We start from the raw sequence: 72,089 nt of genomic DNA on the forward strand, positions 1-72,089 counted from the left end.
CAGCAAAATATTGTTTTAAATAAATATTCAGTTGACCAGTAAATTAATATGTCTTAATTGAAAAATATAACTGTAATATAACAAATTATTACCCCAGCATACATGTGAAGATACATGAACAGTGTACTTTAACAGTGTTGACGGCCTTGGAATAAAAATCTTGTTCATTTAAATGTTTTTTGTATGTCCAAGAAGTCACAATAAAACGTCTTTCCAAACACTTGTTTCCCAAATAATCTTTCATTCCAACGTCAGTTGCATTTTTCAAGGAATTATGGAAAACTCCTTGAATTAAATCGGTCCATTAAAAAAAAAAATAATTTTGTAACGTACATTTGTAATTACTTAGTAACATTTTACTTGTCAAGATTTTTGTCTTGAATATTTTAGGATGGAAAATAAAATAAAATATTCTATACAAACAATTTAGTTATATAGCAGCCAAAGATAGAAGTTAAAACTGTTCTTGTCATAAAACACACAATGCTCAGTTAAAATTGCCACTTATCCCACTGACAGGGTTCAGTAAATAGCCGCCACTCTGAAATCGTAAAAAATACAAAAATAATTTCTCTGTAAGTTCATTGTAATCTAGTTTTACATGTCCGTACCAAATTTAAATATTGTAAGTTGAAGCGTTAAGAAGCATCAAGGGAATTTTCAAAAACACAAACAAACAGGTCCACTGAAAATTAAGCATGGGAGACCCAAGGTTATATTGCAAAATCTGTTTGTCTCTATGTCAGGAACAAAAGCAGCGCATGTTGTTTAGGGACACCCTGTATAAATAAGTACTATAGCAAGTAAGTTAAAAAAATAGTACACACTTTTAGTGTTTATTAGATTAATTTTATTCATAGATATATTTAGTTTCTTAGAGATGTCTTACAAATAATTGTTTTTATTTACAACCAAAAGAACTATTTTAATATAACAAATAATTAATTATAAATTCTTTTAACATCTAAAGATAAAATTTATGTACTTATCAACAAATCTCTCAAAGACTAAGTCATAGTCATAAACGATAATGAAACAAGCGACGTGGCAATTTTCTTAAGAACTACCTAGCACATTAAATTTAACCTCTTGAAATTAGTTGTGACCCTAAACATTCGAGAGCTTAAGATCCCAAACTGCCAAATTAGCGACCAAAAGCTCCTTGAAGTTTGTAGTTAAGGTGTGACAGTAGAGTGTGCAAAGACCGGCTGTTTTATTACATTTACATTTATGTTTTAATATTACTTTTAGTTTTAATAAAGTATACTGAACAATTATTCTTAAGGTATTTTCTTTCATCATACCTAACATTATTCCTTCATTACGCCAGTATAATTTATTGATTACACTAAGTACCGGTGTGAATTTGATTTTATCAACATCAATCATAATTTTCATTAGGATCTCTGAAATTCGCTTTTCACGAAAGACATGTGTTAGTATTAATTAACTGAAAGAAATTTAGGCCTAATGTTTAATACTTAATTAACACGATTTGTTGATTATTTTTTTAGTTCATATTTGGTCAAAACGTAAATAACACATTTACAATTCATTTGCAATAGAGTTTCAGTTAAAAATATATTTAAAATTAAGAGTTTTAGATTACTAAAGAAAAGCAGAGATCCAATCAGCATTTTGATCAGTTCATTCAAGAATTCTATTGTGTGTCTGCACTCGTAAATAAGATGAACGTATTTTTAACCATGCAAATATGTTCATATATTTATAGTAAACAAATAGTTTTTAATGATACATAATTTTAATAATACGACGTTACAAATAGTACTGTAATAAGTTAATATCAAAATCATAACACAGATTTTTGGTCAAAATGGACTGGACTTATAATTTGGACCATCTTTTAATCTGTTGAGTAAAGTCAAATCTACCAATCTCCTTCAAAAGATCAATTTCCTTTTACTCAGAGAAATCAAGTTTTACATATATTTTACCCAAAAGTTAATTTAATGAAAAAATGTACTTAAGTTTAAATTTATTACATTAAGAAAATTTCATTGTGTTAAATCTAAAGAAGATGTTACGCCAAGTAAAATATATTAGGGAGCTAGTGATAAAACTGTCCGTGTAATTTTATCACCGTTTAAAACTGTCCAATCTAGGAAAGTTGATCAAAGGACGAGCCAAATTAAAGGAACGAGGCCACATAGGTTCAGTGTCCAGTCTTCAACAGGTACACTCAAGTTCTGGGCATTTAGCTTGCTGATTGGGAAAGTAACATTATTACATTTTGTGAAAAAAAACTTATGCAACTAAAAATGACACCAAGAAATCAGTATTTTAGAAAAGCAAAAATATGGTTTAGACAATAATAATACTTAGGATATGGGGCTGAGCTTTGTCTTGAGAAGCTCAACTCGACTGTTTTTCTGTACTGCGTTTGTAATATACTAATACGGTTGGATGTTCTGTGAGTGTGTGTATACGTTGTGATTACCGGTTCTGTAATGGTTCCAGTTTACCTGTATGTCAGTTTCCCATAGCCAATATGAAAAACTAAAAAGCCAATATTATTTTTTTAATTCGAATTCAGTGTCTACATGAATAACTTTGACAACAAAATATGTTTGACAAAAAGACTGGTCTAGAAGATTCCATTAAAACCAGAACATAGTTATACAATAACTAAGTTTTTATTGTATATTAAATATATTTTTTTATTAATATTTACTTACTTTATACGCAAATAATGTTGAATTCTTTTATTCTTAGAGCCAAGCCGTAGAACAATATTTCACTCAATAGTCCTTATTCACATAATAGAGTAAAATAATAAAGGTCCTTTCATGAGAGCCTGATTATACTCATAATATGTTATAAACATGTAATACAGGGTTATTACAAATGATGTTCCTGATTTTGATTATAAATATTACTGGGTTGAATTGTTTCAAGACTATTTTAGTTGGTACCATTGGAAAGGAAAACTCATAAAGTTTCATTTACATTGGTTTTGGTGCATATCAGCTGTTTGTCAAGTCAATTGTTGTAAGTGTTGTGTAATGGCTGAATTTGAAGGCAGGAAAGCTTTTTGCCAGTTGGAATATTACATTAACCATTACCCAATCTGTTATTTGTGTGCAACGACACTTTAGAACCAGGTTTAACGATTATCCTCCTAGTAACTATTATATTGGCAAGTGACACTTGAAATTTAAGAGAAATGGCTGCATTTGAATGTTACTTGTAGTAGGGCTGAACTTAACAATGTGCTGCCTGAGATATGGAACGAGCTCGGTGGTCCGAATAATGACACACCCCTGAACTGGCCTACAAGATCTCCGGACATCACCCCCTGATTTTTTTCTTGTAGGGATACATCAAAGATAAGGCGTACACACCACCATTATCAGATAGCATACTTGAGATCCAGCAACGGATTACCAATGCTATCGAAACAATAGACCTAGACACACTTTTCAAAGTCTAGCAAGAGCTTGACTACATTATTGACATCTGTCGTACCACAAGGAGTTCCCGTATCGAGCATTTACAGTTCTGTGTATCTGTGTCGAAACTTTTTGAGTTTTTCAAAAGTTGTAACCATTTTATTTCTTTGTATAACAAATAAAACTATATTTTATGTATGTATGAAATCATGAACATCATTTGTAATAACCCTGTATATCTTTAACGAGAGTCAAGGAGAGTGTTACATAACTTGGAGTCTGCGAAACATATTGTTAGAGTTTTGACAACCACTCTACGATGCACCAACTCTTTGTGCCAACTCATGAATGTAAATTGTTTACATGATGAAGTTAACTAAAACAACTTTTTTGGACCACAAGGTGGGTTCTGTTTCACTAGTTAATCAAAGTCACTAACATGATTTTTCATTGAGTACAGTACTTTTAAACGAAATAGTCTACCGGCAATATTATTTCTACGGAATTTACCCCCACTCATGGCAGCTGGGCTGTTTATTTTTAACCCTTTCAGACCCGGGAAAGTCATCTCGACCGCTTGTCCTAAGCAAATTTTGAATAAATGTTGGTTTTTAACCTCGATTTTAAATACTAAAATTATTGATTAGGTTTGTTTTAAAGACGAAACCTTCATAATACCATATTAACCATTTCAGTTTCAGCAATAATTAGCGTTATATACGTTTAAAAACACAAATAAAACAGTCATTAACCTAACAGTTGCCTCTTTTTCCTATCTTACCGTGACATTTCAACAAAACAACCAGTGTTACCATAAGACATGAAGGTAGACTGCAAAACAAAAATTCCCAGCTGATCTCTGTAACCTACACAATCGATGCGTACAGGTCTGAGCAACAAAAAGACCCAGAAACTAAAAAAAAACGAATAAACATCTAACCTACACAATCGTATTGGTTAGGTTGTCAGGGCTTAACAATTTACCTACACAAATGAGTGTGCTGGGTCTGAAAGGGTTTTAAAGCTTTTATACACCAAAGCTATTAATTGAGATGAAATGAGCTGTACTTGAATTGTCTAGGCATTATTGGCTTGCCTACACTAGCAAGTTGTTACTGCGTTCAAAGAGCTTTTCAACATCTAACATGTCGTTTCTATACAGTAATAAGCTAATACGACATTGTTTATTTGATGCAATGTCCTCAAACCAAATATGTTTATCACAGGAGATAGGTTGCTATATGTAATGATTAATTGGATAAGCAATTATGGTTGAACCAGTATTCATACAAAATATTCAAGCTTACGCATAATTGAGAAAGCTTATGCATTAAAGCTTCATTCATTAAAGCTTATGCATAGTAGTGTTAAAAGACTCATCTCAATATTATAGACAAACTTGAATGTTAAGGCATTATTTGGTATTGGAATATATTGTGAGGTGGTTTAAGACAGGAAAGATGGTGTAATTTGGGAGTTAAGAGGTCTACTTGAACCTTGATGGAGCAAGTAACCAGTTTGTAACTAAGTTCCGTTGATGGCTCTACTTGATGTCATTTTGTAGTAAAGTAGTAGCTTGTAGTAGTAACCATAGGCGGTTATCTGTTATTTACTAAATTAAAACAATTTTAATATAAAATTGCCATATTAGGGTTTGAAAGATTTGCCATTGGCCTTTCGATTAATTTACATGAATGGTACATTAAATAGACGGGGAAAATCACATGGCTCATGGATCTTATACACAACATCCTTACAATACTGATTCATCTGATTCCAATTCTGATGCTGACAATACTGATAGCCACTCAAGATTAAGGTCTTTTAGCAAATATTGTTCTCTGGCGTTCCTAATCGCTGCTGATTTGCGACTCGTTTCGTCAACACACTGACATTTTCAGGCATCCAATATAGCTTAATATAGCTATAGAATAATGTCATCAATTAACATGAACAGTCATTACATACAATTCAAACAAAAATATAAAAATAATTACTGTTCATGTTAATGTTTATGACGTAAGTTTAAAAGTTTGTACCACATTTAATCAAAATTGGATTATTTTTGCTCAAGTTATCCCGCTAAAATAGAGCCATGTATTATGTATACATAAGGCTATGTAGAGTCATCACCTGAAATTTTCTTTAGCCTTTTACTCAGTCCTTACCATGAAAAAGAAAAATCATAGTTTTTCATAAGAACTGGATTTTGAATTTAGACAGTCATGGAAAACCATTGTTGACAGTTTTGAGTTTATTTGAGTTTATGACAGTTATTGAACTACATACAAAACCTAACCGAGGAGTCTAGATATCAAATTCATATAAATTAATGGCAAAATAATTAATATAACAACAGCAGCATGTAGGAATGTATTTAGATTCATCCAGGTAAATTAATTACAAAATAACCCTTTCAAACAACGATTTGACAAGGAAGCGGTAATAACAACGTTACGTTCCATAATTAAGCCCAAGAGCTTACAAACTGTAATCTTCGTCAAACTGACGTGGCAATGTTTAACAGAGTTTCTGTGCAATTCAGCGAATAACGAATCAAATTTGAAGCTGTAATATTGTTAAACTTATGGTAACAAATACAACAAAATTGTTACGCTTAAGAATCGAACGAAAATAAAAAGATTTGTAGTTTAAAATTAAAAACCACGTAGTTTTCAATGATCTGAGCATTGACATGAGTGATGAAGAAGTTTGTTTGGAAACAGTAATATTCTTGAAATATTATAACTGACTATTTTGGCAAAACAAGATAGTTTATTACTAATCTTTCCCAGGTCTTATAAAGACAGAAATCAGTCTACCTTAAAAATGTATATGACACTGCTTAATACCGGTACATATTTGAAACAGGCAATTTTCTAGTTACAACTAGCAAACGGGATTACTCAAAGCTAAATTAAATTAATACATCAATTAGAACAAGGAAAAGGTTAGTTTTTACCAATTACTTGTTACAATTGATAGTTTGGAAGCAGAACTTAATTTTCAACTGAGTCAAATATCCCAATAATGTTATAACCCAACAGTTGATTTTCTGATTATAAAGTAAACACACTGATCTATTCTGAATAATCAAATAAATTATTAATTACGCTTTTCTTTAACGCTTATACTTTGATTACTCACTACGCTTATTGCTCTTATAAGTTCATTTGACTTTTACACTTCAAGAAACATGAACGTAGAAACTCGTTTATGATGTTGAAGAACTCGTTTCTTACAGTTCCATCAAGTCTGTTTACATCACTCTTTCAGCGGTAATCAGAAGCTATGAGTAAGTCAATATTTGTTTCTTCTGCATTTAAGTAAAAATTATAAAATTTCGTTAATTTAAAGAAGCATTAGTACAGCATTTTTGTATTTGTAATTTCCCTAAATCACGGTGCTTTATAAATTTATAAAAATAATAATTATAACATAATAACAATAGTATAATAACAATAATGTAATATAATAATAAAATAAAAATACATTTATAAATAATATTTAATTATTGGGCGTACTGATATCTAAATTTAAATCGAGGGTGAGATTTAAAGTTATTTTACTCCAGTATAATAACTAGTGTAGCTTTTTTACTCTCCAAGATCAGCGTTTATAAGACATTCAAGAAGAGCCATATAATCAAGGAAAAATGTTCACAGTTTTGAAAGTCGAAGCTGTGTTTTTTATCAGGATCAAACAGGTGGTCATTTGATTGCCAGGCAAGCACTGGAACCACTTAGCTATCCTGATGATATAATAAAACTGCATTGAGGATTACAGCTCACCTGCCAATGTTATGGTTTATAGCAGTTTGTATCGAAGATCCACCTTACTGAATGACTGATGATAAGATCTTTACGATCCAACAAGGATGTATATGTTGTTCTGCCAACGGCTATCTTCACTGCTTTCAATATCCGGCACCTCTTTACGCCGTTACAGATAACCTTTTAGTTATCTAGGATACAAATAAATGGCAAATTCTATCAAAGTTCCCTTCTCTTGGTGGAATATAAGAATAATAAAACATACATCGAAAAAAAGGTATCGATATTTTTGACATGTTATCAGAGTACAGGAATATTGTAGTAGAAAATCTTTTAGATTTTGTAACAGGTGCAAACTACATTTATCAAACAATCGCCATGCAAAACCGAATATCTGTGAGACTATCTGTGAAATTGAGACAGTTTGATCTAAAACAAGTTTTTGTTTATATCCATGTTTTTTGTTTGTTTTGCAGTTATCAAATTTGCAGGTGCTATATTATTTTTAGTGCACATAAAGCAAATGCCAAACTTGCTCAAAATATAATTCATATTAAGTGTCATTGTAGCTCGGTAGTCAAAATATGAATGTTTATTCAGCTTTTTACTCAATATTTACTATAAAAAAGGAATTCTAAATTTTTCTTTATCCATCGGCTTTTATAATTTCGAGTCATGGAAAACTGTTTTTGAATGTTTTGACTTTATGTTTGATTACATATAAAACGAAATCAAGATATCTAGATATTATAAAATTAATTGTTATATATTATTAGCAAAATTGTTATTATTATTGGCTAAATATTGAAACAACGGTGATGCAAATGTAAGGTATTTAAAGTGGAACGTGTTATCCTTTACGTGCTTAGTCCTTAATTACTAGCCATAGTAGAATGATTAATAAGGTAAACATTCATCATGGACAGTATTTGTTTTCTAGTAAGATGGATACCATTTACAAAAACCTGATATACACTTAAGTTTTTCTTGTCAGATTTAGCAAATATTCCTAATTAAAATTACTTTGTACACATTTAGAGTGAGGATGGTTTCAATTCATTCAGTGGTGAGTAGTTCTTTAAATGTAAAATGCACTTCATGTTAGGATGTAAATGGCTACGATTTTAAAGGTTTCTATCATCTTTAATAACATCTCAAATACATTACATTCAAGTATATGGACTTTGAATGGTTTAAGTTCACGCTTAATTTAGCATTATAATATAAATTCGAAGGTAAATCAATAGTTTACTAATATTTATATTTAGCTACAAATTGTTTAAAAGTTAGGTAAACTGTAAAAAACCTCTACAGAAGGACCTCTAATTTAGTAGTAAAGAAATTACCATCCTCTAAATAAACCAGAAAAATCATACCTAACAATTATTTATGGCTGATTCATAAAAATAATCTTAGGTCATGCTAACTCTATAATCATATTTAGTATCTAAACTTATACATTAGTTGTAAATAAATTATGTTTAGATAAACAAACCTATGAACCACTTAACGTTATTAACTGGTTCTTACCTACACTTTTGGTCAGAAAAAGTACATTAAATGTAAAAGTTTGAGTAGCTTTTATGTTTACCTTTGTTGTGAAGGAACCTAAAAACACAACAAAGGTTACGCCAATAGTTTCAGTTAGCAACTAATTACTGTGATTGCTGTGAGAAAACTAAGACCTTAATTGATCAAGAGTAACGTTCTTCAGCTTGGCTTACACAATTGGAATTAATTGTTTGTCTCGTTAAGTATCGATCTATTAAGTGTTGGATATTATTAAAATATTTCGTTTGTCACTCAAATAAAATGTTTAATATGTTTTGATTTTCTTCGAGTAATTTACGTGAAAGTTGGCTTAAACGGAAGATGCATCATCATTCTAATATTTGATTGACGTGGATATTTTGTGGTGGAAATTTGTTCTCAGTTAAAAGCTGGGCAAACCACGAGAGTAGTTAGTGGTTGGCTTTCACGTGCAAGAGGAGGCTAACTTTGATATTTGGTCAACATTGTGGTTGCATTGTCCTACTTGGTCAACCGAAACTTTGCGTATGAACAACTCATGGATTCATACACAATATCTGTTTCCATAAATGACTTTAATAGCTACTTTATTAGCTTGTATTAACTATTTATTAGATTTAATACTCTGAACTTGAAGCCGATGCCATAAATGAGTTAATTAGTTAACTTGAAATAGTTTGGGGGAAACAAATTACTTTGCCTTCAACGGAAATTTCTATCCACAGGAAGAAGGGTTAGCTATGGGGGCTCTCCACTGTATAGTATTCTTTCCGAAATTAACCTCAACAGTTTTGAAAATGGGCACATTTTCTTAGAAAATAACAACTTTGCGAGTAAAGTTAAATTCAATAAAAGGGATGTTGACGACACTTTATTCAATGATAATGTGTAGACAGTTAAACTTGTTTAATAATTATTTGAACAGTAGGTCTATATATAATACCCTACAAATTACCATGGAGACTGAACAGAAACACTCTATCAACTTCCTTGATCTATCATTAATCAAAAACAACAATAAACTTATATAGTATACAGGAAACCCACAACCACCGACCATACAATTCACGCCAGTTCACATCATCCGAAATCGCATAAAACGGCCGCATATAATAGCTTTGTGAATAGACTCTTAAAGGTGCCTATGTTGGTCAGGGCACCATCCATGCACTCGTTCTTAGGACGTTGTTGAGGTTCGGGACATAGATTATACAGTATGTCAACTGAGAGGGTGACGTGATTGAGGCTCTACATAAAGCTGGTCTCGAGCTTGCCGGATAAACGGCTGTTCCTAAGGTGGGGTTCACCAAATTAAATAAAAAATATAGAAGAGAATGGCAGTCACCAAAAATGTTGACACACACGCCAGTAAAACGTAAACTAAGGTTATAATTAAATTACTGATTCAAATCGCAAAAAAATCATTCAACACGTAAATAATACTTTCTGATTGGAAAGTGAGTGGAAAGGTACGTAGGTAGGTAGGTGTCATGAACTTGGAAAACAGAAGGCCTAAATTGATTTTAAACACTGACTGTTATATTTCAACAAGACTGAAGAATGTAAAACTTTGAACCTTGAACCTTGAACATCAACACTTTAGATTCTATATTATAACAAATCTTATAAAAAATAAATGTAACACCCTCGTTGCAGTCCCTGTTAGTTGGACCAAAGACCGATAGTTTACCTTACATAGGAAGGCAGTGAGATTAATTTGTGGTGTGTAAATAGACAAACTCATTTTAAGCCCCATTTTGTTTCACTTAACATTCTCACATTTCTATCTTTGAACGTTTTGGCAAGTATTTTTTATGTAAAATAAAACATGTCAGTCTTTTAAAAGGTAATAGACGTTCCAACTACACGATTCAAAGACGGGCTGTCAGTTCTCACGAACGAGTTCTCAGAAGTTGAAGTAGTCTAGCTTACAGCGTTGTTTACATATTTATGTTCAACTAGATTACACGAAAGGCTCATAAGGATTTAAATTGCCAGCAAATAATTAAAGTAACTGTAATAATTTGAGGAAATGTAGCTTACATAGTAAGAAATATTTATAATGTTTTAGAGTAAGATAACTGTAATAATGAATTGGAGGGAAAGCATAGTTAGTTACCTAACTTAAATGTTTCTTATGTCTAGATAGTCACGTTAACACTTCCCCTAATTACCTTTCCTTATAATTACAGTATTTGTTATTTGCTTTTAATGTCCATAGCACATGTAGCCCACCTTTAATTAAGACAACCCCATTTGATGAAACACCTGCAGCCCTTTGCTGATTAGAAATTAGTTTCCTGATCATGTGCCAACCTTAATATTGCAGTCCGCGTCGAGTGAAAGGATACCTCACTCGCTTCAGGGAACCTTATATTGGTCATGAAAATGCAATATATACTTTATTTAATCAAGACTAAAAAAGACGTTTTGAAATGTGACTGAGTTCATAAAAGACCTTAATAATTAAAGTTGAGTTTATAAAAATAAATGTTTTGTACAAATTTTGAACATTTAGCTTTTTTAAAGTTTTTATAGAAATAACTAGGCATATTGTTTTATTATATTTAATTGGCATTTCTTATATTATCTTTTACTTCTATTTCTTTTATTTCTATTACTTAATTTGTTGAGGAAAATGATTAAAATTATGTTGATCCATCCCATTGACAAAAGCTAGTATTTAAACTAAATATATACTACTTACGTTGGATAAGCAGTCATTATTGTTAAGTAGAGTGACATGTTTTGTGTACTGTTGTCACTAAATAAGATCCACTGGCTCTTTAGCCAAGGTCGTTTACTAAAAACAACTTTTTTATTATTACAATACACAACCATTCAAATAATAACGTACCCGGATGTTATATTAGTATGGGTTTGACTTAACATAAACGTTTTCCACCACCATGTTCAGTTTAAAATTCAGTGTTTTTGTTTTATTACTTGATTTCTTTATTAATACAATGGAAAATGAACTGTTGTTTCAAAAGCTCCTGGATACACGTACTTTAAAAAATAGTGTGAAAATCAACCTTTCTCTGCGAAAAATGTTTTCATTAAGCTGCACATGGAACATGATTGCTATCTGCCGTTTCGTGAAAAGTAAATAAACTTATTGTTATTGGTTACACCGAGTTTTATTAAGTTATGGGCCAAGTTAATTATAGGAATGTGTAGTCCGTTGAAGCAACACTTTAGCACCAGTGGCGTTCCCTCTCTGCTTTTCCAAGAATGCTATATTAAAAACCTTTTATGTTTCTAAGGGTTTCGATAATGGTGAGCGTTCGTTGTTAATGAGTAACCCAGCCTCTCTTCAGAAGTAGGTGGTCAGCTGAAATGTTAACCACAACCTGGCAAACCAACTAACTGCTAAGCTCTCAGTTTAATCTGATTAAGCGGACTAAATGTTAATAGAAGTATAATCCGAGAATGATTTTTTTTAGAAACATCCATGATAGTAGGACCACAGACTATCGAGGACTGTTAAAGAATACAAAATATTTAAATTTATAAAAGTTTTTTTTCGAGTATTAAGCGATAGGTTATCGGAAAGCTAAATTATATTAACATATCAAGTACAAAATCATGATTCTGAATGTAAAATAGTACCGATAGCTGACTTATTATTCGTTATATGTTTATTTATTTAACAGACAACCGTTTTAATTTTTTTTTATTACAACTGGTTGTAATAGCTTATAAACTGTAAGTTGGCGAAGAGAAAAATAGAGGAAAGTAAGGCCAGCAAATGAAAACCAAAGACTTGAGACGAATTTAGATAGATTGTGCACATCTAAGATTTATCACCGAAAGCCTAGATTATTCGAGCAAACTAAAAATGGGGCGACACCCTTACAAAACGTTTAGTAAAATGGCAACAATAAAGAAAATTATACAATAAATAAACGAACAAATACAGTTTAGCCAAAATAACAGTATTGAAGTGGTAACAGCTGATTTAGTTTCAGTAGTTTAATAATGTACCTAAAATCTACATAGAAAATAAAGATATTGTAAATTTTCATCGTAATCTAAAATAAGAGTACAATGAATATAAATGTAGTATAGGAGTGTAAATGAAAGCTTAAAATAAACAATGTTACAACTAGGCCAAATTCACATACTGTAACTTGTTATGCTTAGCTTGCTATGTGCTATATGTGCAGATTCTAACCTTTTAGAATTGGTTAGAACCTTAGCCTTGACCTTAATTAATATCCTTAACTTCGAACTTGCACGTTTACTTGCTGGGCCTTAGAAGCCTCTGCATGGGGTGAGCTAGTTTTACATAAATGTACTGATGAATTCTGTGGTAGCACCGATGTATTTAACAATGCTTGCAATGCAGCATACTACATATCTCATGTTTTAAATTAATCTAGTTAAATCTAATTTAGCTTTGTAGATAAATATTAACAATAGTATTGAACTCTGAAATACGCATGACAATTTTAAAGCTTTAGTATCAGGGAAATATCTATGAAAACGTAAACAACGTCCCTTTAAAACACTTACATAGTTACAGTGTATTAATTGTTAGTACAGTATTTCCTAGGTACGTAATGTTTGGTAAGATTGGTCAGAACTCACTATCGTTAGAATTCAAGGCGAGTATTCTAGGTGTGGCCAATCCCAAACCTAGTACACACTGCTTCCATATCAAACAGCTCGTAAGCTACTAGCCTACAAAATCATTCTATGTAAAGTCTTTTGTATTTAATAGTTGCAATGTGTAGTTAATTTACGTGCAGGGCCTAATGTCCTAGAATGTGAATTGAAACCAAAAATATACAAAAGTAATTTAAATTACTAATAAACAGAAATATATGTGTATCATAATGTCCTAAATCGGTCAACTGTTGACAGTCCAGTTAAATGGGGTTTAAAAAGGGCTTAAAGTGAAAAGTTCATAAGTAATTGTTTTTAAGGCTTACTTTATATTATTGGGGGTACTGAACACAAATCTAAAATTGTCGAACAAGAAATAATTCGACAAATATGAGAAAACATAAATAAATGTAAAAAAGCTTTATAGTCTAATCAAATTTTAAAATACCCCTACCGCAGCAAACCTGCAGACTAAGCGAATTTCCATTTGCCTGATTGGATTTACACCAAAATTTATCCTTAAAAATATCACATTTATTCCTTAAATAGAATTAGTTTGACTACAAGTACTTAGGTTTTCTGCAACAGGGAGGGTAAAAAATGGGTTTTTGAAATAAGATGATAAGAAATAAATGCATCTTCCAAATTTGATCAATATATGTTAAAAAAACAAGCAAACTACAACAGTTTACTTATTCTTCATATATATATGAAATCGAACGGATGGTGTTTTTGGCCTCTAGGGACCTCCAAACGAACAGGTAAATCGGTCCCTGGTCTAGGTCCTACCATGAGTACTACGGTGATAGCTTATTCACTATATGGGAAATTCGCTAAAATAGACACAGGGATCGTTAAAATATTGCAAGAAAAAGTGTTATAGCTTTATTTTGTAGTGTTGGGTGTGAAGAGTGACATACTCAAAGTTGGTCAAAATCGGTGCACGGAAAACCCCATAAAATCACGATAAAAATGTCGGCTTCCCCAACATTGGCCAAATTAAAAAAAAAAAAAATTACCGCATTCATTTTTATGAATATTTTTGAGAAATTGACTTGAGGCCACCACCGATATTTATTGGGTGGTTCGTCCCTCATTTCAATATAGAACGAGGTTTTTGCCACTATATTGGATATACATAAATTTATTTTTAAAGAAATGATAGTGTTGTGGCACATCATTATAAACTAGATTTTCACGCTGATTACAATGCCGAAATCCGTTTCTAAATATTTTTTTTCGTTTTGAAGATACTTTATATTAAAACGAAAACTCTCTCTTCTTATGGGCGTTTCGTATTTTCAACATTTTTTTATGTTATTATTCTTATATCTCCAGTTCTTATTAACACTTGCAGTTCGTTCTGGCCCTTAAAATATCCAGTGATGAAGCGCTTTTTCATGTGAGAAAGTTTTCATTTAAATATATCTTCCAAATGAGATAGTATATTTGAAAACTTGTTTCAGCATTGAAATCAGCATGAAAATCTGGTTTATAATGATGTGTCTCAACACTATCATTACATATAAAAAATATTTATCTGCTATATGGCGGATCCAGGAGTGCGGCCAAAAACGCGTTTCCTATCGACATAAATTACTAACCACCCAATAAATAACGGCGGTGTTCTCAGGCCGTCAATTGTGCATACAAATAAATTTGGTATTTTTTAAAATTTGTCTAATGTTGGTAAAAGCCACCATTTTTAATCATGATTTTAGGGGGTTTTGCAAGCACCGATTTTGACCAGATTTTAGTATATCAATCTGCACACCCTACACTACAAAATGAATCCATGAAACGTTTTCTTGCAATGTTTTAACAATCTCTGTGCCTATTTAGTTTTCTTAGTCTATAAAGATGTTTAACATTCATTAAAAAACAATTACCTAATAATAATTAACTAATAATTAAAAATAATTAACTTTCCACTTAAAAATATCTTTTATTGGACTATCATATTTTTAACATCTAATAAGATTACTTTTGTTTTAGTATAATGATTATTACTAACTAATCTATAATATAGTAGGCCCTATTCATGTTTTATCATATTTTATCCCTCGAGAATTCAAAACAATCTCTATGTGGAGTAAGTATTAGAGGTAATGAAAAGTGGCTTGTCAACGGTTAATCTTCTTTTCTCTATTTAAAACGGTTTGAGTTGCAGTATTTAAATGCTGGAGTTATACTAGACACTTTGCAAAAATAGTATATGTTTAATTAAAGTTTCAACACGTATTTATTAATAATGTACAGTTTTATAGCGTTAAAATCAAAAATAAAATTACTCAAGAACTATTTTAGTAACAACCAAGTTTGATGTCTACACAGTCCTTAATTATACAATAACTTTGTACGTAATTTGAAATGTTGTCATATAAAGACACTCAGTACTTCAACAAATAAAGTTATAAAATTTAATTGAGTTCTCAATCAGGTATCACGCCATTGAGAAATACTCAGAATTAGTACAACTTTTTGATAAACTGTTTACAAGCTTTAACAATCGGATGCCTTTTTTTACAGGAAAAAGTGTTACAGTAATTAAAATAATTCTTGACTTATCTAATTATGAATAAAGGTTTCCTAGAAAAAAAAAATAACGCTTGGTCTTAATTGCTCAACAGTACCTTTTTTTAACTTGTTACTCGGAAGTTTTGATTTTCCAACAATATCCTCGTGTAACGGAAAATAATGATACAAATATGTTTTAATTATTATTCAAATAAATCAAAGGCGAAGTTTGATCGATCTGGAAATTGATTGCTACACATGTCGAACACTAAGAAGAGATTGATATAGTATTAGAATATCCGTTGTGACAACTTCAGTTTTCTTTGTGTTTTTATTTATAATTTCCTTAATCTTGAAAAAGTACAGTCAGAAGTCTAAACCATCCTTAAAACGTAATGTGTAGCAAATCTACAATATAAAAACTGATTTTCTTTTATATCCTTGAAGATTATGTCTAATAAAAATATACTTATACCCATAATCCTTTAGTAAAATTAGTATTTTTTTTTTATTTCATGTACTTGATTTTATTAAAACCCAAGTAGAATATAGACTATAAACATTGACTATATTGATCATCAGGAACTTCTAGAACTATATCTATAAATATGATAAATACCCATGGTCATATATATGAGTAGTAGGTAAATAAGAAATAGTCTAGCTTTCAGCAATTTATTAATTTTTACCCATAGACATGCCCGCCTAGTTTTATAAGCCATCTTACTAGAAGTATTTTGATTGTTTTACTTAGCTTCCATTATTATTTTTACAAGGTGAAAATGTTAGGCCCCTATAAACAAATAACAATTATTCCTCGGAATGTTAAGATAAAATTTATGTTTTCTGCATTTATCAAGCAATCTCCAGGATACAGGAAAGATAAAGTGAATTGAAGACAAATTATAATGGAACAAATAACGCTACAATATTTTAAAAATCCACCTAACAAATCGTTAAGTTTCACCTCTTGAAATACAATTGCGACTCTGTACTTTCAAGAACTCAAGTTGAAGTTTGTGTTTAATGTGCGTCGTTAAAGTATATGAAGTCAAATCTTACATTTTTGTCGTTGGTCTTAACTAAGTATATGCTTTCATTGAAGATATCTTCCGTTACACTCATCATACATCAAATTAAGTAAATGAGAGTTTTACGAAAAGTCTTCAGTAGGTAAACATATACAATATATTTATTAATAAATAGATTATAAAAAAAATTTCCTTCAACATTTTTTTAATATCCTTTTAAATTACATTTTATAATCGAAATAGATTTACTTTTCCGCATATTTTACTCACTTTACAGCACTAGAGTGGTAAAGTAACAGGCCAATAGTGTTCAAGAATTGAGAGAAAAAAGGACAATTAATGTTATTGCGTTTAACATAAAATTATCAGCTGCTAATGACCAATTCAATTGTTAATCTGCCGACTCCACCGGAAATTCACTTATTCTACCCTTAACCTAATTAAGGTGAATTTATTTGCCAACCAACGATTGTTGCTGGAAGGTGTACCGAAGTAAATTAAATATTCATTTTTTTATTGAAATGATTAAAACAAAATCATAAATTTAATCATGGGTAAGACATAGTGTCCAGTATTTTACTTTGTAGGATGGTAGTTCTAGATAAGGAATTTAAGTTTTGTCAGAAAAGTTACCGGAAATGGTGGTCTGGATACAAGTGGTTGCTGTAGGTATTGTAAGTAGAATTAAATACTGTTTTATGATAAGATTTCAGTGAATTATTGTATATAGCACTTGTAGAAATATTTTTTTGGATAATTATGTAAAGTAAAGTACATTTTCAAATACTTTTTAATGTATTTTAACAAGAGTTGAAAACAAGAAAAAATCTGACAAACCTGTAGAGTTTGGTTCTTGAGAAGCACATTTTCACAAAGTGTTGTAAGGATCTTAAATTCACTATTAATTATTAGAATTCATAGTGAGTAGTTTTTATCGCCTTTGTTTGATGTTTTCAGACAGAATTCAACCACTTCTTAGACTTCTTAGCCTTTGAGGTTTCCACTTTTGGGTTTTATAGTTCAACTTGTCATTTTGGGACCACTAAATCCAGTCCAGGAAAATTGAAGTAAGATCCAACAAATTTTATTTGTTTATGATAGTACAGAAATAATAAGAAGTCTTTATACAGGGTGTCCGGTGATAAGTGTTAAATAAAATTTTGCATTAAACTACATGGTAATGGTGACAGAATGTCGCAAATTTGAGGTTCCCAACTTCAACAGTTAGAGAATAACAAATAAATTAAGATTTTTCAAAAATTATTGTAGTTGTTATGAAAAAGGTTATTTTACTCTGTTAAAAATGCACTTACCGTCAACTTCAATGACATTTTCAGAATCCTCACAAAATTTTAAATAAATATAACACATAATCGTTGGGGTACGTAAAAATATTATATTTAAAATTCTTCGTTAAACAAATTATTTTTATATCGACGAAAATGTAAATAACATTCAGCAGTTTATTTCTCGGTTGTTGAGTTCCGGAGAGGTTATCAAATATGACTAAAAACTTCCTTATTTAAAGGGCTTTACAATGGTGTATAATAGTTTTTACCGAATTTCAAATTTCCTAATGTAATTCGATCATTATTGTGAAAAAACATGGTAGGGCAAAGAAAATCTATTGTGAAGAATAATACATTTAAGTGCAGGCAACAAATAATTTGTATTTCTTTCTCGCATGCAACGCTTTGTTTATAACTACCCAGCTAAGAAAAGAAACATAGTAGTAAAATGTGTTTGTGATAAAGTTACGGTTATCGTATAATTTTCATATAAGATTTAAATTATCTCCCGGAATTTCTATTTTGTTTGAATGGATTTAGTCAATAGATTCAGGTATTTTACTGATAACAATACTTTATCCAAGCGATAAGAAAACAAAGCGAACCAGTAGTCATATTTTAAAACGATCTATCAGTCACATGTGGACAGTGATCGGTCAACTATGTCTTTTTCGATTCGGGAGTATGTTGAAATGCATTTTATTTATGGTTTGTGTAACGGCAATGCGTCGGCTGCTCAGAGAGAGTACCAGGATCGGTATCCTGATCGCACCACCCCCAGTACTCAGGTGTTTACTAGAGTGCATCAACGTTTGCTGGAAACAGGATCGGTTGAGAAGAAGAAGAAAGAAGTAGGACCTGTGCATGATGTTGCAGCTGAAGAGGGTGTAATTCAGAGAGTTATGGATAATCCTACTACTAGTGTTAGGCAGCTTGCCCTTGAAACTAGTATGTCCCGGTGGAAAGTACATAAAGTGTTGAAGGACAATAACTTCCATCCGTATCATTTTACAAAGGTCCAATACAAAGGATTGGAGCCTCGTGACTTCGAATCCAGAAAGGAGTTCTGCCGCTGGCTTCTTCAACGTGATATTGTTGAATATCACTTCCTTAAAAAAATACTATGGACTGACGAATCCCGTTTTACCAGAGAAGGTGTGATAAATATTCACAATATGCATCTTTGGAATAATGAAAATCCAAAAGCCTCCAGAGAAGCTTCTTTTCAAAAAAGGTTTGGGATCAACGTGTGGGCAGGTGTGATTGGAGATCGGTTAATTGGTCCTCATATCTTCGAAGGAAATCTGAACGGTGATTTATATCTAGATTTTCTTCAGCACTCTCTACCTCAGTTGTTGGATGAAATTGATCCTCAACAAAGAGCTGAAATCATATTTCAGCAGGATGGTGCTCCACCACATTTTACTGAAAGCGTTCGGTTGTGGCTATCCCAAAACTACCCGACATGGATTGGACGTGGAGGAAGTGTGACATGGCCTCCTCGATCTCCAGACTTGAGCCCGTTAGATTTTTTTGTTTGGGGTTACATGAAAAGTCTAGTTTACTCAACTGTTGTAAACTCTGAAGTTGAGTTACGGGAGAGAATCTTTGAGGCTGCTGGGAAAGTAAGGGAAAAATTGACGTATGAGGTCACAGTTGGCGCAATCCGCAAAAGAGCTAGGGCCTGCTTGCGGGAAAACGGTGGGCACTTTACACCCAAACTGTGATTTGTGCTTCGGACAAAGTGTGTCATTGATTTGTTTAATGGGTTAACTATCATTTCATATTTAAATTGTAGTGTGTATTATGTTTTTTCCTAATGTGTTGTGTTTTTTAATTACAAATTTTCCAAAGTCTTCAAAAAAACTCTTTAGTTTGATGGAAGTGTAGTCTGGTCAATCATAAATTATACATACCCTCATCATCAGTGGTCAGCTCATAAAATAGTAAGTAAAATTTTATTATTTTTTACAATATCTGTTTTGGCTTGACCGTGATTTTTCACAATAGTGCGTAAAATTCACCATGGATTTGACAGTAGGTAAATGTTGTTATACATCATTGTAAAGCCCTTTAAATAAGGAAGTTTTTAGTCATATTTGATAACCTCTCCGGAACTCAACAACCGAGAAATAAACTGCTGAATGTTATTTACATTTTCGTCGATATAAAAATAATTTGTTTAACGAAGAACTTTAAATAGAATATTTTTACGTACCCCAACGATTATGTGTTATATTTATTTAAAATTTTGTGAGGATTCTGAAAATGTCATTGAAGTTGACGGTAAGTGCATTTTTAACAGAGTAAATTAACCTTTTTCATAACAACTACAATAACTTTTGAAAAATCTTAATTTATTTGTTATTCTCTAACTGTTGAAGTTGGGAACCTCAAATTTGCGACATTCTGTCACCATTACCATGTAGTTTAATGCAAAATTTTATTTAACACTTATCACCGGACACCCTGTATTTATCTATAAAAGAGAGTTTTGAATGAATTTTGGGAAATCTGAAGATTATAGATATTTTGGCATATTTTGTTTTATTAGTTTATCTCACGCCTGGTACCAGCTAAATATGATTTATTCTAAATTAAAGTATAGCACCTAATTGGCAATCTTGGTGGGGGTACAAAGGTTGATCTTAAGGAAGTGTCACATAGTTATAGTGAGAGACGGTCATAGGAAAAAAGTGTAAATATCTAACGTAATTAGCCTTTACGACACTCTTAAAGGTTTTTTTATACTTGTGCCGTAAATACTATCTTTAGTCTTTACGTGATCGTTGCGTAAACTGTTATTAAGTTTTGTATTTCACTGTATATCTAAGTAAGTAGATATATTAACTAAAAAAACATTTTTTTGGACTGATGATTACAAAAGGTGATTTCAAAAGAATCTTTTTGATGATTTATCATTTAAGCGCTTTTCACAAGAAATTAGTAACACGATTTACGTTTATTAATTGGCGATCCTCCATGTTTGAATGTATGTTTCTATACCGTCAAAACGCAAAAAAACATTGAATATTTATTTGTGTAACTAGTGAGCAAAGTTTCAATTTGCTACACTTGAGAGAAATGTTTAAAAAAAGTCTTGAGTGTAGCAAAGGGCCTTTGTGCTCGTGTTACATATCACATTTTTCCTACAGTTCCTATTATAAAGCATACAAATAATGGGTAGTTGTATATACAGGTGAACATTTATCAGGTATTTTCACAAAATAACAAATCCAAACCTAAATGGAATTGTCTCACAAATTAAGAAATAAAAATCTGAATGAAATTTTACAAACATAATGAATTAAAATCTGATTCTCATATTGTTTTATATTTTCAATGTTTATGTTAACACTCAAAGAATACATAAGGTAATAAGTTAACCACTATGGTTAAGTACAAATTGATGATCGACGAGTAAACTCTGCACCAGCTGAACGATTTAGTAGTGTTGCCAATATGTTTTCAAGCCTACGCGTAATACCAATGACTATACATGTATATATAGTCAATGGTAATACGCACCTAATTTGTGTTCACTATTTTGTGTTGTTTGGTTGAAATACTAGAGTGCTAGAAAGTAAAATAATAAATAAGTGCGAGATAGCAAAATTCGTTCGGAAAAATAAGTAAATACAGGAATCAGTCACTTTGCATGTTATAATCAGTGCAAGAAACCCTTTTTTGTCAGGTAACTGAAAGAAATAGCCTAGCTATTTGAGTAACTAGTGTGAGAATTGGCACTTTGCTGCACATGAGAGAAATGTCTACGCACGAACCGTAGGCGAGTGAGGATAGTTTCCCAAGTGCAGCAAAGGTACTTTGCACTCTCGTTACACTTTACATTTTTCCTACAGTTACAAAGGATGTTATATGCTTTATATTACTGTTCTATAAATCATATAAATAATTAGTTTTTCAAACACTATTCAACATGTTTTTAGCTAAGCTTATTAAATCCAAACATTGAACGAAACGTGAAATGCTGCATCAGCTGATCGTAGTCGTAGTATCTTTAAGTTTTTCCAACTTATTTTCAAGCCTACATGTATAACGTGCCTAATAAAACAAGGCCCCACTAGAGTGGGGCCTTGAATAAAAGCACGCTATCTTGTGTTGTTTGGTTGGAATACTGGAGTTCGACAAAAGTAAAATGAGTGCGGCAAAAGTAAAATGAGTGCGGCAAAAGTAAGTAAATGCAGCAATTGGCTACTTTGCGTGCTATAATTTGTGCAAGGGAGCCCACTTTTACAGGAAACTGTGGGGAAAATTAATTTGTAATAATTAGGTTTTAATTGAAACAACATTAATTTAAAAGTTGTATATTAAAGTGTTTAAAGATAACCAAAGGCTGAACGTTTCAATTACCATTCCATTTACAATGAAGGATATTTCATCGAATTTCGTTTATCAGAAGGACTTTTATCATAATTGGTTTTTTTTGAAGCGTTGAACTTCAATTTAAACACCCTTGGGCAAATTATAAAAACAGCGCAAAGTAATTTTGTTTATTCTAGGAAGTACTCGTATATTGATCCACTGTGCTATTGAATACAAATAAGCATAACAATACAAAGAACCTGTATGAATTTCGGAAAGGCATAAATGTTGTTTTTGCTGAAAGACTTTAAAATATGTGTTGCATTTAGGTAGAAATAATGAAAAAGTAAGTATCAAAATAGTTACAATACAATGAAATGGTTAACAAGGACTTCACTTTGGATTGTTTGTTAACATAAAACTGCTATTGTACATGCATATCATAGCTGTTTGAAGTGAATGTTGATAGACATAAAAATTACAATTTCAAATATAATGGAAAGTTTTGTAGTTACTGTACATCGAAAAATTAGTTTAACTTTAATTTCTTCTCTTCATCCATCATTCTCAGTATCAAAAAATTTTTTACTTAGATACAGTGACAGTCAGTAAAATAGTATAGCCTAAATAATATGTCCATCCAATAGTTAGCTATCTGATAAGATCTTCAACCATAAATAACTAGGCACCTACCAACGCAATTTCTGACTAATGATTTGTATTTTTTTGCGAACACAAAGAAAAGGTAATAGGTGTTGCATTTCAATTGGGAATAGAAATTATTGGTTGGAATAAATAAACACCTTGAACATTGGCTCAATTATCCTGGACAATAACTTGGCAAGAAGCTGCGCTCAGAACCTACAATAAGGTCTGCGTATAAGATCCCCTGGACTATCGACTAGAGATCAAAGGGAAGAACAGGTTACGATAGTCAAAAGGATCTCATGGACATGGTTCACTAAGAACCTGGGATTTGACGGAGAATGAGGACTTGTAAATGAGGGTGCACAATAGGCTGTTTCCGCTGCGATGCAATCCCATGGTCTACTTATAAATATAGTCCTCTTTAATAAAAAAAACCTTGTAAACTTGGCAAGAAGGTGCTCTCAGAACTTAGTGCCCTCTTCCCTCGCTGGCTTCTGGCAGACATCGGCAACCACCACGTCCCTGACCACCGTCAGGCGACTCTCGACTCAGCCTTTGTGGATTAAACTCTCTTAGAAGTTATGAGTAGTGATTGTTAATAAATAAAAAATTCCCCCACCACAGCGATCCTGCCAACTAAACGAATTTTTACCTGTCCGAATTGATTTTCAGTTAAAACTATTTGAAAAACTTTAGGTTTAACAAATACATTGGTTTTCTGCTATAAGAAAACTAATAAAGTGTGATTTTTGTAAAATATTAATATTTTAGTATAAAATAAATAAATTTTCCATGTTTGACAATAACCGTTACCAATAATCGTACAAAAAGACTTTGATATACAAAATTATTTGTTTTTTTAAGCTATTTAAAAGGTTTGGAGAGAAATTGGAAAATTTTATGTTTTGAAGGTGAAAAATGAGAAAACCCAATTTTTACCCCCTAAAACCTCCCGTAAAACCCCGTTCCCATGGTCCAATCATGCTGGTTCGCGAACTCATTCAAGTTTATCTCGCCTTACACTTATAACCAAATTTAATCAAAATCTGACAAAAATTACTCAAGTTATCGTGTTCACGGACACATATGTATATATTTATATATTTTTGATACGTTGATTTAAATGACGTTTTGTTTGGATCTAAATGTTTGAAAGTATTAACTGAAAATAACTTAAACACTTACTTAATTTCAGTTCTTCATTTTCCATTATTAACTCGTATTTGTTTTCGTTCTTGTCATCATATGTTCAATTTCTTCTTGTGTGTGTTTGTATATACAATGTAAAAAGTGTATTGGGATCGAGGGTTTGATTATGTATCATTGATAGATCATTGAATATTGATTTGGCCTTAACAATATCAATTTGGACGAATGGTGTTTTTAGCCTCTGGGGACATCAAAATGAAAAAGTAAATCGGTCCCGGGCCTAGGTCTTACCATGCCACCTACGGTAATAGTTACTTCCATATAGATAAATTCGCTAAAAAACAGTCGTAGGTAAAGAAGTGTAAATAGTCTTAACGCGATCGTTGGCTAAACTATTACTGTATAACTTTACATAAACATTTGTTTAGTGTACACAGTCATATTTACTCTATGCTACAATGCTTTAAATCAATGTATCGTGATTTTTTATTACTTAAAGCAGCAAATAGAGGAGGGAAATATCAACAATGGTATGGCAAAGCCTTTACAGAGCCCAATAGAGCGTTTTTATCCTTACTTTACTGTCTGCTCAAGCCCACTACAAATATTATCCTCTCGAGGCTTATCATCCGCGATCTAGTTCTTTAGTAAATGTTTACTTGGGAGAGTAATATAAAACTCATCAGACTTTCTCTGCGTAAAAGGCTCTCATGGATTATTACTGTTGTCAAGAACGAGATCGTTTGTATTATTTTCATTGATAAAATAGTTAGGCTATTTTTAATTGTTTATAATTTATTTTAATTTTAAAATTTACTATAACGATTTGTCTGTTAGGATGTATATGGTTCCCAAACTATTTAGTGATGAAACGATTCGTTTGACCCTAGAATCATCCATTGTATAAACATTGCATAAACAAGTTTATTCTCAATACCGTAAATATATAAACTAGTTTTTTTATTGCAAGATTGGGTATGAATTTTAATTGGGTTTTAACCCACTATCTTTATAGAAATAGTGTATTGTCTTAATAAATCTTAATTTTAAAAATCCACCTTTGTTGTGGTTATAGGGTGATATTTTGTGTTTCATAAGGACTTACTCAATCAGAAAGCATTGTTTCCAAAACTGTGAAATAAAATTGATCTAAATCTGATTAATGGCCTAAACCTTATTCACTGGTTATACCCAAATCTGTGATCCAGTGAATGGCCGGCTGTTTAAACGTGTAATGGTCAGGGTTTCGACCTTGGAATGAGTAAAGAATTGAACCTTTACATATTACAATACAGTGTGGAAGAAGTTAGTGTTAGTAGTGTAAAAGATTTTATGTGTTAAACTATTTAGTATTGGTGACAAAATGGCACTAATTTAAATTTATTATTTGTAATGCGGCTATTGCCATATTATTCAAGCATCATACTTATGTAAAGGTTTTTCCATTTTTCTCAAAAATCACAAATCCAAACTTCCGTTGCAGAATGAAGGCTTATTCAGAGGTTTCATCTCAACGAGCCTGTACTATTGCTATTGGAAATGTAATGAGCGTTTTGAAAATGACAATAAAGTTTAAATATAAAAAATCTTAAGTGCACTTATGGCCGTTTTATATATGGCCATACAATATGGCAAATACAAATAGTTTGAAACAATATTAATCTGTCCGCTATTCCCTACCTGTGAGGGTATGAAAATCAAAATTAGTGCCATTTTGTCAATACTAAGTAGTTTAACACATAATAATTTTTAACACTAACTTCGTTCTACACTGTATATTACAGTTTCCAAAAATAATCAAAAACCATGACAGATACAATCAACCTTGATTGTACTAGACTAAAATGGCAGTCAACCTTTTGTGGCACACCAGGATGATTGACACTTTCTTTTTGAACCAATGATAGGGTAGATTTCCATCAGGCTCCAAAGTAGCTTTTAACAATTTGTGATAAATTAAGCAAAATAAAAAAGTGGACATGATATTTTATACGGAATGGTAATTCACTGGTGCACTCACCTTACGAATCATACATTATCTTTTTTATATTACAACCTTAAATACAAATGTTTCACAATGTTCTTAATTGTTTAACTAATCCTAAATTATTTATTTTAACCCGAGTTCCATAACTTTAAAAGCTGGTACTAAATTGGCCTAACTTTCCTTGTATTTCGGAATAGAATCTGTGCTAGAAGGAGATATGTATTTGGGTATAGCTAAAGAGCTATCTATAGAATTCAGAACAATAATTTCCATTTCTGATATAACTCTGCAGTGTAATAATCCTAACTCAATTATTGTTGTAATCCACTTTGGGGTAAACCACCAGCTCCATTTTGAAGATACTTGTCTAATAGTTACGACGAGCAAGTTTAGTCTTGATGATAAATGTTCGTGGCGAAAATCAAAGGCAATAAAAGAAATATTTCTTCCTTTGTCAGTGTAAAAATGTTGATGACATTTGTTTACAAAATTTTAACAATGAAAACTTTAACCACTGTAACAATCCTGTTTGTAGACTAACCGTCTTTAATTAGTATACAACAGTAGAATATATTCATATTTGAGATTAAAATATAATTTTACCTTTTTATAGTGTTTTTATTGTTTCTTGCTATTTCCCAATTGTTTTTGCTTAAAGTAATTTTGCCAACAAGCTTTTTAAATTATTTGCTATTGTATATTTCATATAAATTTAGCTTTCTGTAGTTCTTTGTTAAGTTATTTTTTTCTCTTATACTCACTATATTTGGCTTGGTACCCGTTTCATTCACAATCCTTCGAAACAATAACCGCGCTAGAGATGTACCATGATTGAGTAAACCAACGACACTTTAGGAATTATAAAACATTTATTATCAACATATATAAAAATTGAAAGCTATTTAACAGAGGGTGCAGAGGTGGATGGAGCGGAGACCTGTTCAGTAGGCGGAAGTTGTTGGTTTGGGAGGAAGTCAACATAGACAGATTTCCGGGGACTGGAGTCTAGCTGGAACACGATCTCCTTGAATGAAGGTCGGTCGTCTGCAGACTGACTCCAGCAAACCTCCATCAGCGAGTGTCTAGATTAACAAGTCATTTTAGATGTGGAGTAAATGATACTACAGTGAAATAAACAATAAGAGGGAACCCGTTAAGAAAATACACAAGCACTTCAGTTTATAAGTTGTGGAACTTGGCATCACTATTTTGTTAAAGACAAATTTCTCAAAACGTTTTGGAATATAGGTTTGACCTCTTCTTAAGGTGGGGCAGAACCTAAGTCAATATTACTGCACTGGCCAGGTTAAAGCTGGAAAATCACAAAAGACAAACCAATTAAAATACAACAGTCAGACCAAGAGAGGAAATTCGTGATTGAAAAAAAAACAATCAAAGGGTTGCCGGTCCAATCCTGAGAAAAGTCTGTATCTTTTTAAAGGACCATCAAAACTGTACCCAGCCTGATCATTGGGCTAAAGAAACAGCTGATCTTAGTCAGTAACAAAGCTACACAGATCATAACAACTCATTCTACACCCATTCTTCACTTATATTTGGGTTGAAATACGCTCATATGCAGCGCCCCCATCTCAATTGGTAATAATAATAATAGCCTCAAAACTTTAACCCGTGTAGTAAAAAACATGTGTCTTCAATTCTTTATTATTGTTTTGTTGTGTTTGTAAACAAGTCCATTATAATTCAATGTAGTATTGTTCAAGTTATTAAAAACCTTTCTAAAGGTAATAAAAGTTCTTTTCATTCATTCTTACTCTCATTACAATTTTAATAACTTGAACAATACTACATTGAATTATAATGGACTTGTTTACAAACACAACAAAACAATAATAAAGAATTGAAGACACATGTTTTTTACTACATTCTTCCTCCCTAATGTTAATGAACGTAGTCATTTAAATAATTAGGAGGTCTTCTGCTTCTGAAACTTCTTCTCGGATATGTGTTATGGTTCTCTCCTCTAGAAGCTTCTTGTCTAGGTTGTAAATTCTCGGCAGTAGTATTCATGCAAGTATTAAAGTAGTCTTTGGTGGTAACAAGTCACAACTAACCGTATGTAGCGTGGCAGCCTCAACTGTAGAACCGGTATCTTTGTTTTCTAATTTAAAACCGGAATGTAAGCCAATCGCAATCAAGTATCATCGCCATAGCACCGATGATTTAAAGTTTATTGAAAACGAAGTAAGTAAATTGCTTAAAGACGATGTTATAGAGCCTAGTATGTCTCCATGGAGGGCTCAAGCATTAGTAGTTACCACTGAAAATCATAGAAAAAGAATGGTCATTGACTACTCCAGGACTATAAATCGTTTTACATTACTGGACGCTTACCCACTACCTAGAATCGATGATATCGTTAACAAAGTTGCAAATTATGAGTTTTTCAGTACTATCGATTTGAAAAGTGCGTACCACCAAGTAAAGATAAGAAATGAAGAAAAGCACTACACAGCTTTTGAGGCCTGTGGTCAACTCTACCAGTTTAAGCGTATCCCGTTTGGGGTCACTAATGGGGTAGCAGCATTCCAACGTGTAATTGACCAAGTCATCCGAACAGAACAGTTACAAGACACTTACGCCTATCTTGATGATGTCACAATCTGTGGAAAAACACAAGAACAACACGATATAAACTTAAAAAAGTTTATCGAAGCTGCATCCAAATACAACCTAACTATTAATAATGAGAAGTCTTCATTTTCACTGCGATCGATCAACTTGTTGGGCTATCATATATCAAACAAAAATATCAAGCCTGACCCCAGTCGCCTAGATCCTTTGAAAAATTTACCTCCACCCAGAGACACCGCATTACTGAGGAGGACCCTTGGTATGTTTTCACATTATGCATCACTTATACCAGATTATGCTACCAAAGTGATTCCACTTGCGCGTACTACATTCCCTTTGTCCAAAGCAGGGCTCCAGTCTTTCGAAACTATAAAAAGTGAAATCATCGGATCTGTAGTAAGCTGCATTGACCCTGAAGCACAGTTCATTGTAGAAACTGATGCATCTGAGAGTACCATTGCTGCTACTTTGACTCAATCGAACCGTCCAGTCGCATTCTTCTCAAGGATACTTTCTCCAGCAGAACAAAGACATTCAAGTGTCGAAAAAGAAGCACAAGCTATTGTGGAAGCACTGCGGAAATGACTATTTGGTTGGTAAACATTTCAAGCTGATTACTGACCAGAGGTCGGTTTCTTTTATGTTCGATAACAACCGTCATGGCAAAGTGAAAAATGAAAAGATAATGAGGTGGAAACTGGAATTGTCATGCTTTCATTATGATATTGTATATAGACCCGGTAAAGATAATATGGCTGCAGATGCCCTGACTAGAGTATGTTCTTCAATCCAAAATCAAGAAAAACTGTTGATTGATTTACATGCGAATCTATGTCATCCAGGTGTGACACGTTTGTACCACTGGGTTCGAAGTAAAAACTTGCCCTACTCGATTGATGAAATCAGACGAATAACAAACTCCTGCAATGTGTGTGCTGCTGTGAAGCCTAGATTCTTCAAACACAAAGGGATTTTGATTAAAGCCACTTCTGCATTTGAACGGCTGAATATCGATTTCAAAGGCCCGCTGCCTTCATCAAGTCGAAACCGTTACTTATTAGTAATAGTAGACGAGTTTTCACGGTTCCCTTTCGCTTTCCCTTGTTCAGACATGTCATCGTCAACAGTTAAGTCGAAACTAAAAACATTATTTTCTACTTTTGGGGTTCCTAGTTACATACATTCGGACAGAGGAACATCATTTCTGAGCCAAGACTTAAAAAGCTACTTGAACTCACTTGGAATCTCAACTAGTAGAACCACTGCGTACAATCCAGCAGGTAATGGGCAAGTTGAAAGGTATAATGGCATTCTATGGAAAACAATTGAACTGGCGTTGAAATCACTTAACTTAGAAATAAACCAATGGGAGACAGTTTTAGAGGATGCCCTCAGCTCAGTGAGATCATTACTTTGGACAGCCACAAATCAAACTCCTCACGAGCGTATGTTCTTACATCCACGTAGATCTGGGAACAATGGTGTTTCAGCTCCTTCATGGCTTCTCAATTCCGGCCCTGTCTACTTGAAGAGATTCAATCGTACGTCCAAGTATGAGCCACTTGTTGAAGAGGTCCAACTTCTTCACGGGAATGCCGAGTATGCTCATGTTAAGTTGTCTGACGGAAGAGAAACTACCGTGTCTACACGTCATCTTGCTCCGGTTGGTGAGTACCAAACAGACATAGAGCAAACCGATTTTGAGAGTGATGAAAATATTCTATTACCCACTTCTCAACCTGAACCTGAATACTTTCCTAGTCCATCATCAACACAGAACCAAGAAGATGAAATGAATACTACTGCCGAGAATTTACAACCTAGACAAGAAGCTTCTAGAGGAGAGAACCATAACACATATCCGAGAAGAAGTTTCAGAAGCAGAAGACCTCCTAATTATTTAAATGACTACGTTCATTAACATTAGGGAGGAAGAATGTAGTAAAAAACATGTGTCTTCAATTCTTTATTATTGTTTTGTTGTGTTTGTAAACAAGTCCATTATAATTCAATGTAGTATTGTTCAAGTTATTAAAAACCTTTCTAAAGGTAATAAAAGTTCTTTTCATTCATTCTTACTCTCATTACAACCCGAAAATACATGATTCTTGTGTTGCCTTCTATATAATGTTACTCAAACCTTCACTACAGTTTCATCATTTATTTCTGCCATTTTTAAACAAAGTCATACTATCTGAGCAATCATATTCTAAAAACTCTTACAATTCGTCGGAGATGTTGTCCGGTTTCTCAAGTCTTTTCCCAGAAAGAAGAAACGCTAAAAGCTCGTGGTCTGACACGGTAGGGTATGGAAAACCTCCTGTAACAAAACAATGGTAAACGAGGCAAGCTGTGAAATGTCAAGCCTTTTAGGAAAATACACACCAAGAAAGGCTTTCTAGTTTAGTCACGTGTCACACTGTGATTTAGCTCTGTGAAACTTACGATATTAAGACGAGACATAAATTTACTTTAATGTAAATAAGCACGAAATTTCACTGAGAATAGTGGTTAAGAACTACTAAGATTTTCACTAAATACTTATCAAAGTGTTAAAATTACATTTCATAAGTTATTAAATGAGGTGGGTGTTCGTCAAACAAGACAGTTCGTTAAACATTATATCTTTAATAATCTGTAAAATGATCACGAGGGAAGTTAATTCAAAATGAAAATACTTCATTGGCATAACTACTTTTAGATCCATTTTTGAGGTAAACCTACTCACTGCACTGTACAGGTTCATTGTGCACAGTCATAGAACGAGACAGTGTGCATTTACATCTTAGTGAAGGTAAGGACATCTAGACTTATCTCCTCTAAAATTTTATAGTGTACTTTTACAGTGTAGTGGTTCAATTTTGATTAATCCCGCAGGAAAACGCTAAATAATCCAGACGTCACTCTCGCTCTCACTAGACTGTGCCTTTTCTACATTAACCCAGTGATCAGACAACGCCAAAATGTCACTATTCCTAGCCCCTCTCTTACATAGACTTTACCAGTCTCACAATTTCCCAGAATATGATATCAAAAGTCTATATGTATGACTTTTCTCTCACTTAGAATTTAAAAATTATTAAATAATTATTCTTGAGTTATTCTCTCAGAAAATGAGGTCAGCAACTCTAGTCATACCCAGTGTTAAGCAACTCCCTGTTGAGAGTCTGCCTCTACCGATACATACCTAGTTAAGCAACTCCATGTTGAGAGTCTGCCTCTACCTATACTTACCCATTGTTAAGTAACTCCCTGTTGGGAGTCTGCCTCTACCTGTACTTACCCAGTGTGCCAATCTCCCAGAGGACAACACCAAACGCCCAAACATCACTCTTGCTGGAGTAGAGACTGTCCCTCATTGCTTCAACAGACAACCAGCGCAGAGGTACTTTGCGTCTTTTGGTGTTGACGTAGATGCCCGACCTGGACAAGCCGAAGTCGGAGATCTTGAGAGTTTTCCTCTCGTCTATCAGAATGTTCCTGGCAGCCAGGTCTCTGAAACAATTATTTTGTTACTTTTTACTCTATGCTTTGTTAGTACATGATTCGAAGTTAATTCTTAACCGGGAAAACTCGAGTAGGAAATATTAACGTAAAAACTAGAATTTATCAATTACATGTATTTGTATATACAAAACTATTAATTTCAAATTTGCTTTGACATAAGACATGTTTATTTCCAGTAGACTTATTACAAATGTATTGGAAGAGTCAAACATTATTGTATTGGTCATGTAGAAGTGAGAAACATTACTTTATAATTGTTAATCATCGAGTAAGATGGAATAGATATCGCCAGAGAAGATCCGCAGGGTGGTGAGCCAATATACGAATAATTAATTGTTGTCAATTATATTTATACGATATAATTATCGTTCAGTTTGGTAAGATAAAATAATTTACATATAACGCAAATTATTACATGATAGCTGCACTATTTATGGAAACCTAAATTCAATTAAATTTTATTTTATTTCTAAAACTAGCTACAACTCTACCATGGAGATTAGTTAAATGATTTTTACGTTGTTGTTTTCTATTAAGAAGATTCAACAAGCTCTCTGTTACATACAGAGTGTCCCGGATCTCTCTACCAATATTTTAGGGCATTGCTCCTGAGTAAGAAACATATACAAAAATCATATTTAAATAGCCTGGAAGTCCTTAGTTACTCAAATAGCCACCATTTTCTTTCACTTAGTATTTTTTTTTTGTGGTTAAAGATACGAAATTTAAACTTTGCACAAACATTTATGACAACTATACAAAGCTACAAAAAGTAATGAAGTTTTTCAAATTCATTAAACAAAATGGTGGCAATTTAAAATTCAGTAAAATTGTATCATTTCAATTTAATTTTGTTTGTATTTATTTAAGTTTTTTTTTTATTTTGTTTCTGAAATTGCTCATAGACCGTTGATTTTACAAAAAAATGTGTCATAATTTTTATAGCTTTGTCTAATTGTCATAAATTGTGGAATTGTGGTACAACGTTTCAATTTCGTATCTTTAATCACATTTTAGAAAAATAAATAAATAAGTGAACAACAAAATGGCGGCTGTTTGAGTAACTAAGGACTTAAATATTATATTTAGATATGTTTCTTACAACATTCGCCCATTTCTCAGGAACAATGCCCTAAAATATTGATGGCGAGTTTCACGACACCCTTTATATAAACTATAGATACAATCATACTAAATTTTAACTACATAAAACATTTAATTATTGCTAATATACCTATGAGTGATTTGTTTAGCTTCCAAGTATGACATTCCTCTGGCTATCTGAGAAGCGAAGCTGTGCAGTTCCCTGGGATCAAGCACTACCTCTAGTGTAATCCCGTCCACAGCGATACTGCTCATAGCACCTAGTCACAAAGTAAATGATTTTTAAGCATTTAGAATATCATCCTATCAAATTATATTGAGATGCCACTGTGCTTGTTTTAACCGAGAAAAATATAAGGATAAATGTAGAATGGCGTGGAGGTTCCTTGTGGAGATTTGTTCCTGGCAATGACAGGTGTTTCTTACGCCAGGACCTCCTACTTTAACGCCAGTTTATCAAGGATAGGTAGGTTCAATTTCGATTAATCCAAAGAGTCACTGACCTGTTTGGGCATCTTTAATTTGAGCCTCTCCCGTATTACTGGACGGTCATTATTTTGACGCAAAGACAAGGCTTTATCAAATATATATTAATGTATTTATTACAACGTGATACTTTAGTTTGGGGTAATGTAAACACACCTAAAAATTGCATTACAGACAAAAAATGTCGTGATTTTTATCATATAAAAAATACGTAGATATGAGTTTCAAAGGATGATGATGATTTGTTTGGCTTCTGGGGTCATCAAACATACAATTTAATCGATCCTAGGTCTAGTTCCCACAGGTCTAATAGAATACTGTGAGGACAACGGTAAAATAATATTCGCAATAATAAAGGAAAATCTCAGGATTTTATTTTGCTTTTTGTCAAAACCGCACATTAAAGTCTCAAAGCTCTGAACCTATTAAATCTGAGTTCATTTACGATTAATTTCCCTTCAACGTCCTTTACAGTTTTATCATGGTCATCAAATAAGACTTGTTGTTTCACAAAGGATTATCCCTAAACATTCAACAGACTGCAACTGGACTTACAAAGCCTGTTGAACGATTAAGCTACAAGCCATTTAAGCCATTGGGCTTCATGATATGTCGAGAAAGATTTGGATCTGATTTACCAACACCGTATTTTTCTTTTCGTATTTAATGTTTAACCCCTTTTACAAAACAACTTAATACTCTCGATTAAGACACCGCAATAGTTTACTTGAATAATAGATGTATTTGAATTAACCATTCATGCTCAAACATTACTTAGAAGTCATATGGGAGGTTTATCAAATTAATGACTTGATAGCTTAATCTAACTATTGTTCCACATTTTGAGTTAAAACCTAATCGTTTATACAGCGTGTTATGATACTCTCTTCCGTAACTCCATGGTCATGTTCCTTAGGTAAAAGGTATATATCACATAAACATATGCCCTATCTCACCCTATTTTTACTTAACTTCCTATAGCTTTGGAACCACTAGAGGTACCAACTTTAAACATAGTACGTATATGATGACTAATAAGAACTATTCCTTTGCAAAACACCAAGTTCATACATTGTATAATTTCAAAATGGCGGCCTTTTTAATATTTGAAAGCTTAATTACTAAAAACCTATAGGATTTATAAAAGATTTTCAAATGACAAAAAGCATGGGAATTTATATTAATTCACTTTACAGAAATGTATAATTTTAATAGGGTTATAACTCAAGTAACGAAGAGCAATAAGATGTTCTCAAGTTTAAACTAAATATTTGGGCAAATTTAATGAATTAGCAGGTAACCTTTATAAAAATTAAATTTTCTCTGTTATTTTTTTTATAACTCTATACAAATTATACATTTCTGTAAAGTGAATTACATTTCCATAAATTTTGTTGCTTGTAACATTTTTATAAATCCTATGGGTTTTGAGTTATTAAGCATTGTAAATTAAAAATGGCCACCATTTTGAAATTATACAAGGTAGAAACTTGATGCTTTCCAACAAAATTTGTTCCTATTAGTCGTCATTCACGTACAAAGTTTATAGGTAGTACCTATAGTGGTTTCAAAGTTATGTATGGGAAGTTATGGGAAGTTAAAAATACATACACACTGACGGATGGAAAATGAGGCGAGATAGGGAATAATATGTTTATATGATATTTTTTGTTTGTTTTTACCTAAGGAACATGCCCACGGAGTTTCAGGAGAGAGTTTCGAAACTTCTGTATAAGATTTATGTCAAAGCATAAAGTACTTTTATTTCTAAATGATAAACACATGGTATTATTTCTCCTACACATGGTATAATGTCGCAAACTATTCAGATATATTAAATTAGTTTTGATACTAATTATAGTACTTACACAAAGATTTAAGACAGTTTAATTGCCCATAGCTATTCTTAGGTAGAATTCCCATGTGAACAAATACTTCTAAACACATTTGGTTTCAATTCTGTTTAGCTTGCAATCTAATATAAAATCGTCTTGTATGTAATGATATGCCACTCCCACACACAAGTAATTTTGTGGCGGAGTGAACGTAATTTTGGGTACTTTCCTGTTAATTGGAACATTCATTATTATCGATGATTTTTTCGATATATGGATTTTTCCCCTTTACGATATATTACAAATTGACAGCTGATATTTAGGCTAAAATATAGTCTATTATATGGAAAGAAATGAATCTGTTCTAAACTAACCTAACATAACCAACCAAACTAGCTGTACCATTTAAAAATTCCGTTTGATAACAGAAAAGGCGAGTGGAGAATATTAAATGGAGTTTTTAAATGTTACAGCAAGTTTGGTTAGTTTTGTTAGGTTAGTTTAGAACAGTTTTATTTCAATATTTTTTTAAATTTTTGTTTGTCGATTCTGAACAAAATTTATTTATCGTAGTAACTACGATAAACAACTGTTGTCAGCTGATATGTTTCAATTTGTTAATATCGATATATCGAGAAAAAAATCATCGATAATAATGAATGTTCCCTTTAACAGGAAAGTACCTAATTTTGTTTCTAAGATCAAAGTCTTTCTGTTGATAAAAATAATCAACATTTGGGTCATACAGTATTTTCATTTTCTCTTCAATTACTAAATCAAATATCATCTGAGAGAAAAAAACATTCTATTAATATATATATATATATATATATATATACATATATATATATATATATGGGTTATATATTGTGATATATTATTTGACACATTTCAAGATTAAATAATTATGCTAGTTAGAAACATGTGTAATATTTAATTAAATAGCAAATTCAAAGCAGATTTATACACTAACTACAATAAAAAGTATTTTAAAAATGTCAGTAATTATAAAAAGTAGTTATGAGAAGTCTATAAAAATCACTAAAACTGTTGTTGTAAGTTATGTTTTCTTCTGAGTTGAGGACCTTTTAAACTAGGCCTATATGTTAGACACTTTCCGTTCGTTCATGGAACCAATCCTGCTTCATGAAACCAAACCTGCTTCATGAAACCAAACCTGCTTCATGAAACCAAACCTTCTTCATGAAACCAAACCTGCTTCATGAAACCAAACCTGCTTAATGAAACCAAACCTGCTTCATGGAACCAATCCTGCTTCATGAAACCAAACCTGCTTCATGAAACCAAACCTGCTTAATGAAACCAAACCTGCTTCATGAAACCAAACCTGCTTAATGAAACCAAACCTGCTTCATGAAACCAAACCTGCTTCATGAAACCAAACCTGCTTCATTGAACCAATCCTGCTTCATGGAACCAATCCTGCTTCATGAAACCAAACCTGCTTCATGAAACCAAACCTGCTTCATAAAACCAAACCTGCTTCATGAAACCAAACCTGCTTAATGAAACCAAACCTGCTTCATGAAACCAAACCTGCTTAATGAAACCAAACCTGCTTCATGAAACCAAACCTGCTTCATTAAACCAAACCTGCTTCATGAAACCAAAGAACACACTTCGATTTTTCCTGCACAATAATCATTTTGATACTGAGGCCAGTTTAATGTTTGATTCGTCAAATAAATACACGGCTGGTGTAGAATAGTTATTTGTGTAACTAGTGGTGAAAGTGGCACTTTGCTGCACGCGGCGAGTGCGGAATGATCTCGAGTGCAGCAAAGGCCTTTTTCACTCGTGTTACACATTATATTTTTCCTACAGTCACTATAAAACATATAAATAATTAGTCTTTCAAACACTATACGACACGTTTTTAGGTTCAGCTGGCAACACAAATGGTGCCTTAGAGAAAGTAGTACCCGCGGTCCGTATCACTCCGCTATTTTTCCTCGGCAAGAAATGTGCTCCGCGTTTTGAGAATATAGTTCCGTATGTTTTTGTAATTTGAAGTGGTTTCCACGCCTTAAAAAATGCTTTAAAGGCATTTTCTTGTTTATTAAAATCGTAGGAATGTTTTAAAAACGTTTAAAAGAAAAGTCCAGAAAGTTCAGAAATACCGAAACTATAAACACGAAATGACAGGTTAAATCGTAGTTATAATAGTCAATCAGCTGCTCATAGTATTATTATCTTTAAGTGTTGCCAACCTATTTCCAAGCGTACACGGATTACGTGCATAATAGAACCACGCTGTTTTGTGTTGTTTCGTTGGAATCCTGATGTGCGGCAAAGTATAAACCGTACGGCAAAGTATAAACCGTACGGCAAAGTATAAATATGCAGCAATTAGCAGCTTTCTGTACTATAAACAGTACAAGGAAGCCAACTTTGTCGGGTGACTGTAGGAAAAGGTATATTGTTGGCCAGATGACTATTATTATGTCACAACACCAAAAATAAAACATAGCTTAAACTCAGAGTTTAGATCATTTTTATAGACTTTTATAACACTTTTTATAATTACTGAAATTTGTATAATTAATTTTTCTAGTTACTGCAAAATCTGCTTTAGATTTGCAATGAAACCATTTCAATGTTTCTAAGTTGCTTGATTATTTGTTCAAATAATCTTAAAATGAGTCCAATAATTTATGACCACTCTGTATATATATTTATTGAACTAAGTGAACTAAGCTCTTATACAACGATTCTTGTTTATTAGCAAATTTCCCTATAGGGAAGTAGCTATTACCGTAGGTGGCACGGTAAGACCTAGACCCGGGACCGATTTACTTTTTCATTTTGATGTCCCCAGAGGCCAAAAACACTATTCGTTAAAATTTTTATATATGTATTTATATATATATATATATATATATATAGACTTATATATATATATATATACGTCCGTGAACGCGATAACTTGAGTAATTTTTGTCCGATTTTGATGAAATTTGGTTTAAAGGTGCAAAGCGGGATAAACTTGAATGAGTTCGCGAACCAGCACGATCGGACCATGGGAACGGGGCTTTACGGGGGGTTTTATGGGGTAAAAATTGGTTTTTCTCACTTTTGCCCCTCAAAACACAAAATTTCCCAATTTCTGTTTAGAGCTTTTTAAAGAGCTTAAAAAAACAAATAATTTAGTATATAAAAGTATTTTTGTTCAATTATTAGTAACGGAGAAAATTTAAAAATTGTAAATTTAAAATTCCCATGTTATTCTTATGGAGAATATTGTCAAATGTTGTAGTTTGCTTGTTTATGAATATATTTTGATCAAACTTGTCAAATTTATTTATTTTGTACTAAGCTATCAATATTTTACTCAAAAACACACTTTATTTGTTTCCTTGTAGCAGAAAACCTAGGTACTCGTTAAACCTAATGTTATTAAAATATAATTTAACTGAAAATCAATTCAGACAAATGGAAATTCGCTTAGTCGGCAGGTTTGCTGCGGCGGGGGTATTTCGTAATAAGCAAACGCCTCCTAGACGGCTGATCAATCATTTCAACATTTGCATGGTGATGAAGGGGAGGTGAGTGCCAAAGTTCTCACAGCAAAGCTACTCACAGGAATTTGCCCCACGGGGTCTCAAAGTTTCAATATTATCCTTATAGAAGCAGCATTTTACACGTAAACAAAGGAATAAAATCAACTGTACTTAAATTTAGTAGGCCTACATCAGGAAACGCTGATAAATTATTGTAACAGTTAATCACGGATATTATAAAAGAAACTGTATGGATCATTAACATAAACAAAATACGTCATTCACTCAAACCTTATACTAAAGGCATTAAAGTAATATGTTTTTAACGTTTGTTGACAGTTCCAATCAATAATAATAGAAACATGTTTATTTTCGGACAAAAGTGACATCATTTTATTTTTATGAGCAATACCGTTACTGTTCTAATATTCGTGCTGTTAATAATCTTGTTATGTACAGCATTATTTTAGCGTGCTATTAACATTTTTGTTTCAGGTTGAACATGATTCATAATTATCACCTACTAAACAAGTTAATATTTACTGTTTTATGTAGCAGTGTTACATTAGTTTTATCTTGAAAACTAAACATTTAAATGCTGTAGAGAAAAGTTGAAACTCCTTACGATTCACATTATAAAAATACGACATAATTGAACAGCACTCTCCAAGACTTCTATAAGAAATCTTATTTGAGTTTTTTATAGGAGCATATTGTAGTGATAAATTGGTTTCAATGAAAACCGTATTACGTTCCACGAGCCACGTTCGACCGATGGGTGGGTTATTTATCAGCCCAGGCTTTCCCAAGGAACGACTAGAGACTATTGCAAAAGTTCTGACTGGACACATCAACACATGAAAAAGTCGATAATCAACGTTTAATTTAGTTCATGAAAATTAATTTACTTACTAGTTTAATCTACGAAATTGGTTTATTATTTTATTTCTTTTAGTTCTAAGGGTGTCAGATATAAGGGAATGCCTTTCGTGTTTCCATTTATACCCTTACCATCTCTTACAGGTAAACGTGTATGCACTAATCAGTCACCAAAACGGTAGAAGCCGAAACTATTTTGGTTGAATTCTGTGCTATCACGAAACTGTATCACAAGGAGGAAAATGCATATACCACCGCATCGGTTGTAAGCTTAAAATGTAATTGCAGGTCTTTGAAAATACATATAATGACACAACTGTGTTTTATACTTCCGTTCACTTGGGACAATGAGAAGCTGTTTTGATCAACAATCACTTCATTAAAAATTCCATAATAATTTTCTCTACACAAATAATGTCTCGATTTCAAATTGTAGGTAAAGATAATAATGAAGCTTGGTGGTGAGTGCCAATGAATAATAAAATAATGCCCTGATAGCTCTGCTCAATTGTGTGGACGCCACCTAGGACGCTCTGCGAACACCACCTAGTTTTATTCAAACCATAATTTGCAAATCCATCCCATAGGAATAGTATCCTAAATTAGCACACCTCAATGGTATCAATGGTACTGTACTGAATATAAAAACAGCTGTTGTTACTGAATAACAACAGCTGTTTTTATATTCAGTACAGTACCATTTATTAAACTCCCAATGATGAAACACAGCTGAGCTGGATCCAGTTTCAAAACCAATAATAACTACTGACTAGTAGGATTCAATTGGCGATATTTTAATTGCTAGAAAATAACAATAACCCCTCAGATACCTAACTATAATTTTAAATATCATTTTACTAATTTTTCATAACATCCTTTTGAATTTCCAAAGAACTATATCAATTGAATATTCTATTCCATGTCAATTGAAATGCTCAATACATTAAGCTGGCACTCAACGAGCATACGGTTTAAGTCAAACTGAGGTTAAAATCCTACACTGAGTCCTTTCATCCCTTAGATAACATTTCAACCTTGTAGGGGATGAAAGGAGCTTAACTATTGTGTGTTCAATCTTACTTTGCCACAAAGAAGATTGTGGGAATCCCCTCGCTTAATTTTCAAAATGCACATAAACATAAAGCATTGTCGGCAACGAATCACTCAAGATGTCTAACGTACTACTAATAAATAAATAAACGATTTAGTAATAATTTTTTAATTACAAGTGAATAGAACAAATGAACTGTGGTGGTAAATGTGTATGTTTAATGTACAAAGATTACAGTTTCGTTCGATATTTACTAGATCTGGTGGTTTAACAGGAACAGGAAACGACTCTAGTAAATCTACAAACTAGCGAACCTAATGTTGCTCATGCCCAACCTCAAATGGTCAGAGTTTGTTTTACTAATTATATCACGAATGATGTTTTGCATAGTCAAAGCGAACGTTTTTGGTGGAGGATTAATATATTGACAAAACATGCTGAATAAGAGGACAGTTTAAATATGTCATTCTGTTAGTGAATTTCCCTATAAGTAGTTATTACCGAAGGTCTCATGGTAACACCTAGGCCCGGGGCCGATTTACTTTTTTCAATATGATGTCCCCAGAGGCTAAAAACACCATTCGTTCAAATTTTTATATATGTGTCCGTCCGTACGATAACTTGAGTAATTTTTGTCAGATTTTGATCAAATTTAGTTTGAAGGTGTAAGGCAGGGTAAACTTGAATTAGATCGCAAACCAGCATGATTGGACCATGGGAACGGGGTTTAACGGGGGGTTTTATGGGGTAAAAATGTGTTTTTTTACCATTTTTTCCCTTAAAACACAAAATTAAAAAATTTTCAACATGGCCTTTTTAAAGAGCTTAAAAAACAAATAATTTAATATATCAAAGCATTTTTGAACGGTGAATGGTTACGAAGAAAATTCAAAAACATTTTTAATTTAAAATTCTAAAATTAATTTAAATTTCCCACTTTTCAATTGTGTTATTCATTCTCATAGTCGTATGATGGTAGTAGTTATAGCTAGTGCGGTATAAAGTTAAATAAGGTATATTGAGATTAATTCCAAGAATCACTGACCTTCGAAAACATAATACTTGGACTATGGGGAAGGGATTTTATGGGGGTTTTATGGGGTAAAAATTGGGTTTTCCCATTTTTGACCCAAAAAACATAAAATTTAGCAATAATTTCTTTCCAAACTGTTTTGTAGAGCTTAAAAAAAATAATTTAGTATATTGAAGCGTTAGCATGTGCCTAATGGTTACGGATAAAATTCCAAAACATTTTAAATTGTAAATTCCCATGTTCTTATGTAGAGTAAGTCAACTGTTGTAGTTTGCTTGTTTATGAAAATATTTTGATCAAAACTAGAAAATTCATTTATTATTTATTACTAGGGTATTATCCATAAAAACACTTTTACCCTCCCTCTTGCAGCAAACCTAAGTACTTGTTAAACTAATTCTATTTAAATAGGGAATAAATTTTAAGGAGACATTTTTGTGTAAATCCAATCAGGTAAATGGAAATTCGCTTAGTTTGCAGGTTTGCCACGGTGGGGGTTTTCCTCAGATAGTGTCTTTTACACTTTAATATAAATTTAAATCTGTTTCTTCATAAACCTTCCCACAGTTTCTAGAAAAAACCTTTGTATGTTCGGTTGAAATATGTTCAGCCGTCATTGCGTGATAATGTAAGAATGTTTGTATTGTAGTCAATTTCTTTCCTGTCAATGACCTTTCCTAAATTAATGCTAATAATAATATTGTTTGCTTACTACAACGTGTGGAAGGCTGAACACTGGACGCACAGCTGGGTGGAGGAAGAGGTGTAATGTAGGAACAATCTGAAGATACAGAACTCCTGGAAATCAACATACGGCCATATTATGATACTGATTCCGTATTAATTTATAGTAAACCCTCATGTATCCGGCCTAACTTTGGGTCGAAGCTTATGGAATCAAAATAAAACTAACTAAACCTACATACTGCAATAGGCTTCGAAGGTCTAATCTCGGTCTTCAGACATAATCATGAGTTAGATAAGTGATATCGACGACGCAGGACTATTATGGGGCCGTTTCGTACCACCATTGATTAATATAAGATCTTTAAATTAATTATACAATATAATATTAACGTTGAATTGATTGATTGATATAATTGACCCTTTGTATATTCCGAAACACCTTTTACCAAACAAATTGAATTATGTACTAAAAATCATGAAAACAGCAAACTACTGAAGTAAGCATTGTGTGTGTCTACAGTGGCGCGTTCCCAGCCTAGGTGTATAACAGTTTTTTTTAATCGCCGTAAAAGGCTGTCTAGGTTAAGTGAAGTTAATATTTGTGAGTCCAGATAAATTATGTTTGCTGTATCTTCTTGCCCAAATGCAAATTATAAAAATAGAACCATGCCACTTAAAGTATTTAATTAATTCAGCATCCAAACCCAAACGTTAAGCAAACAAAAAAATCTACTTGTTTACAAATCTCTTATTTAACTCTATGCATGGAGTCCTTCAGCTTTAGCCTACGAAACTCACCCAGCTGCTACACTGAACTGTTGTAGCTGACGATATCTATCATGTTGAGATCTCAGCTGTCTAAGGTAGGCAAGCAGGTCACCACAAGGTACATACTCCATGATCATACAATATGGATGAGTCAAGGTACAGCAACCAACCATCGTCACAATATTGGGATGGTGCCCTACTTTTTTCATCATAGATATTTCTTGAAGAAACTCTTCTACCTCATCCACTGTGGCTTTATCTGTAACAAGAGGCTTATTCGATTAGACAGTAAACAAGAAAATATTGCCAGTCAATAGTATACATAAAGCTGTTAGCACTACTCATTTGATTATATCCTAGAACTCTTACATAAGCAATGTTCGCTTTTATGTATGCTTAAACTAAGTTCCTTAAAATGGCTACGATGATTTCCTTCAAATGTTGTAAATGATTTATTTCTGGTCTACAAACGTGTTTCATGCCGTGAAAACTGCTAACGAAAGTCTAATTATGTAAAAAAAAGAAATTGAAAATCAAACATTTTTATCAGTGAGGGTACTTGGGCAACGAAATAACAACGAAAATCGTAAACTTCGAAAAAAGAAAAATATATAAAGTCTTATTATAAACTAACCTTAAAACAAACAGGTCATCAATTTATGACTGGAGGACATTGAAGTTGGTGCGTACTAGTAAACCAGCAGCACCGTTGATTTTATTGGGTTGGCAAGTTATAAAGCTGTTACTAGTCTTTAAAAGTCCCCTTAGAGGGATATTTTCATAAGTTATATACCTACCATTCTACTACTTTTTCCTAAATGAAAATAATAGAAGGAAGAATTGTAAAACTACATGTCTTGTTATCTAAAGACGTGTACGAGGTCACAAAAACTGTTTTCTCAGTTATGTTTCCATTCCTTCTTTCTTTATTTTGCAGAGATGTTTCCCCTTTTATTTCTCTAGCCAATTCCTCTAAGAAGACCGTAAAATGTATCATAATAATTTGCACTAGAATTATTGTTTTTTCTTTTTATAAATTGAAAGTTAAGTTAAGATAAGTTTCGGTTTTGTACTAACACGTATTTAGTTTGTAAGCCTTGGATTCATAACATAGTTTATTATATTTACGCTATTACCAATTTCTGAGTACCACTTCCTAAAGTGTATACGTCACTTACGTTTAAGTTTCTTGACGGCAACAATGGAGCTTCCTGCGACCCCAGCGATGGCCTCAGCTCTGGCCAGGAACACTCGGCCGAAGGCTCCTTTGCCGATCTGCCGGCCTAAGGCCAGTCGATTGTAACTCACTTCATATCCATCGGCCTCTCCCTTCTGCCGAGCTTCCTATAGGAAACACAGAGACAGGACCTAAGGAGTAATCTTTGGAGGCAAGTAATACATGTGAACTAAACCATATTTATGAAACAACAAGTCCAAGCTTCGCACAAGGCATTGACTAGTTTATCTCAACTGTTACATTATGAGCTTGGCTAGTGACGTGGTTAGTGCAAAAGAACTCCTTCTCGGAAAATTGCTGTCATTGTTTGTAAGTAGGTAGGCATATAGTTTTTTTACGTTAATCTGAAGAAACTTGAATTCTCAATTCTTACAAAAAAGCACTACCAACCTATATACATGATTACAAGGAGTATTTGATTAACCAAGTAAAAGATAATCTGCATTCCAAACAAAAGGTTTACCTCTATTTCCTTTTCTACATAAAGAATGTTTCTCTGATGAAGATGCGGAAATGTAACTCTTGCAGATCGTCCACTGAAACAAAATAACATGTTAGAACAATATGTTTAATTTCCGTTGCACAATCTTAAATGAACATTCTAAACACATTATTTTACAAGATATTTTTAATATTTCCACTAAAGATGAATCCTCCTATTACTATGAATAACTGTTACGTAGCACATTCGACTAATTAATGCTAGGCTACAGTTATTGTACAAAAGTAGTAAAACTAGTCCAGCCGATTGGATAACAGTGCATAGTCATAAAGCAGTACTTAATCATCAGGCTTAAACTATCATGGTTAAGAAAACAGCTGGTATTGTAATAGTATATTTCATTACTAGGACCGAAAGTGGCATTTTCCGGCGCGCGCTCAAGTTTTTGTGTGAGGCGAAGCCGAACACAGGGAATCCCAGTTTCACGTGCGAGGCGAAGCCGAGTACGTGAGAGCTATTTTCACGTACGAGGCGAAGCCGAGGACGGGAATAATGGAGCAAGTACCGGATAATAACTTTCGGTACGAGTTATGAACGATACTTTTCATCACGACGCAATAATACACAAACACAGAATAGCAGACCTCAGTAATATTACAATAATTATCCATCAAACAATTTGCTTAAACATAAAAATAAAATAAAATCTTCTAAAAGTAAACCTATGTTCGTTTTTGTTTGATTTTTAAAACATAAAATAAAATAAAATATTCTACAGGAAACCTTCGTACATTTCTCAATACTTCAAACATAAAAATACCCCCGCCGCAGCATACCTGCCGACTAAGCGAATTTCCATTGGTCTGAACTGATTTTCAATTTAAATCTATTTAAATAACATTAGGTTTAACAAGTACCTAGGTTTGCTGTTACAAGAAAACTAATTAAGCGAGTTTTTTAGTAAAATATTAATAGCTTAGTATAAAAGAAATAAATTGGCCAAGTTTAATCCAAATTTATCAATAAACAAGCAAACTACATCATTTTACAATATTCTCCATAAGAATAACATGGAAATTTTAAATTTACAATTTTTGGAATTTTCTCCGTTACCAATAACCGTACAAAAACACTTTGATATACTAAATTATTTGCTTTTTTAAGCTCTTTAACAAGGTCTAGAGAGAAATTGAGAAATTTTGTGTTTTGAGGGTCAAAAATGAGAAAAACCATTTTTTACCCCATAAAAGTCCCCGTAAAACACTGTTCCCATAGTCCGATCATGCTGGTTCGCGAACTCATTCAAGTTTATACCGCCTTACACCTTCAAACCAAATTTCATCAAAATCGGACAAAAATTACTCAAGTTATCGCGTTCACGGACGTATATATATATATATATATATAAATCTATATATATATATATATACATATATAAAAATTTGAACGAATAGTGTTTTTGGCCTCTGGGGACATCAAAATGAAAAAGTAAATCGGTCCCGGGCCTAGGTCTTACCGTGCCACCTACGGTAATAGCTACTTCCCTATAGGGAAATTCGCTAATAAAAGAATAAAACGATTTTGAACAATACATACAGCTGATTTAAATCATTAAGTTAAACCTTAACAAAACACTAGCGCGCGTAGTGAATAAATGGAAAACTAATTGAGAGCGAGGGAAAGTAAATTTAGAGCGAGGGAAAATCAGCTGATCGATTTTCCCTCGCCCTAAATTAGAGCTTGGGAAACGGCTACTTTCATTGATGTCAGCTGTTATCGAAAATAGTTACTTTCGGTGAGGAGTGATGAAAAAATCTTAAAGCTATACGAGGCATCTCAGCCAACCCAGGTCCATCTTTTATTTATATTCAGGTTATAACAGACACAGCTGTGCTTTTGTTATAGAAAATAACATGGTGATTTAGATTATTGTCTCAAAAGAAAATCACATGATATCATTTTAAGTATTAACACTAAAATAATAATGATGTCTTACTACAAACTAATTGCCCAATCGATTTTTTTTTTAAATAAAGTCGGGGTATAAATGAGAATGTTAAAGTAAAATATAATTGTCATGCATTAGTCAAAACGTAGAAAATGAAGTTGTGATTTTTCATCCCACCAAAATGACTATGGCTATCGAATGTCAATCAAATACTGACTAAGGACTGCTGATATTGGCAATTATTTGAAAGTGTGACGTGTTGAATCAAACTGATTGTTATTAGCTGATCAGATTAGCTTATCGAAACATTATTTGTTAAATACTTTATGGACATTTCTCTACATTAAGAGTATTTTAATTTTAGTTAAGTAAAGATTGTCTGCATACACAAGAAGAATTTTGCCTTACGGGTATCAAATTTGAACTGAACCGATACAATCAGTTACCAATTGTAAATAATTTAAATAAATGCCCAAATAATAAATTAAAATAGTTTTCCTAAAAATAACTATTGTATAAGTAGAACAGTTAATTACCCGAAGTTAGATAAAGAAGAAAAATACTATATTTGCCATTGAAGTAAAATTATATTGGAGAAAATCCGTGCCTTTGTTCCTGTATTAGAACAAAGAGAAATTTTTAAAACTGGTTAATGCTTGTGAACAAAAGCATTTGTTGAGCACGTTTTGCCAATACGTCATGGTCATATTTATCCAGAGTGAAACTCTGCAAACTATTGTTGGATCCCTTGTTTCGTTACAAACTGCAAATAACAGCTATTGTTAGTGTTAATAACAGTAGTAATAATTGTGCAGTAATTAAATTTCAAAGTAGTATATATACCACTTTAAAAACTGATTCAAGGAGTAATTAAGTTTGTTAGCGTGATATGTGATTAAGAAACTTGAACTTAGCGATCAATTTGTAATTCCGATCAAAATGCTCTTTGTTGAATGTTTGCTGAAGTTATGCAGGAGATTGCTCAACAGCGCATTCAGCCTTTTAACTTCTGATCAAACCAACTACTTTAACTTTTAAGTGATCAAAGCTTTGGCAGTTGACCGGAGATCAAACTATTACTGGAACTATTCAAGTTCCGTCGGTGGAATTTTATTAGCAGATAGCAGCATACGTCAAATTTGTCTTCTGAAACATCTCACGTGACCCAAAATTTTAAATTGTCTTATTTTAGTAATTAGTGATATAAACATTTTTCATGATAAAAGTATAGGCTATATAAAGCTTATTTTAAACGTTGATTTTGTTCTTGAAAACTACAATTAAAGTAAAAAGTAAATAAATACATTGCAAATATAAAACTATATTTATAAATAGTTCACAGTGTATACAGGTTTTTTTTAGGGAGGATGCGTTTACGCACACTAAGAGGTTTCAATGACCTCGCGTGGTGCCGGAATCCTACGGGCTCAATGTCCCAAGACCTTCGGCTAAAAAATCCCTTAATCTCCTTGGAGACTAGGCTATAACTGTTAAGCACAATCCTTCAGACTAGGCCTTTTTAACTAAGCCACTGGGATTTTTATTTTTAGTTTATCTCTAAGGTTTTCCTAAGGATTTTGCCCACATTTTGGCCTAGGCGAACTGCTCAACACAGCTCCAGGTCCCGCATACCCTAGAGCATAGCTCAAACGATGTTGTTGGGAGTGATGACGCCTGTCACAAAAGGAGAAGGTGTGCTCGGTCGTGTCTCCAATGCCAGGACAGTACAAACAGTCTGAGTTGCCGGCCCGGCACGTATGTACCCGTAACCCGACAAAACCGGTTCACGAAATACCCAATCTTACCATGCTCCCATTCCACCCATGGTCGGATGCTGGGAATAACCCTAGTGGTCTAACACCCCTGGACTCAGCTGGCTGAAGAGGACTAAGTCCTAAAACAGCCTCAGTCCAGTAGGGTTTCTGTTCTCTGGATTGGAACGTCACGAAGAACGAGAACGAACAGCGTTCTATTTGTGCTGCCAGCGGTCGAAACTGCGGTTGTGTTCTTCTCTGGCAGTAGTCTCTCTATATACTTCAGGTCTCCTTGCGGTTACCCGTCTCTCTCTCGCAGAACGGAAGACGGGAATGACACCGGCAGACCGGCTATCACCACAATATTTTGTAGGCAGAAGTAACTTGCAAGGGCCTTCAATGCTGAATGAGAGAAAGCCGGTCACGGAAGACACGCACTTGCCTGGACCTCCGCACCTTACAAGAGCACTGATTGGACGACAGAGTAGATGGTGTTTACCGGAGCGGGAACTGCCTACGTATGACACAAGACTACTGGGCAGCGACACCCTTGGGGGCTTTGTGAATGGTTCGCTTGATCTACTGCCTAGAAGACATCTTGATGACTATCATAAAACTAAGATAAAGGTATTCGGGATATAGCTTGGTCTCCAGTTGGGCATGGTCCACTTGCACTTGCACAGAAAGGACGGTGAGAATCCTCTTCATGGTTAAGATGATGATCTCCGTCTTTCCGACTGCCAGCGACAAGCCGTGAACCTGCATCCGCACGTTCAAGGTCGATTCACACACATCAGTTACGGCACGTCGCAGTCCAGTCACTTCAGGCACGACACAGTTAACAAAAATATTCTTTAATGGATTTTCTATTGCGCTATCTACACTCATCCGTTGCAGTTCCGTCAGTCGCTCTGCCGGCATCTGTCAGTCAATTTCATATTTCTTTTCAACGACATTTTGGGATTGTTCGGACGCCTGACGGACGTTTGAGGTTTGAAAATAGTACTTTTTTATTTAAATTATGAAGTTTATTGTGTTTTAATTAAACATTTTTGACTGTAACAAGACTGTAAATAAAGTGACGGAAGAGTGACAGAAACAAAAGATTGACAGTTTGACTGAGAAATTGCGGATGCAACTGTGACTGGACTATAACTGGACTGTAACGGAACTGTGACTGGACTGATATGTGAGAATCTACCTTTACTCTGAATATCAATACTCCGAGTTTTGTCTCTTCCTCTTGCAACCAGAGACGCAACGTCGTCGACGTGGCCAACTAGGTTGGGTCTCATCGATAATTTTGAGTCTTAGTACACTGTCGTGTACTAAGACGGTTCGTGTGAAAGGCGGTTTCACACTGGCGCGGACGGATCCGAAAATAAATCTCTGCCCATGTTATCAGATGGGACCGTTCACACCGCCCATTGAAACGTAGCGTCCATCCGCGGATGCAGAAATTCGTCCGTGGACGATTTGGCGGAATCGGTCTGGGAGCGATTTTTCTAAAACGTCCGCGGACGATCACGCCCTCGCGCACGCGCAGACAGAGCACCAAACCACGTGTAGCTCTCAGCGAGGCATGTGTTACTCGCATCACAGTGTTTAGTAGTTTGTGTTTACAGTCATAGTGTTCGTCTAGTTGTTGTTTTGTGTCCTCCCTTGTTGTTTGTTATGGCTGAATTAATTGAGGCTGTCCGTGCCTACCCAGTTATCTGGGATGCAACTATAGAAATTTATAGGGATCAACAAGAGAAAGATAGAGTTTGGTTGGAAATTGAGACTACACTCCAAAGAGATAGTCCTAACCAATAACCATGTATATTTATACGAATTACTGTACGTACAGTAAATCATTATTATAATGATTTGTATTGTAGGGTATTAGTAGCATATATTGCGTTACTATTTCTGAAAGTAAGTGTTTACCGGACGAGTGTGGATTACCATACGAGCCAATTTACCAACTTCCCTATGCGCATGCGCGAATGAGTGGACGTTTGAAACATAGCTCGCAATGTGAAGGGACGTAGCATCCATCCGAATCATTTCATCCGTCCGCGGACGCCAGTGTGAAACCGCCTTAAGACACGTTCCAGAGATCGGGTCCTAGGATCCCTATGCAGTCCGAGAGGTGATGGAGATCCAATGCTGACCCTTAGTTATGTCAAAAATAAAGACATGGTTTGAAAGGTAGGACTCGATCATTCGCAGGAGGTAACGCGGAACGTGTGCTCGCAGCATATCGCTCCACTTGGAGGAGTTGAACGCGTTCCTCAAGCCAAGAAATGACGAGAATAATCATGCGACCAGTGATTATATTCCACACCCTAGACACTGCCTCAACTACCTGCTAAATACCATCAATGGCCATGTGGCCGGAACTAAAACCGTGCTGCTGCTGGGGAAACTACGCGCAGAGACTAAAGCCTTGATCAGTCTGACACGAATTAGCTTCTCCGCTTTGCCGGTGGTGTCGAGTATACAAAGGGGTGGAGAGCCAAGAAGGCCATTTTCCATGCCAACAGAAAAACACCTCCTGCCAAGCAGGTTTTTTATCTGTCATAGAACCTTAGGCGTTTTGACTTAGATCAAATCCATTAGTAATTTGAACTCGGGACCTCGGAGACCAAATTCCTGCGCTTTAACCAGTAGATCAACTCGCTCCCCTAAGCCAAGCAGGTGTTCAACTTATCCAAAAGTTGCTTTGGATTATACTCAACGACGAGCTTGAGGATTTCCGCATAAATGCCAACAGGGCCGGCTGCTCTTCGGTTTCTAAGGGATTGGAAAGCTGAAAGGACAGTTTATATATGTTTGAAATATTCTTTTCTTAGAACACAACTGGAGCTAATCTTTCAAAGAAGAACATAGGCTTGATATGACTTTATAAATCTGTATATAATAATCTTTATAAATCTAAATCTTTATAGGCTTGTATTCCTTTCTGAATTTTTCGGGCCCATTTTTTTTTTTAATAGGCTTCCTGAAGAAGTAAAGCAGTGCAGTTCAAGGTTGGGCTCTAAAAGTTTTGAGAAACTACTGAAAAATTATTTGGTGGAAGGTGAGTTTTATAGTACCGAAGAATTCCTGTCTGCCTGATCTCATTCAACATGGCATTTTTATTTGACTTATTTGTTTAAATCTTTAGAATAAAATAGATTTAACTAATTATTTTTCGTTTTGATTTAAATGCTACTAGACCATATAATGTATTTGACGATAGAGATGTGCATTGTATAATTTGTACCCAATTCATGAATAAAATATGTCTATGTCTATGTCTATATTTATGGAAATCAAAGTTAATCCTAAAGCATGAGTTGAACCAGGCTTCAGACCTTATTTGCACCAAAACCATGAATCTTAACACGGGTCAAAAATGTTTGAACTACTACGTAAAATTGTATTTAACAATCATATCATGCACAACTGAATAGAGGGATAAGGATAAAAGTGTTAATTATATTTTAAAACATTTAGAACGAAAGCATTCATCTATTGACTTGCTTTGAAAGACATCTAGCCTTACAGGACGTTACGTAAACCATTGTATGGCGCAGCAATGACAATATCTTGTTTACTATCCTGTTTCTCTAAATCTTAGTACTCCCCGGCACAGGTCACTAGTTAGTTCTTGCCCGTCACAGTTTTAATAACTTCTTATATTTTTCACAGGCAAACTCACTAGTTCTCATTTTTAACCGACTTCCCCACTACCCACAAAAGGAGGAGGTTCTCAATTTGTTTGTGGCGATGTTTTTTTTTCTATGTATGTTCACCAATTTCTCTGTGATTCTTTTACCGATCAGTGTGGTTCCACCACCAAAATAACCAGGAGAGTTTCTATTTGGTACCTTATATATTATGTTTAAGTATAATATTTGTTTCGGTGAAACATTCTGAAAACCTTAAATATTCAACATTTATTTTGTTTACATTTGTGCAGATTGTTTACATTTGTGCAGAGAAGGCAATAAATAATAATAACATTCCTACAGCTGTTAGTTGAAACCATTTAAATTAAGCTACAGACAATTCTTCATGAACCAGTTGCTTCATATTGATCAATAAACTATTTTTTGCCATGGAGCCTAAATGAATTACATTGAGAAAAATGCAATTTGTTTTGGTTACTATAAAAAATTTATTTTAACGTTTGACCTGATTTGTGTATACAGTAATTCTGTTTTTAGTATTGAATATTCTGACTTACAAAAACATATATGTTTCAGTGAATAGCTGTATGATATTGACAAATAAAGGTGTATTGTGAAAACCAAAGCATTCGTAAAACAGGTCTAAATATAAATTAAATGCAATTATTCCTTACACGACCTAAGAAGTGTGACAGTACATAATCGTCAATTGTCTTAAAAGTGTTAAATATTTTAATTACTAAACATGCATTTGCAGATGTGGAATGTGTATTAATATTCTCTACCCAGTTACTATAACATATCAATACTATTATGCCTGCTTCGGAAAGTCCTAGAGGAAGATGATTTGCAATTTCGACTAGGCTACATCTTGAGCAAACAAAACCCCCCTACATGACTTACACCACTTTTAGCTGAACCAATCTATATAATATTTTCCAAAGGTACTATACGTGTTAACGACCAATTTTCCACTTTTGAGAGATTTTTTAGTGCTGGTGGCTGAGGAATAACTTTCATATTGTTCCAAAAGGCTTGAGACGTTACTGTATTTCTTTTTATAATGTAGAAGTACACCGATTGCAGGAAACGATGATGTCTGACATTTCAATGTATCTAGAAAAGACAATTAGTTTTTCATTAGGCCTAATGTAATGGACAACTCTTTCTTTCTTAAGGAATATCTAAAAATGTTTATTTTCATACCCATTGATTATGTAACCTGAACAGGTGACTCAATCAGTTTTAAAATAATGATTGTTCTGTGGAACTTTTGATTGTTTCAAACAGTTTTGCTTATCAAAAAACCTCAAGTAATTAATATATAAGAAATTATACAGTCACTAAAAATCATTAAATCATTTATTTTTGTAAAAAATACAACCGACTCCAAAACGCTCTAAAAAGAATGAAATAATTTTAATAAAGTAAACTTTTGTATTAGGCAAGCTCACGTATTTCAAGTCGGCGCTGCTCAAACTGCAAATATGATTGAAATTAAATATTGTGTGTGTATTTTGAAAATCAATAAATTGTAGCTGGATAATATAAATATATAAAAAAACATATTGAACTGTTTTGTTTGTATATTAAAGGAAATATTTTCTTGTATTTTATGTTTACTTCAGAATAAATGCATTATGAAAATAACACACACAAATGTTCTATATGAATAGGAAAATAATTTAGTTTGATATTATGATAGGGAAAAGAAGCTAGTTTAGTATTAAAACGTTACTTTTCCAAGTTAGAAACATTTAATTGCGTTATAATCTTTTTAAAGATACTCGTTAATACCACTATAATGCCGATCTCTGATTACGGTAATAAAATAACACTTAACGCATAACTATGAAAAATACATGCAGATTAACAACTTTAGTTATAGATAGTCACCTGCAACATGGACACCCTCTTTCAATTTTGTATCAAAAATCATCATAGAGCCGCACCGACTTAAAATACGTGAGCTTGCCTAATAATACAAAAGTTTACTTTATTAAAATTATTTCATTCTTTTTAGAGCGTTTTGAAGTCGGTTGTATTTTTTACAAAAATAAATTATAAAGTACCGTTTTAAAGTATCGTTATGATATAACTGACCTATCCAAACTGATAGGCTTGTATATCCCAGTCCAGTGAGGCGGCTGCGGATGAAGACGGCGATTGAGCCAGAGAAAACAGCGTTGCCACATCTTCACCAGAGCTACACACAAGGCTAGAGCCACAGTCACACTTGGCAACATTGTCATCCACACTACCTGTAAAGGGTTACAGTGTTTAGACGATTAAGGCATTATGGACTATGGGGATGAAAATGGCAAGTGAATCACATATCGTAGCATTGTTGTCTATGTATCAGAACTAGAAACATGGATAAAACAACAATATCTATTGATTACGTAATAAAATGCAATGTTTTGAAAATGATTAATCTATTTACCTCATTTTTCGTGAATCCAGTTACAGCTAATTCGTTGTTTTCTGAAACTAGAAAAATGCTTAGCATTAAAACCCTCCTCAAACATGTAGATTTTGTTATTTTAGATAATGCTTTACTTAAACCTATACATTATAATAGTCTGAATAAATTACTCTATATATATGTTTAATAATCCTACCATATTTAATGTTGTATACCTGGACGATTATGATGTATTCATTATGTAACACCCCAAATACAAATATCAACTATGCCAAGAAGCGATTTAGCTCATAGATGAATTTGAATTTGAAATGCCTTAGGCCCACCACATTATGTATCAAGTGGTACACACTCCTGGGTGGCTTTGCGGTAATCTCACCAGTAAATGTATGATTGCCAACAGATCCCCAACATTGCCTTGAGTCCACCACCTTGACAGATGCCATGTAATGCCCAGGACCCGCCACTTCATGCAACAAGTGGTACACACTCCTGGGTGGCTTTGCGGGAATCTCACCAGTAAATGTATGATTGCCAACAGATCCCCAACATTGCCTTGAGTCCACCACCTTGACAGATGCCATGTAATGCCCAGGACCCGCCACTTCATGCAACAAGTGGTACACATTCCTGGGTGGCTTTGCTGGAATCTCACCAGTAAATGTATGATTGCCAACAGATCCCCAACATTGTCTTGAGTCCACCACCTTGACAGAAGCCATGTAATGCCCAGGACCCACCACTTCATGCAACAAGTGGTACACACTCCTGGGTGGCTTTGCGGTAATCTCACCAGTAAATGTATGATTGCCAACAGATCCCCAACATTGTCTTGAGTCCACCACCTTGACAGAAGCCATGTAATGCCCAGGACCCACCACTTCATGCAACAAGTGGTACACACTCCTGGGTGGCTTTGCGGTAATCTCACCAGTAAATGTATGATTGCCAACAGATCCCCAACATTGTCTTGAGTCCACCACCTTGACAGAAGCCATGTAATGCCCCGGACCCGCCACTTCAAGCAACAAGTGGTACACACTCCTGGGTGGCTTTGCGGTAATCTCACCAGTAAATGTATGATTGCCAACAGATCCCTAACATTGTCTTGAGTCCACCACCTTGACAGAAGCCATGTAATGCCCAGGACCCGCCACTTCATGCAACAAGTGGTACACACTCCTGGGTGGCTTTGCGGGAATCTCACCAGTAAATGTATGATTGCCAACAGATCCCCAACATTGTCTTGAGTCCACCACCTTGACAGAAGCCATGTAATGCCCAGGACCCACCACTTCATGCAACAAGTGGTACACACTCCTGGGTGGCTTTGCGGTAATCTCACCAGTAAATGTATGATTGCCAACAGATCCCCAACATTGTCTTGAGTCCACCACCTTGACAGAAGCCATGTAATGCCCAGGACCCACCACTTCATGCAACAAGTGGTACACACTCCTGGGTGGCTTTGCGGTAATCTCACCAGTAAATGTATGATTGCCAACAGATCCCCAACATTGTCTTGAGTCCACCACCTTGACAGAAGCCATGTAATGCCCCGGACCCGCCACTTCATGCAACAAGTGGTACACACTCCTGGGTGGCTTTGCGGTAATCTCACCAGTAAATGTATGATTGCCAACAGATCCCTAACATTGTCTTGAGTCCACCACCTTGACAGAAGCCATGTAATGCCCAGGACCCGCCACTTCATGCAACAAGTGGTACACACTCCTGGGTGGCTTTGCAGGACTCTCACCAGTAAATGTATGATTGCCAACAGATCCCCAACATTGTCTTGAGTCCACCACCTTGACAGAAGCCATGTAATGCCCCGGACCCGCCACTTCATGCAACAAGTGGTACACACTCCTGGGTGGCTTTGCCGGAATCTCACCAGTAAATGTATGATTGCCAACAGATCCCCATTATTGTCTTGAGTCCACCACCTTGACAGAAGCCATGTAATGCCCCGGACCCGCCACTTCATGCAACAAGTGGTACACACTCCTGGGTGGCTTTGCAGGACTCTCACCAGTAAATGTATGATTGCCAACAGATCCCCAACATTGCCTTGAGTCCACCACCTTGACAGAAGCCATATAATGCCCCGGACCCGCCACTTCATGCAACAAGTGGTACACACTCCTGGGTGGCTTTGCAGGACTCTCACCAGTAAATGTATGATTGCCAACAGATCCCCAACATTGTCTTGAGTCCACCACCTTGACAGAAGCCATGTAATGCCCAGGACCCACCACTTCATGCAACAAGTGGTACACACTCCTGGGTGGCTTTGCCGGAATCTCACCAGTAAATGTATGATTGCCAACAGATCCCCAACATTGTCTTGAGTCCACCACCTTGACAGAAGCCATGTAATGCCCCGGACCCGCCACTTCATGCAACAAGTGGTACACACTCCTGGGTGGCTTTGCGGGAATCTCACTCATCCAGCTGGTGTTGAATACTGGCTTCAGGTTGGATGAACGCATCATCTCTTTCCCCACTCTAGGAAAAGGAAAGCTTATTAGTTCAAAACATGATTGATGCTTTCTACAACTAGTAAAATCTATTTTAATAAGGTTTACGATGTGGCATCATATAATAAAATAATGGATGCAATCTCTTTCCCTACTAAGAGTTTTCATTCAAAGTCTTGCCTTACTAGGATTATCGAGCTCTTATTAGAAATTTCCAAATGGAAAGAGGTTTTAACAGTACTTCTACGGGTTTTCATCTATAAACAAAATCATAATTTGCCCTCGGAATCATATTATTTTTGGGCTTTCTTGCGAATTTCTCATGTAGGGAATAAGCTATTACGACTTGCACTGTAGAGTTCAAGTGAATTTATATTTCTTGTTTTAGTCTGTTTTTAGCAAATTTCCCTATAGGGAAGTAGCTATTACCGTAGGTCTCATGGTAAGACTTAGGCCCAGGACCGATTTACTTTTTCATTTTGATGTCCCCAGAGGCCAAAAACACCATTCGTTCAAACTTTTATATATGTATATATATAAATATATATATATATATATATATATATATATATATATATATATATAGATTTATAAAAAAATGTGTCCGTGAACACGATAACTTGAATAATTTTTGTCCGATTTTGATGAAATTTGGTTTGAAGATGTAAGGCGGGATAAACTTGAATGAGTTCGCGATCCAGCATGATCGGACCATGGGAACAGGGTTTTATGGGGGGTTTTATGGGGTAAAAATTGGTTTTTCTCACCTTTGACCCTCAAAACACAAAATTTCCCAATTTTTCTCTAAACCTTCTTAAAGAGCTTAAAAAAACAAACAATTCAGTATATCAAAGTGTTTTTGTACGGTTATTGGTTACGGAAAAAAACTAAAAAAATTGTAAATTTAGAATTCCCATGTTATTCTTATGGAGAATATTGTAAAATGTTGTAGTTTGCTTGTTTATGGATATCTTTTGATCAAACTTGGCAAATATATTCATTTTCAACTAAGCAATAATTATTTTACTTAAAACACACACTTTATTAGTTTCCTTGTAGCAGCAAACCTAGGTACTCGTTAAACCTAATGTTATTTAAATAGATCGATTGAAAATCAATTCAGCCAAATGGAAATTCGCTTAGACGGCAGGTTTGCTGCGGCGGGGGTATTTAGTTTCATGATGGGTAGCCTCTGGACCATACAGCAACAATAATAATGGTTTAGTTTACCTCTGTCAATATGGTCCTTGCGTAGTTTGTCACTACTGCAGTTTCGTGCTCGTGGAGCACATCATCAGGTGAAGGTCACAACAAGTTAAAACATTTTCCTTACGTGAAGGTCGTCAATTTAACACACCGAAAAAACACATAACACACGAACGGTACGAAAAAACACATACCCCCGTAAAACACATGGACCCCGTGTGTAACGTCTTTAATGTATTGGCCAAGTTAAATGTTTTTTCGTACCGTTCGTGTGTTAGGGCCATGTCATACGAGCGCTATTGCCGTCGCGCTGATGCCGTCGCGTTTAAGTCGCTCCAACCCGGCAATGGGGTTCTTATGGAGCATGTCATACGGACGCTAATGCCGTCGTCGAGTCCGCGTAGCCGGACGCTGAGCGCTGCCAACGCGGACGGTCGCGTTAGCGACGCGGCGCACATAACGCGGGACCCTGTCATACGAGCGCTAGCGCCAGCGGGACGCATTTGCCGCGTGAGCACTGTCAGAACAACAACTGGAACACCTTTGGAGTGATCATTACGATATTTGATACGATGTTTAATACGGAAAAATGTATTTAATTAGTTGAAAAACTGCCACCTCTGTACGATGTAAAGTCGAGTGATTACAGCAACAGGCAACTGAAGGCACAGTGCTGGATCGAGGATTGGGAGGCCATGCACGAAAACTGGAATCAGATGTGGAAATCAGTTTCACTTGTTTTATATTTAATAAAATAATGCTGTCCCTTTGATTAAAATGATACTCTTCATATGTATCTAAAATGTGCAAAAAGCTGATACAACCTAACTGGATGGTGTCCATCTTTGCCGTGACGGCAAATGCGCCCGGAAGACGCTACGTATGACAGGTACCTGGCGTTGGCGGGACGGCATCAACGCGACGCATTTGTCGTCACGTATGACATGTACTTTTTTCGGCGCTACCTCGACGGCATCTGCGCGACGGCAACAACGCTCGTATGACATGGCCCTTATGTGTTTTTTCGGTGTGTTAAATTGACGACCTTCACGTAAGGAAAATGTTTTAACTTTTTGTGACCTTCACCTGATGATGTGCTCCACGAGCACGAAACTGCAGTAGTGACAAACTACGCAAGGACCATATTGACAGAGGTAAACTAAACCATTATTATTGTTTTTTAGTAATTAACTTATAACGTTCGTGTTTCACTGTAAAAAAGAGCAACGTTAATAATGAAACTTTATCGTTTTATACATGTTACAAAGAGTTTCAGGGCACATCTTTGTTTCCTGGGATTGAAATTAGAGATATCAAACCTCCTATTGCAGGATTTTGAACACATTCTTTAATCACAAAAGAAATAAACACTTTTCTATAGACGTACACATTTATTAGAGGGTTTCAGAAAACGCTATGTTTTCGTTTTAACTAGTCAAATCTCACATAATGATCTAATTGGTAATTTGTTTTGCTTTGCTCCAACCGTGATGGATAAAATATAGTTTACTGCTTTCAGGGAACAACCAGTAACTACAATAATGAGAAGTGTCAGTAGGTTGATGAAAATTCCAATTTCCGATTTGTTGGAAATTACATTGTTACATTTGATTGCTTGACGTTTCTAATACGTATCAACCCACCAATTAGCTCAACAAATTATATTACATTGGGTTGTATTTATTTTTAAAGTTATATTTTTTTTATTTTATAACAATGCCATTAACTATAGGAAACGTTTAATATGGTATATTATAACCTTAAGTAAAAATACACAGTCGTTTTTTAAAATGTATTGTTATGGTCCTTTGAAAAACTTGGCCAAAGCTAACAGTTTATTGATAAATCTCAAATTATTCAGTAAGTCCTGTATTTTTTTTTTATAAAATGATCAAATGAAGTAATTTAGTTAATGACCCAAATGTGTTCAGAAATAATACCAATGCGGTAACTGTTAATGAGTATTACAAGCTTTGCTCTTTGAACCAAGTAACATTTATTTTCATTAGCTTACAACTGTATAAACTCTTCAACATAAGCTGTTATTTAACTCCTTTAGTTGTTTAGTTTTCACATTTCTCATTCCAACAAGACAAATTTGTCGATATCTCTATGGTTTAGCAATTTATTTATTTTACATATAATAAACGTGGTAAAATGTATTTTACAGTAAATTGGGCTTACGATCTTGTTTACTTCTTTTAGCCTTTGGAATATCCTTTTAAAAATTATCTACAAGAATATTTTTTTAGTAGGTAATCAACGTGTTACATGGTATTCAATTGTGTTTCAGTTTACATGGTGTTCAAGTTTCAGCTAAGACTTCTAATTAGTAAGGGAGGTTGCACAACAAATATTTATTTTTTTTATGTGTAGGCTCCGGGTTATCGAGATACAATTAAAGTGGTTTAAATACCTGTAATGTCGACAATCCCAAGTGGTTGTGTAACAACTAGTTTTGGCTCATATTGGATCCATCTTCAGGCTTTTCAAGGACATTATCACTTCTTCTGAAGGTCATCAAAGTTCACAAATAATTTACATACATAAAAAATTTAAAAACACGTAACACGCATGCCTTAGGCCTAGCTTTAACGACATGACCGGCGGGAGTTTACGTCTAGCATGCATATTCAATAAACCTTTAGGCAGATGTATTGTTTGACTCTGGTTATCCGTTTGAGTTTGGGTTTGCTGCATTCTATTTCACTAACAAAGACCTTTTATCTTGATATGCATATTAACCTATGGTTACGTTTAAGATGTTCTTCTTACTCCTAGTGGACCTTTGTACCAAGTTATGTAGCTCTATCTTTATTACTTTTTTAAATATTTAACCATCCCGGGACTTGTCCACATTATGCTAATCGGACAAGAAATTTTCAGGAATCGTCATGAAATGATAAAACTATAACAGCCATGTAATTCGATTCCAATCGGTCACATGTCAATGTTTTTTTTAGATTTTTCCCTCATTGTAGTATATGTTCGTAAATGTTCATGTCATATTTTGTCTTCGTTTTTATGGAACTTCGTTAACGACCTTCGGATAGAATAAATTACCGTTAGCCTTATATTCAAAGGATGAACGTTTACACATTGTAGGCTTGTAGATGGTTTCCTTTAAGGACCGAAATTAGTTGCCAAAACTGGGTGGCAATAGGTAGTTAAACCAATGTAGATTTTTGAAAATGGAGGGTTTAGAACTGCATAAGTAAGCTTTTATGAAATAGTGATGTTTAACCACAACTACCATGAAGAGACAAATATTAACCATTTTTTTATAGTTATTATCTTTTAAGGGTCCAGTCTAGAATTGCGTTGCCCAAGTAAAAATCATCGGCAAGTAATATAAAAAAGGGTAATGTAAATCACATTTACTTTGATGTCAAAGTCAATAAAGAAAGCATGAACGATTTTAATTTTCCCTCATATCAGATGGGCATCATTGGAATGTTACTAACATGATATTAAATTTCTGTATCAAGATTCTCCAAGGAATAAGAAATCCTATACTCAGCAGTAAAACTTTACATAAGTTAATACTGTACTAACGTCAACCGTGCAGTGAAGTGGAATAATTCACTAAACCTTAACGTATTTTAGTTCATGAATATTAATTTAGAAAATGAAATTTCCAAGAAAGAAGGTAAAATTAATGTTAATAAATTCATCGGGTTATCGAACTTTTATTTCTACATGAATAGACCGTAAAAAGATTTACTTACTTAATTTTTACTAGGAAAGTTTGTGTGATCCTGATTATTTGTAGGCTGATGGTAATAGATATTAGGAAAAAGGTAACATTAAGTCAGGGGCAAAATGGCCTAATATAATTTAAAAAATAAACAAAAACAAGTATTTTTTCGTGGTAGGCAGCTTTTTAACCACGAATTTGTAAGTTGCCTCATATCAGTATCGTGGTGAAAGCATTTTGAAAAGTTTAAGGGTACCAGTACCAGTATAGTACTGTTAAATTTGATTTTAAATCTTATGTTATTGTATCGAAATTTTACAACTTATATGTAAGTCCATCACACTAAGAGACTTAGCCATTGCCTCACCTAAGAGAAACTTTACGATTTACAAACAAGTTGCTCTTTATGTTAGCGTTAGCAAATTTAGCTATCTATACTGTTTATAGATGATTCGTCGTATTTACTTTTTACGGAGGTAAGTATTCATGTATGAAATATATGTTAAAAAGACATCTTGAGTTGATCCTTGATTTACTACACACGAACAAGTTTGAAGATTGCTTGTCGATTTACGTATCCCAATGGATTTCCCAGTTAAACAAGAATCGATTCTCTATAAACTCGTTAGCTATCCTCAAAGATAGACGAACCAAAGATTAATTTTTTTTTTTTTTTTTTTTTTAAGAGGTTGGCGGCCTCTTTTAACCTTGCATTTGCCCGTCCACATCGACTACAGATCTGTGCGTGGAACGTATCCAGCAAAGCAAGGGGTGAGCCGGTACAGTACAAAGGTGAACTGTACTGATAAAAGTTAGTGGCAGTGACCAGGATCCGAACCCACGACACTGCTGCCATGGGCCCGAAGTCCGCGACGCTACCGACTGAGCCACCGACTCACCAACGTTCAGATACACAACGTTCAGATTCAACAATCTGTAGGTTCTGTCAAATCTATAAGGTGCGGAAGTGGTGATTTATTTTGTATTTTTGTAACGGAACTTATAAAATAGTATAAACGAACTCATTGCAGTACTGTATATATTTTATTTTTCTCGTAAAAATGTTTCCTCATACGGTGAACAGTATTTAAATACATAGAAGTTTAACTCAAAATGCTAGGCAATGAATCTGTAATTCAATTTGAATTTGTAATCTAAGTACTCGCTTTTTCCTTGATTGCTTAAACCCTCTTGATTCCTCATCCTCTCACTAATCCGTTCTGCTACAACTGCTTGCAGGTATTTATTCAATGTTTACTACATCAGTTAAGTAGAAGGATTTCAGTATTGAAGATTCGTAATAACATTACATAAACGAGAACTGACTTACCCTACGAGGAACGCAGAGATGTTAAATGCCACGGCAGAGCGAGTGATGAGTCTCCAGGTGATGTTAACTGTGGTCTCATCAACAGGAGACACTCGTACTAGGGGCTGAGGTAGGGCTGCGGCGTGAAAACAGGTACAAACCTTCTCCACACACTCTGAAACCAACAAAAACATGTAAACTACAGCAATAGATACAAATCTTCTTCAGACCCTCTGAAAAATATGAAACAGTTACAAACCTTCAAAACCCACTCTGAAACAACTAAAACAGGTTAATTAATTAAACAGATTAAAACAGATTAAACAGATAAATCCTTTCTACACACTATGAAATGTACAGACAGGGCCCTGTTAAACCTAGGGGGTGTTAAACCTTCTCAACACAGTTAAAACAATAGAAATCGATTCGACCGTTCCAAACACACTCTGAAACAACATAAACAGAGATACAATCTTTCTCAGCACACTCTAAAAAAAATAATAATAAATAAAAAAACAGAAACTCATAAAAAGTTTCTTAACACGCTCTGAAACAACTGAAGCCAGTATAAATTGTCCCTAAACGATCATAAACAACTGAAACTGGTATACATTTTACCACACTTCCTTACAAAAAAGACGTTTGCAAACATTACTTGCATTGAAATAAACAAACACTTGTGCACTCTAAAACAATCAAAATACGGCACTGCTAACAACGCTTGGATATGCTTGACATCGAGTGGGTGCTTATCATATTTTACATGACCCTATTAACGAGATTTTATTGAGTTTTCGGTTACGAATTTGATTTTTCCATTTTTGACCTCCAAAACATCAAATTTTGCAATTCATTGAAAGTATTTAGCTAAAAAAATTAGTAAGCTAATATATTGATGCGTTTTTGTACGCCTAAATGGTTAAAGAGTAACACAACTTTACAATCACCGGATTCGTTAATTGTCTACTTAGTCTTTATTTCTGTTACTTAATTATTTTAAGTTGAAACCCATATTTCTTTACCTGGAACCGTGTAAAGAACTTCGACAGCTGTCTTGCCATCATGAGGATTGGCTTCAAGAGACACCTTATACCGACATCCGGGTAGAATGTGTAGATTGTCATGGGGCACTGAACTTCCTAAGTCCACAGGAACTTTCCATTCTGTTGCATCCTGTCATACAACGAACAATAGGCTATATAAAGCATATCTACAAACAACTGGGTAGTCCTCACCCTGAAATTATAGTTAATAGTTTAAAGTTATAAACGGTTATGAAACAGGACTCATCATTACTGGTAATGAGTGAAAGTCAGTGGCGTCTTTATTGTTCGAAACTTGATCCAGCTGTCTATGTCCATTGGCTTTCAATACAAGATCCTGGCTAAGGGAACCGCTTATATATTTATTGCCAACGGATGTCGCCAATTTACAATATTGAATTACAATATGAGTTACTCATCATGGCTGAATATACTAAGTAACAATGCTAAAGTAACGAACAATACAATAAGGTTGCATGCAAAAACTATACCTAGGAGTAACAAGAAATAAATAATATAAGATATGATTGAATAAATAGTACATTAAGTTTAATTCTAAGACATATGTACATAACTTAGGCAAATGAGACTTATCTTAGTGATTAAAGCTACACAAGGTATCTCACTCATTGCAGTAACTCTCAGTCAATACATGTACCTCTATATTACTTATGTTAAAGCTATATAAAGTTGCACTGTGTCAGTGTATGTAGAAATCTAATAATATTATGATGGTAAACATTTTACAATTTATATTGATGAATTTCATACAAATTATGACAATAGAACCAATTTAGAAGACAACACACTTTACTCCACCAACTTAACGTATCCATTAAAATGGCAGTTATAGGGTTTCTTTCTTTATTTTTTTGTGAGAAAGTATAAAGCAAAGAGGGTAACCCCCAGCTCACGTTATAATCCTTCCCGAGAAAAATCTATCACTTTTTGATGTTCCGATTTCAGAGCCAGCTATCCTTGAGCGGGCTTCTAATATCCTGCAGCGATAACAGCTTATCAACACAGCTACATAAAGTATTAATTTAATTCTGCGCTCATTTTGCATCGATATTTAGTTCAAGCGAATAATGTATTTATTATATAAGTGATTTTTTTCTATTGTGCAGATCGAAAACATAATACATGAGTTGGACTTTGGCTTTAAAGTCGCATTTTAGAGCTAATTACGCATAGTTCTGCATCAAAACTTAATTAATAACTCAGTCAGGGTTTTATTAATAAAACAAAAACACTTCGTTCACTATTCAATCAAGCTTTGTCCCCGGGATGAGGCAAATTACTTACTTTATCAGGAATATGGCTGTAGTATGGGTCGGTCTGGCAGGCTGGGTGATTTCTCCTGTCTGGTTCTACATGGACATTGTAGCTCTGTGGATGTTTACCACCTTAAAAAAAACAAATTGTTATTATTTAACTTTTACTTTATTACTATGTCAAGTCGTTAGAGAACCGTATAAGTTTAATTTCTGTATATATTTTAGTAAAATAAAGCCGAAGATTTGATTGCCTTTATTTTTTTATACCTGTCATACTTTCACATTGTACACACCTAATTCTCTTAAGAGGTTGCATTTTTTAGGTTTAACTAGTTAAAACTTGTCCTTTCTTACACCATTATGTTAATGGGATAGATATCTATTTAGTTTTGATACAGGTAGGGACGGTTCTAAAACAGTTTTATTGAGTATGGAGAAACTATATTAATCATCCTTTAGTTCATAAATAATAGTCAAATGAATTACAAAATTGCCTAGCCTATATTAATTTTTATCCTATACAAAAATGTAAAACAGAATGTCTTCAATATTATTATTTGTATACATTTCTACAAATGAAATTCTAGAAATTGATCGCCGGCAATGATTTGACCCATAAAATACGTATTCTGTGAAGAGAACATTATCGAACTTTTGAAAAATGATCAAATAAAGAACCGACTGGTCTGGCTAGGAAGTTTTATAAAACCACACACTTCCACTGTAAGCTGAATACACTTAGCAATGCCAAAAACTAATTTTCAAAATCAAAACAATCGTTTTTATCGCCTGTTTTCTTGGTATTGATTATTGCCATTGGTTAAACCGTATTACACATCTTTTAAAATTAAAATTAATTTTTAATATCTCTTATAGGTACTGATGGAAACGAATAATGTAAGGGGCAAAGGTGGAAAAGACGCTAACATAGATAAATTACATCGGACTTCTTACAACTCGTTTGTCATCTTTGACATCTAGATGCAGAAACATACTCAGTAAAATCTTTGCCTACGAAGGAATCTCATTTTAGCTTCAACAGAAAACAGATTAAATCAATCACGATTTGAGGGCTACAGTATTAATAAATACAGTATTAATTTTATTTCTGGTCTCTAAATAATAAAAAATTTGACAAAATGGTATTACGTATCTAATTAAAATGTTAAAGATATTAGTCTAACTTTTCATAAAAACTGTATTATTTAATTTTGTAACTTAGTATTGCAATTGTTAACCAATATCTATTTTTATTCAAAACTTTACAGTTAGACATCAACTGAATCTTCTCAATCATGTAAGTGTTAACTTTGATTATAGAAGCTGACAAATGCAGCAAGCAATCAGTGCAGACAGAATCGATCAATTTAGTAGTAATTTACAACGATCCGGGTAGAACCATCGTTTATAGAACTCACTGGCCGTTTATATAACTCACTAGCCGTTTATATCACTCACTAGCCGTTTATATAACTCGAACTTGGAGGCGTAATATTTCTCATAAATATATGACACGATTTATTTCTACAGATTTTTTAACAAGAGATTATTTTATGTTGTTGTCAATATTCCCTCCATTTTCTTAGATTTATTTTGATGACTAAACATTTTTAATGTAATGTAATGTGTCAATATTCCCTCCATTCTATTAGATTTATTTTGATGACTAAACAAGTTTAATATAATGTTTTACAACTCAAAAATGTACAAGATTGTAAATTTGGGGGGGGAGGGGTATCGCATAAGAACTTCTTAGGCAAATAGACTATTTAATTGAATTATTTTAATTTTTTCACTTTATGTTGATTTTTAATGTGGTAACTTTTTTGTTAATTTTGAGTAGAGCTTATAAATCAAGATATTATAAGATTGTTACAGTTTCAACATTTGTATAAAAGCTTACAAAATAAATTTGAATATATATATATATATATATATATATATATATATGCCTAACATTATTTGTTTTTTAAATTATTCTATTTTAGGCAAACATGTTTAGTCTTTTAGCTTACAAATCTGATATTCCTCTTTCAAGTAATACTATTTTTCAATAATGGTATTAAACCGAAAGATTCTATGACTTTGGATCAAATTAAAATGTTTTATCAGGAATTTACTTAATGTTTTGATCTAGAGATTCACTTAGATGTATTGAATTCGTATTTTTTTAATGGCCTTTGAAGATAAATTATTACCATAAGAACATACAGCTAATATCACTTATGTAATTTGTTTATTATATAATTCATATTAATATTCCACTCTGTGCATTTATGGCTCAATAGCTCAATTAAAGCATGGATGAAGCTCATTATTAAAGAACAAAGGGTCTTAAATAAATATCAAGCTTGATTAAACTGCAAACTATTCAAATTACGATTGTTGTTTTAATTATAGGTTTACTACTTCATTATCATATCCCAATTATGTGACTTTAACCTACACCATGTTTATCACGATCAACATATTTCATAAATCATCTTTTGAAATTATTTGTCATATAATAACTTTATTTTGAAATGCGCATTTTTTAGAGTTGTAGTGACATTTGTTTAATATGGAGGAAATCTGTTGTGGTAACCTTTCTTCTTCGAACAGGTGACTTACTACGGTTAAGTTTATTAAGCTATTAAAACTCATCCTCATTTATTATTCCACCCAGTGGGAATAATTTACGACCTTTCCCTTAACCTACAATTATTCACGATTATCATACACCCACGATTGAGAAATTCTTCTAAACATTGTTCGCTCATTAAAAAGTTATTTAATTCATTACGAATTTGATATTTTTACTAAAGTGGTGATTTCAAAAACAAGAGACTTTACTACTACTATACTATACTATTATACATTATGAATAGTTTACACGATGAATCCCATAGAATATTTACTTTTAGAATTTTAATTTCTTTCATATTCTCTTTCTTAAAGACTGTGTACCCTCATTGATCCGGAGAAAGTTCCACTGTGTCGGGTTTAAATTAAGCTATAAGCTAGCCAGAGGTGTTTATGGCAGTACTTGATCATTAACAGGTTAGGATGATGTGAAAACTGGCTTAAAGCAGAAATTAATGCTTTATAGTGCAGAAATAAAGCTTAGAGTGTATGGACATTGTCTGTTAGCAAGGCAAGGCCAACTACAATGTAGTGTGTGTTATAGTTAGATTCTCCTGTGTCGGAGAATGGGAATGAGGACCCAACACTGTCAGACCACTGTCAGCCCCAACACCATGTGAGAGACCAACAAGATTCAACCCACATATTGGTTACTAATATTTGTTTTAAGAGTCGCAAATTCATTCGTTTCGTGTACGGAGAACCATGTATAAAGTCATGATATTGACATTGCTATCTTACCACAACAATAAATATAAGTGTCCTGCATTGTATGCGTACATTTTACACTGAACACAGTACCTTGTGTAACTTTCCAAGAGATCCTCAATTGAAGCAATCGTCTTTGAGTGTTGAAGACCACAGCAGTGACTGTTACATTGGTTGGTGCACTCGCTGGCAAAAACCCATTTTTGGTTACTGCCAACACCGACGCTACTGACTCTGGCCCTATGAACCAGAAAAGTAAATTAATAAGCGCAATCAAATTCCCATTTGAATTTAGACTGACAGTGTTAATAATATATTACAACATTGTTAATTAAAGTGCATAACTATTGTTTAACTTATTTGGAACCAGAGTTAATAAGCTTAATAAGTTACATAGTTTTCTAAGAGTAGTGATCACAGACATACAAATTCAATAAAACCGTAGAAAGATTAAAAACATAGACGCTAAAAAGATAGAACATAATGCTAAAAGGTAGAGATGCAGGCGTTTAGGATTATTTTTTAACCCGTCGGGTAGTTTATTAATTTGTTATGGTCCAATATTTTGAGAGAGAAAATTTATTAAAGTCAATTCATGATTTGCTTGTCGATGTTGCTACATTATGTATAAAATTATAAAAATCTATAACAGTATGATAGAACAAACCACAAGAACACGGGATTTTGTAGACAGTGTCTTTTGTATTTTGTTGCTCATTAACCCGCCCCCGCCCGTCCTCCTCCAAGCTCAGCTGATCCAGCAGTCGTGGTTAGGCGTTCGACCCGCGTGCGGGCTAAAAATAGTTTATTAATACCCTGAAGAAGCGGAACGTTGTTTTGAGTTCCGCGAAACGTCGGACCTTGATGCCGTGGACGATTTTGTGTTGTATATATGTGTGTTTATGTGTTTTGACGAGTCCCGGACATCACAAACAAAAATATAGGTGAGTGAAGCCCACAAAAATCTACGTCAATAATAACACCTCGCCTAAAAGCATGTCGTTCAAAAAACATAAATAGGTACAATTTAGCTTTAAGGAAAAAACAAGTAAATCAACATCTTGCTTCGATCTTGTGTATTAAAAAATTACATTTACTTCACATAGTTTTAACAAAATCTCTCACTCATCAATTATCAATTAAGAATTTATGTTTTTGCGAACATTATAAAAAAAACCTGAAAATAAAACAATCTTTTAGTTATTTGTCTACTGATTTTATATAAACTTGATTTTAAATGGGAATTTAACAAAATTTATAATTTTAATATATGAATTTAAATAAGAGAAAGCAAGGCATTTATTTAATTTGGAGACTTCTACAAAACTTAACTAAATTTAGAAAAAAGAAAAACTTACCCAAAATGGGGTTAAACACTGAATTTACACAAGTTGACTTTAGTAATAACTGACAGTAAAAGAGACAGCAGCACGTGGCAGAGGGCCTTATATAACCTTGGTATAGACAAATCTGTACAAGAAACTAACTAAACATCTTATTGGTTGGTGAGCCTTGCTTTGTCTTTTGCATGAATGACTGAGCTAAACAGGAAAATTGTCATGTTATTGTACATATGGTACAGCAGCTGTAACATGCACATATTTAATTTATGTTTTTGTTACTGACCTAAGTATAAAACGAATAGGATTTTGATATTATTATCCTTGGTGTATTGTTCTTAGCCATTGTTTAGACATACAATTCTTAGACATATCTCAAATAATAGTCTTGGACAAAACGAAATAGACCAAATATGTACGCTACGAACGTTTCACTTACCTGTAGTATTTTTAATAAATTGATACTTCAAGGTCACCATTTCCTGAAACAAAAACCATGCATTTAAAATATATTTCATTTTTTTAAATATTTTTATGAATGCATGAACTCTTAAATATTATTTACTCGAGGTTATGACACAATATTTTCCATCTCCCGTATTAGTACCTAACATTTACATTTTTAATTACAATTGCTTTATATTTTATTGGTTAATTTTCCAAAAAGCTGGTGCACCGTATTTGTTTGTATGTGATTCTAATCTCATATTAATCCTGAAGGAAGTTGTAGGATTAAAATGTACATATAAAAATATTTCGTGATAAATAATATTAAACAAGCATAACAATTTGAATCGGGTAAAAAGTTTGTTTTATATGTGTAAAATAAATTACTAATATTCACTTTACATCCAACCTAAACATGGCTGAAAAGCGACCAAAGTTAAATGCGCAAACATTTCGGAAGCGTTTGACTCCGTAAATGAAAAAGTTTCAAGCTTCGTTTTAATAAAGTATAAACGTTTAAGGGTAATTCAGTTTCCATGCACCTAAAAAGAGCTTGCCACATTTAAACTAATTTCCCATCTAGTTTTATTTGTAATTTAGTTTTAAACATTTTCATTTTTATAAAATAACGCATAAAAGCGTTCATTTCAATGTTTTGAACCTTTCGGTGTCAACAACTCTGCGTTATAAAGTACTTATGATCTGCAATGAAAGAGTTTCCTTTGTAGAAGATCAAAGTTGAAGACATGTTTTAAATG

General features: G+C 33.7%; 1 protein-coding gene across 1 annotated transcript; it reads right to left on the minus strand.

Moving 5' to 3' along the window:
• Nucleotides 1–30,358: 30,358 nt before the first annotated feature.
• LOC129000382 (fibroblast growth factor receptor-like) lies at nucleotides 30,359–56,197 on the minus strand. Its single transcript, XM_054427346.1, has 11 exons — nucleotides 55,855–56,197; nucleotides 55,218–55,264; nucleotides 54,878–55,035; nucleotides 45,435–45,507; nucleotides 44,913–45,078; nucleotides 43,765–43,993; nucleotides 42,992–43,077; nucleotides 33,605–33,734; nucleotides 32,147–32,358; nucleotides 31,087–31,183; nucleotides 30,359–30,482 (listed from the first exon to the last, which is right to left on the minus strand). The coding sequence occupies exons 1-11, from the start codon at nucleotides 56,195–56,197 to the stop codon at nucleotides 30,359–30,361; spliced, it is 1,665 nt and encodes a 554-aa protein (XP_054283321.1).
• Between the last annotated feature and the right edge of the window lie 15,892 nt (nucleotides 56,198–72,089).

This window comes from Macrosteles quadrilineatus, unplaced genomic scaffold (genome assembly GCF_028750875.1).
Source record: "Macrosteles quadrilineatus isolate MER2022 unplaced genomic scaffold, UCM_ALF_1.0 Scaffold_8__2_contigs__length_117827958, whole genome shotgun sequence".
In the NCBI taxonomy this organism is placed as follows: Eukaryota; Metazoa; Arthropoda; class Insecta; order Hemiptera; family Cicadellidae; genus Macrosteles; species Macrosteles quadrilineatus.

Excerpts from the sequence above, each read along its gene's own strand:
- LOC129000382 (XM_054427346.1), bottom strand. The coding sequence starts at position 56,197 with ATGGCTTCTGTCAAGGTGGTGGACTCAAGACAATGTTGGGGATCTGTT. Across the intron at positions 55,265-55,854 it reads TGGCAATCATACATTTACTG|TTTCAGAAAACAACGAATTA; the intron begins GTGAGATTCCAG and ends GCATTTTTCTAG. Across the intron at positions 45,508-54,877 it reads AAGCCTATCAGTTTGGATAG|TGGACGATCTGCAAGAGTTA; the intron begins GTCAGTTATATC and ends ATTTTGTTTCAG.